The sequence below is a fragment of the Suncus etruscus genome, chromosome 3 (genome assembly GCF_024139225.1).
Source record: "Suncus etruscus isolate mSunEtr1 chromosome 3, mSunEtr1.pri.cur, whole genome shotgun sequence".
In the NCBI taxonomy this organism is placed as follows: domain Eukaryota; kingdom Metazoa; phylum Chordata; class Mammalia; order Eulipotyphla; family Soricidae; genus Suncus; species Suncus etruscus.
Window position 1 is genome coordinate 81,534,449 of NC_064850.1, and position 72,089 is coordinate 81,606,537.

At 32.9% G+C, this 72,089-nt stretch overlaps 1 protein-coding gene across 1 annotated transcript; it reads left to right on the plus strand.

The window, feature by feature from the left end:
• Positions 1 to 1,616: 1,616 nt before the first annotated feature.
• ALDH1A1 (aldehyde dehydrogenase 1 family member A1) lies at positions 1,617 to 55,447 on the plus strand. Its single transcript, XM_049770961.1, has 13 exons — positions 1,617 to 1,720; positions 18,044 to 18,148; positions 25,783 to 25,923; positions 28,522 to 28,651; positions 30,597 to 30,658; positions 32,508 to 32,636; positions 34,221 to 34,334; positions 36,902 to 37,004; positions 38,612 to 38,796; positions 43,890 to 44,054; positions 46,696 to 46,853; positions 50,853 to 50,927; positions 54,837 to 55,447. Exons 1-13 carry the CDS (start codon positions 1,655 to 1,657, stop codon positions 54,907 to 54,909), a joined length of 1,506 nt encoding a protein of 501 aa, XP_049626918.1. The 5' UTR covers positions 1,617 to 1,654; the 3' UTR covers positions 54,910 to 55,447.
• The last annotated feature ends 16,642 nt before the right edge of the window (positions 55,448 to 72,089 follow it).

Below are 72,089 nucleotides of genomic sequence, written 5' to 3' on the forward strand. Positions count from 1 at the left end.
AGGGAGGGAGGGAGAGAGGAGGAAATATAAAAAAGAAAAGAAAAGGAAAAAAGAACCTAAGAGAGTAGCTCATGAACCAGGTCTAATCTACACCACTATTCTTGTAAATAAAATTTCATTGCAAAAACCCACCCTTTATGTAACTATTGCCTATAGCTTTTTCACACCGATTCAGATAAATTATAGCAGAAATCACCTGATCCAAAGAGTGAAAATTTTCATTTCTTTCTTTACTAAAAGTCTTTTTTGTTTAACTTGTTTAAATGAATACATTATTCAGAGTAAGAGCTTAGAAGATGACCATTTACATTTAAAAAAAATCTGAATTCTTTTATGAGAATAATAAATAAATAATAGGAATCAAACTTGTTGGCCCAAAAAATGGCATTCTCAACTTCTACGTTAAAAATAAAATAAATAAAATAAAATTGGTTATCTAAACAAGCAACTTACTCTATATTTTTAAGATAAAGAATCAAATAAGAATAGAGGAAGAAAGTAATATTCCAGTACCTGATTTGGAGTAATTTTATGTGAACCTACATAAATTCTGTCTTTAGGGAAGCTGGTGCTTTTCGGCGTGACAATTAATTGTTGTTCTTAATTTTTAGTAAGAATCTAAGAACATCGGATACATATCTAGTTCCTTGCTATATATTGCCATCTTGTTCCTACTGCAATTTTTTTCCTACATAAAGTGAAGGAACAAAAGTCAATGCAATATTAAATTATCCTCACAATTTAAAAATGGTTCCAAATTGAAATGTTTGAATTAAATGAGCCTTAATTACTGTTTCAATTCACTTTTAGTATATTGCTTGAATCAACGTTTTGAAAAATATACTCAAGTTTCTAAGTCCAAATTTGCTTTCACTTAAAATGTGTTCTTTGACAGATGATATTGCAATATAGATTTTGTGGTGACTATGTGTCCCTGAAATCAGAGTTTCCTGAAAAGCCTGCTGACTTCTTTTCTCATATATAAAATACTTTAGAGCTTCAAAATCAGCAGGTTTACTTGCCCCAGACTAAAAAGCACTGGATATAAATGATTTTTTTTTAAAATGATTTAAATAAAAACAACAACAAACTAACTTGGAATGGGATATAAATAGAGAAACTTTATTCACCAAACAACACCCAGCTCTTCTGGCACATGAATTGTTTGATAGAATGGTCATGAAGACACCTGTCCAGAGTTCTGTCCTCCTCATTGTTTACTGAGAACAAATGCCTTTTTTGATTTTTTTTTTCAATTTTCAAATTTTCTGAATCCAAATCTTTCAGAGAGCAGAAAAGTCTCACAGTAGCATAAAAAGCCCCCAAATAATAACTGACTTTAGTGAACAGAGCAGCTGGGTTACATACTCTTATCACAGGTTTTTGGCTTTGTATATTAATTCATCTGCAAATAGCACCCTGAGTCCAAATGCAGCTTCATGCTGAAGCCCTAGTTTCTTAAGGATTTAAGTTTAAAGTCAAGGGCTTCCTGCCTTAGGTGTTACAAATAAGTAGTGTCGTGTTCATCCAATCATGTCCAAGTATGCAAATAAACCTTAGCCCGTGCAGATAAAAAGGAAGAAATAAAGCCAAGGGCTCTATCAGAACCAAATCGCTCAGCCTGTCACCTGTGTTCCAAGAGCCGAACCCAGAAATGACGTCCTCAGGCATGCCAGAATTACCTACCCCCCTCACCAATTTGAAGTTTCAATATACCAAGGTCAGTACAATTTATATACGTCGTTATTTTTCTTGAGCTTTAAAAAAAAGAAACTACATTTATTTAAAGCATAAGAGGTCAATTAAAGAGAACCAGAGTGAAGTGCTCTTTGAAAAAATATATATTCATATATATATAATATATAAATATATGTAATATAAATATATTGTTTATTTACAATATATTGCAATAAATTTTTATTTGCAATATATTGCAATATATTTGCATATAATATATTTGCAATATATTTATTTATATATAAAGGCTTGCAAAATGTAGGTCTGTCTTTAAAGTCTTGATAAAACAATGAATTCTAAACCATATTATGTAACTCCCCATGAACTTATTTCCTAAAATGTTTCTAAGGGAAAGGAATTCTTTACTGTGTAACTGGTTCTCATGTTAAAATACAGTGAACTTTTTCCTAAGCAGTTCGTTTAGCTTCAGCAGAGCTCAGCAGGTGTGATAAGAGAGGCAAGTCCTTTTGAGAAAAACTTACTGGGAGAGCCAAACAGGTGGTTAAAAAAATTTTTTTTTAAAGAGGAAAAACAATCAGCTGAAGTAAGTTTTTTTGTTTTTTTTTTCCCCTCAGTGTTCAGTGAGTGTCAAAATCCAGTCTCAACACAGGATGAAAGTAACTGTTTCCAAACTTTGAATAGACTTGTATTACTTAGCATATTTGGAGAAAGCAAGCATTTTTATTTTTATATTCAACCAGGTGTGTTGCTCTTAGAGACAAAATGTAATTGTTAACTGCTAAGTATTTCGAGAAATAGCAATCAGATCCAGAGTCAAAATCTACAACTATATAATAAGGCAATCTATCCTTTATGAGTTCTTTTTTTTTTTTTTTTTTTTTTGGTTTTTGGGCCACACCCTGTGACGCTCAGGGGTTACTCCTGGCTATGCGCTCAGAAGTTGCTCCTGGCTTCTTGGGGGACCATATGGGACGCCGGGGGATCGAACCGCGGTCCGTGCGCAGGCAAGGCAGGCACCTTAGCTCCAGCGCCACCACCCGGCCCCCCTTTATGAGTTCTTGAAGAGTATCTCTTAACTCTGCCTGTTTTTCACTGTTACATTTCCACTTTCCTGTCAGAGCTCTAACAGCCAAGTGAATGGATACAACAAAAGCAATCTGAAAAAAATCACTTAAATTAACTCCATAGATTACTGCAAAATAAGGTTAGAAAAGGTCATATATTGCAGGTCAGGTAAAGAAACATGTTGCCTTCTAATTTATCTAATAAAAAGCCAAAAGCACTTGTTCTTATTCTTTTTGATGATAAACACCTTAACCCTTTCAGTAACAGTATTGCAAACGATAGTGTCTAAAAGAAATAAAAAGAGGTTGGGGTGGGAGAGACAGTAAGAGTAAGAGAGGGAAGAATAAGAGAGAAAGAAAAAAGAGAGGGAGAGTGAAAGGAAGAAGGGAGGGAAGGAGAGAGAGAATGGTGTGCCACTGTGGTAGTCTGGGGTATGTACAGGAGGGAAACTGGGGGCATGAACATTGGTGAAGGAATGTGTGTTAGAACATTGTGTGACTGAAACTCAACCATTAACAACTATAATTGCTGTCTCTTGGTGTTTAGTTTAAAAAAGTATATTTAATACAAGAAGAAAGATCAAACACATTGATAAATTAAAAGTCCTGCTATTAATTGTTTTTCTCTTTACTTGTAACCATGTAGATTTTGAAATACCAAAATCTGTTATATTTTCATTTTCAGAAACAGATGAGGAAGTCATTCAGCTGACTCATTCTTTTCCCTTAGGAAAGTATTGCAGAGGTCAGACAGTGGTTTTCAAATGGTTAACTATCATACAGTTAAGACATTGAGGTGTTATTTTTGTAAGCCTTTACAAAAAAGGGGGGAGGATTCTTTATTTGATTTTGTTAAAAATTGGAATGAAAATATGTGTTGGGACCATCTACTCAAACATAGTAGTCCTAGCATAATACCCCAAAGATGACAAAACTTTAACTGCTTAACTTTTCTACTATAGGTCTGTCATTTATAGAAAATTTTAATACAATGTAGGTTTATCTAAAAATGCAATTCAAAAAGTACTGTTAACAAGTGAATGATTCCCTTATTTTTACTAGTCTTTTTTCTATGACATTTCACAATAAAATACTTTACTAGTCCAAAAGATAATTTTTTAATTCTGACTTTCAGTTAGACTAAAAAATACTAGACAAATAAGATGGCATTTACAAATCTAACTACAAACACAAAAATAGTATGCACAGGAAGGTATGTTTAAAGCTAAAATCCCCAGTTCATTTCAAAGTTTTTAAATAAGAAACACTATTAGAAATTGATTATGTGGGGCTGGAGAGATAGCATGGAGGTAAGGTGTTTGCCTCGCATGCAGAAGGATGGTGGTTCGAATCCAGGCATCCCATATGATCCCCTGAGCCTGCCAAGAGCGATTTCTGAGTGTATAGCCAGGAGGAACCCCTGAGCACTGCCGGGTGTGACCCAAAAAACAAAAAAAAAGAAAGAAAGAAAGAAAGAAAGAAAGAAAGAAAGAAAGAAAGAAAGAAAGAAAGAAAGAAAGAAAGAAAGAAAGAAGAAGAAAGAAAGAAAGAAGAAAGAGAGAGAGAGAGAGAGAGAGAGAGAGAGAAAGAAAGAAAGAAAGAAAGAAAGAAAGGAAAGAGAAAGAAAGAAAGAAAGAAAGAAAGAAAGAAAGAAAGAAAGAAAGAAAGAAAGAAAGAAAGAAAGAAAGAAAGAAAGAAAGAAAGAAAGAAAGAAAGAAAGAGAGAGAGAAAGAAAGAGAAAGAGAGAAAGACAGCAAGAAAGAAAAAGAAATTGAGTATGTTAAGTGTGCAAATAAGTAGATAAGATTCAAAGACTAAACTTCTGCTGTTACATTTAAGAGTTTCTCTGATGAAAAAAAATCTGTCGCAGGTCAGTGAATTTTGACTACTCAAAAATCTTTTCTAAAAATATCTGTTCTTTCCAGATAGCATTTTATTGTTTGATTTATTGGTAACAGCATTTTCACACTTGGGAGGACACCAGCTATGTATGTAATTAAATCTAAATGGATACGTTTTTTTCTGATGCCTTTGCATTCACTTTTAACTGTGTCCTACTGGAGAACTGTATTGGATTTGCACTTGTAAGAGGAGGTGTGAAATAGTGGTTATTAATTAAGTTTTCTATTTGCAAATCATGTGAGTATCAATTGTATAGTTTCTGAGAAATTACATTAGTTGAATTGCTTTCATAAGGCTGGTCCCTGAATCCCCAGATTTTTTTTTACTAGTTTATTGTTTTTCTTTGTAATCACTAGAAGTAGATTGTTCATTTAAGCAAAGTGAATTTAAGAGATAGATAAGGTTGATTAACAAAATAAATCATGACCACTATGACAGAAGTAAAAATATTACAAATATCATCAAAGAAAAAATCTATTATGATAATATCAAAGTTGAGACATTTTTCTCAGGCAAAAGAAGTTATGGGTGTGGATATTTTTATGGATTATTTTGTAGTAGTCTTTATTTTCATTAGTGGAATGGATAAAACAAAGATCAGAGTAAGAAATACCTTCTAAAATGATACAAATATTTTAGGATTTAGAACTCAAAACAAGACTATATATCTACATAATTTTATTCAAATTTTGTTATGTTCAATTTTTTCACTTTCTTTCTTTGTTGTTTTTTATTTTTTTTTTTTTGCTTGTTTGTTTTTTGGTTTTTGGTTTTTTGGGTCACACCCAACAGTGCTCAGGGGTTGCTCAGAAATCGCTCCTGGCAGGCTCAGGGGACCATATGGGATGCCAGGATTCGAACCACCATTCTTCTGCATGCAAGGCAAACGCCCTCTCTCCATGCTATCTCTCCAGCCTCAATTCCTTTCTAATTGAAATCCATGTCTTATCTAAATGAAATCTGACCTTCTATTCCTTTTATTGACTTTCTAGATATAAAGTGTCTTTGAAAGTTATGTGAATATCAAACCACTACCCCTCTTTGTCTTTGTTTCCTTATGTACAAAATGGGAATAAAAATGGCACTAACTTTCTATAACTTATAAAGCATTAAGAAGTAGAAAACAAATAATACACTTTCAGTTGTGTCTGGCACATGGTAAGTAATTGGTTGACATTAACTCTTAGTCCAATATATTTCTCTGGATTTTTCCCAATTTTCCAGAAACTTCTTTTGCTCTGTCATCTTTATCACTGTTTTTGTGCAATTGCTAGTCTTATCTGATTTTCCTAGATTTTCTGTCACTCTTGCACAGGTATGCCCCATCTGACAAAGATCTCATTGGAGCAAAGTTACAAACGTTTATCCATGATTTTAAGGATAAAGAATTTTCTCTTACAGGATTTGGTCATTTTGTTTTCAATTTTCTGTTCACATCATTTGCCATCAAATACACAATTAAGTTATAATTTAAGTTTACTCTGTACAATGTTAAAGTTCTTTACAATGTAAAAGCTCTTTATAGTTTATTTTTAACAATAATCTTGTGAGATGTTATATTCCTGTTTCACAGATCGGGCTACTCAGCAAGACATTTGCTAATTAACTTTTCTTAAATCACAGGGCTAATAATTGACACATTTTAAAACTTTAAATGCTGAAGGTCACACTAACTTGTGACTTATTTAAGATCAATGCCATTTACGGGAGACAGAGTTCCTGGTATCCTTCCTTTTTACTTTTACTTGTTCTTTGTTGATAACTAAACAATAAATGACCATGAACATTTTTAAGTACTGCTGCAATATTCCCAGAAAGAAAGAAGGTTCAGAAAGATTAACAGAACTTTCTCTGCTTGTGGCCTCCCAAGTTGAGTCCCTGCCCTCTACATATGGTCCCCTGAATCCTTCCAGGAGTGATCCCTGAACCCAGAACCAGGAGTAAGACCTGAGCACCACTGGTGTTACCACCATGCACACACCCCCAACACACCCAAAGAAGGAAGTTCACTGCCAGTTTAGAATAAAAGAAAACAATTAGTTGGGTTGGAAGCAAACATACTTTCTGCTTTGATTAAAAAGGAGGGGTTTAGCTGGCAGAGTCTCTGATGCAGAAAACTTGGAATAGGTATATAGTTTCTATGTGCATATTTATTCAACTTCAAATAAATGTTGGCTTGCATAGTTCACTTTTCTATATTTCTGGTAAAGAATTAAACATATCAGTTATGCAGTTGTAAATCACAAAATACCAGAATAAACATGACGTGTTATTCACTCCTAATTCCTTTTAGTTCTTTTAGCAAACAAAATAAGGCCACATCATTTTTAAATGTCCCATCTTCTTTACTAATTTTTCCTTTTTCCTTCCTTTATATATTTTCCATTTTTTTATTTGTTAAAAAGTCCTTGAGCAGTTGCTACTGGCTAGATTTTCTATGATACCTAACATGATCTTTGCTTTATAGAATTCAAATTCTTAGAGAGTGTTGGTGATACTATAAGGGAGAATAAACAAGGGGATATTTTAATCACAAACTATGAAAAACGTAATTCAAAAAGAACTGAGAGAGTGTATAAGGAAGGGATCACTTTAGGGGGCCAGAAGCTTAGCCAGTATAGCAGATAGGGAGATTGCCTTGCATGGAGCTGATCCAGGTTCGGAACCTAGAATCTCTTCTGACACATCAAAAACCACCAGGAGTATATCCAAAGTGTACATGCACGAATTATCCCTGAGCATCACTGAGTATGGCCACCCAAAAATAAAGAGAAAATAAAAACAAAAATATAAGGAATGCTATTTAAAGTGACCTTAAAGAAAATACAAAGCATAAAGTAACTGTGTGGGGGCTGGGGGGAAAGATAGTCAAAGGTTGATAATAGCACAGCACATAAAAAGTAACTGTGAACAAGAAAGAAGTTGATATGTTCAGAAACTATCAAACAGCTTTCCTCACTAAAGACAAAAAAGAGAGAAGGGAGAAAGGAGTGACTGAAGATAGAGATAGAGGCTGTAGGCAGACTTCCCATTGGACTTTAAGGAATAATTAAGGTTTTTTTTTTTTAAGGAGATAGTACTTATGTTCAACACAAAGCTAATGTTGTTGTGGCTCTACCTTCACTTAGTAATTTTCACAGCCTTCTAATGAAAGAAATATTTTATTTGCTTTTGGCTTGAAAGAGGTTGTGTAAATATCTGAATGGCTGCAAGGTGCCATGGCTTAACAAGATAAACCCTGCTTCAATTTCCAGCTCATTTACTCACTAATGATATGACCTTGGCCAAGCTTCTAATCTCTTTGCATTTCAGTTGCCCTGTCTATAAATTAGGAACACTAATGATTATCTTGAAAAGTGGCATGAGCTAGGAAAACCAGTCCATGGTACGAAGCTTGCCACAAAATACCAGAGGAGGTAGGTAGGGCAGTTAAGAGACCACTATGACAATATTTGGAAATCATCCCTCTGGACAAGAACTGGAAGCTTTAAAGAATATAATGTGATATGAATTACACCTCTTCAGTAACAATATTGAAAACCACAGTGTCTAAAGAGAAAGAAAGAGAGAGTGAGAGAGGGAGAAAGGAAAAGTATCTGCCACAGAGAGGCAGGCAGGAGATGTTAGGAGGGAAACTGGGAACATTGGTGGCAGTAAATGTTCACTGGTGAAGGGTATAATATGTAGTCTGACTGAAAATCAATCAGGAATATCTTTGTAATGGTATATCTCATGGTGATTTAATTAAATTTGTTCTTAAAAATAAATGAAAAATATATAATTCTATGAAAGAAAGGAGAAAAGGAAAATATAATGAAAGAAAGAGAAAAGAAAAAAAAAGAAAACAAAAAGGGCCAGAATGGTGGCGCAAGCAGTAAGGTGTTTGCCTTGCGTGCGCTAGCCTAGGATGGACCACGGTTCGATCCTCCAGTGTCCCATATGGTCCCCAAGCCAGGAGTGATTTCTGAGCATATAGCCAGGAGTAACCCTTGAGCATCACCAGGTGTGGTCGAAAACAAACAAACAGAAAAGAAAAGAAAAGAAAAGAAAAGAAAAGAGGCATAAGAATTAGTGAAGTTATTTGTAGAAAGACCCCACGCACTTTTAGCTATTTAGACCAGATTCTTTTTAACCCTCTTCATCCCAGGGTGAATTAGAATTCTACAACTATCCAATCGTTCGGTGTAAGTGATGCAGATCTTTCCATTGCTTGTCACAGTCCATGACAAACTACTCTTAATGCTTTAATTTGAGGGTCAGAATTAGCCACAAAGAAGGGGGAGAGAGATACTACACTATAGTGTACCCTTTATTTTAGTGGTATTTTTTTAGGCAACATCTGGCAATGCTCAGGGGTTATTCCTAGTACTACACTCAGGGCTCACTCCTGGCATTGCTCAGGGGACTACATGGGATGCTGAATTATTTCATTTCTCTTACCCTAGTTTCCCATTTTAAAACAAGGACCAGAAGCACAAAGAGCTTTAGTTACTAGCTCCAGGTCATACAGCTTTTAAAAGGTAGAATTTTCTTCTCAGATTTGATTTTTGTAAATGTTGTCTCCATGCTCTAAGTGTCTCCTTGCAACTTGTCTCCATGCTCTAAGTGTTTTAATTGAGCTCCACAAGAATGTCTAATAAAAACTTTCCCATTTCTTTATTTATATTAGTAATTCCTTACTCTATGAGGATAGGAAGTTGGAATATGAGAAAAAAAAGTTGTGGACTGCCAGAAAGAGGATTCTAAGAGCTGGAAAGATAGTACAGTGGGCAGGGCACTTGCCTTGCATACATGCTGTTCTATTCCTAGTATCCTATTTGGTCCTCAATTAGGACTTCATCTAAGAATCCAACTTTGATAGAATGAGTAGACTGGGTAAGAATTTTTTAAATGATTATAAGAAATAATTCATATTCAAACAGCAACCCAAAGTTAATGTCTCTGAAATGCCAAAGACAATAAATAAAGTAATATTGACCAAAATTTGGGAATTCGCAAGAGAACATAGGCAATGATGATATGGTATATATTTGTATGAAAGCTGCAACTACTGGCTTGAGGTGGTTCAGGTTTTTTCAATATTTAATAGTGACATAATTCAATATGATATCACTACTTATAAACTACACCATAAGCATAGCTTCATTCTGAATATCACAATTTCTTCATTAATAAATATTGAATTTAGTTATTAGTAGCAAATAAGAAAATATGTTGTTTTCAATTTATATGTTTTATAATAAATATATGGAGTATGTTTCTATGTGTATGTATCAATAATTCACATAAAGAAATTGTTTCAAGGTTTGTGAAAATGTTTCTAGTTCTTTTTGCTGAAATTTTATTATCTCCATATGATTTTTTTCTTATAATTGTGTTATTTATAAAAACAGTTTGTTGGAAGCCAGAGCAATGGCACAAGCAGTAAGGCGTCTGCCTTGTGTAGACTAGCCTAGGACTTACCGCGGTTCGATCCCCCGGCATCTCATATGATCCCCCAAGCCAGGGGCAATTTTTGAGTGCATAGCCAGGAGTAACCACTAATGCCATGGGGTATGGCAGAACCCACCCCACAAAAACCAACGCCCCCCAAATCAGTTTGTTGGGTACCTGCACAAATATCTAAAATTTGAAAATTTTTCTGAATAGATATTCCCTAACTTTAGATCCTACTTAACTAGTTATGCTACTTTTAAGTGCCTTTTAAAATATTTTTTTTATTTAAGCTCTGTGGTTATAGAAATGTTTTTAGTTGGGTTCAGTCATAAAATGTACACCACCCTTCACCAGTGCAGCTTTCCTGACATCAATGTCTCTCATTTCCGTTCCTCCATCCGTCCTGCTTGTTTTGAATAACGCTGTGATAATATAGGAGTGCAGAGGATTTGTATTAAGTTTTTGTTTTACCAGGGTATAGCCCCAGGAGTATTTTTTTCTCTTCTTTTTTTTTGGGGGGGGGGTTTCGGGCCACACCCATTTGATGCTTAGGGGTTACTCCTGGCTAAGCACTCAGAAATTGTCCCTGGCTTGAGGGGACCACATAGGAGGACGGGGGATTGAACCACGGTCCTTCCTTGGCTAGCGCTTGCAAGGTAGACACCTTACCTCTAGCGCCACTTCGCCGCCCCCCCCCAGGAGTTTTTTCAATGCTTATTTTTAGCAGTTGAAGCAACACAAATAAAAAAATATATGTTCTGTATCAAAACTTTATTTGCAAGGAAATCTTAATATTACAAAAATAGTATTTTATTAAAGGAAGCTACAAATTACTTTATGGTATCTTTTGTTAAATTTTAGATATAAAACTTCCCTCTGTTCTACATCTTCCACTTTTGATATATGCTGTGCAGAAATCTTTGAGTCATAGTGTAGCTGTGAATCAAAACTGAAATGCTGGGGCCAGGCGATAGTACAGTGGTAGGGCATTTGCCTTGCACATTGCTGATCCAGGATGGACCTCAGTTCAAGTCCTGGTATCCCATATGGTTTCCCAAGCCAGGAGCGATTTTTCAGTGCATAGCCAGGAGTAACACCTGCGGATCACTGGGTATGGCCCAAAAACCAAACTAAACCAAAACTAAACAAAACAAAAAACTTAAATGCTTAGTATCTTTTATATCTGATGAAATTGAAAAAACTAAATGGCTTTTCAAATAAGAAGATAAAAAGAACATCTTATTGGAGACAAACAGAAGTGAATATAAATTTTATTTATCCTGCTTTCATTTCTGTTTCCCAATTTATTTTATTTCTTTGAGTGCAGTGTTTTTCATCCTATTTGTTTTTCTCTTAATTTCTCCATATATTTTATATAACGTATATGTTTTCCTTTGAACACTCAACATTTTGCTTTGCTCTCTCAAGATTATGGCTTAACTTATTGCCATAGATCTATTTGAGATTTAACAACTCACCTGACTCTTAAAAAAGATTCATCTCCCATCAGTTTCTCCCTTACTCTATCCCTGAAGTCCCTGATAACTTTATTTTTTGTTTTAGTTTTTTCTTGATTTTCAGGTCATATATGTCAATGTTCCAGGCTCTGTGCTCAGGATTGGAGTGCTTGGAGAGCACAAATCTGCTGGGAATCTAAGGACAATATTATCTACTCTTACCTTCTTTTAGCCTCTTAGTGCTGCAAAAAAGTTCACATTCTCAATACTCATCACTTGATTTATACAATCCCATCATTTCTGATCTCAGGAACTCAAGTTTTGGGGTTTGGAAAACTTAGTGTCATAAATTAAGTTAATCATTTTTTAGTCTTAGTGTATCTTAAAAATGGGATCCATAGAAAATATGCATTCAAAATGTTCAATAATTTAAATATCTTCTGCTCCCAAGAAATATCTACCTTTGCTTTCAGGATCTAGAGCTTGAGTTTGTCTGCAGCAAATATATAAATTTAGTGCACCCCAAATATTGTAGTAGGCTATTAGAGTTTACACTTTAAGCCAAAAGTTTGCAAAATCTCATTATTAGTAGTAATATCAGTAGGTCTATTAGTCATATTAATCTTGATACAAATCAAGAATATTTTGAGGAAAGTATATACCTGTACTTTTATACCAAATATAACATTATAATAAGTAAGAAAATTTTTGGTATATTTTTTCTGTAAATTATTATTTGTTTTTAGGTACAAAAACTCATTCCGATTTTCTATTTTTTGTTTTGTTTTGAGGTCACACCCAGCAGTTTTTAGGCCTTTGCTCTTAGGGATCACTCCTAGTTGGTTTGGTTAATAGTTAGTAGTGATCGAACTGGAGTCGGTTGGAAGCAAGGCATATTCTCTACCCACTTTACTATCACTCCAGCCCCAGCATTTGCACTCCTTTATAAAAGCAAGTTCATATAATCCATAGCTTATGATTTGATTGTTATGGAATGTAAATAGTTGGGTTTTTTAAGGACTTTTGCTTCTAGGCCACATTCTATGGTGCTCAGAAAATTATTTTAATTCATTTGATGTATCCATTGATCCTTTCCTCATATAAAAGGCACATAAAATCCAAGAAATATTAAAAGATCTATAATTTTCAACCAAAATTGGAAACTTTAGCTTGAATTCTACTATGATTTACAAGCATTATTCACAAGCATAATACTATAAAATCTATAATAATATAGTTATTATAATGGCTCAATGGAGCTGGTGATTTTCTACCCTTTATATCAAGATCTTTTTTTACCCCGAATTTGGCAAAAGAAAACAACAATGAGAAATGAAGACATCATCATGATGGAGCATTGAAAATAAACTAAAAATAGATTTTATAATTATTATAGTAAACATTCATTATCCTACACTTCTTCATAAATCCATTTACAGTAATTACTGAAATGAGGGTTATCTCAAATATTTGGTTATACTGTTGTTTGAAGGCAAATATTAAATGCAAAGCGAATAATAAGAAAGGCAATTTTTTGCCAATAAATTTTTTGTAAAAAAGAAGAAAATTATGGTATTATCCCATTATCTATTCTGTTCGCTATATTTATGTTAAAAATGACTCTACTGGTGGGAAAGACTTATAATTTATAAATTCAGATGATACTGCTTTATATTAAAGCTTCCTGACCTGAGATATTAAACATGTCTCAAAGCTAATTCCCATTCCCTGGACTCTATGTTCTATTTCAAAACAATTTTCTTATAGTTAAAATCAATCATCAAGTTGATCCTATGGCTCCTTTATTGTAATTTGAATTGAGTAAAAATTTCTTACTCTTGGCAATTAGAGTTACTTTGTGTTGCTGTTGTAATTGGAACTTACCAATGATTTGTTTCCCCTAGAACTCTCTGTTCAAGTTTCTTCTCTTTGTTCATACAAATATATACTGTGTTCCTTCCCTCTGCTTGTTATTTTCTTTGTTCCCACTAGTTCAGTCTTATCATTCAGGTATATGTTCTTCTAAGCATATTTCTAGATGGGTAAAAATTCAGTGACATCTGCCATTTCATAATTTAGCACAGCTTTGTTTATTTTCCTCTATAATCTTTAACTCTTTCTGACTTATCTTGATATAATCATACTGTTCCATTAACAGTCCTTGAGAGCAGAGGTAAAATAGTTCACTCATATATTATTTTTCTATGGTACTATTTCATTACTTAGTAACAACTTTCTGATAAGACAAATCTGTTTTTGGATGATTGGAATGCTTGAAATTAAAGCAAAAGTGTGGCTTACATGGTCTTGTATATAAAAGGGTAAAACCAAATAATGCAGAATTATTCATAGTAATTTAGAATTACGTGTTCAGTTGGAAGACTGACAGAAAAACGTGTTATTTTTCAAGTTAATGCTTATTATAAAATAGTTACTAGTTTTAAGCTGGAGGGACAGATTTTGTACAGCTTAAATGTGCAAATCTACTAATGAGACTGGATGATATGTACATGTTTTAATAATATTTTCGTAGAAATAATTTATAAAAGTAATAAAATAAATCTTACATTGAGATCATATTACTGAGAATCCGTTACTACATTTAAATCTCAGAAAGTCACACAAAGTTAAAAGGATTCAGGAAAGAACTTGAAAGTTTAATAGAGACTTAATAAAATGCAATGCATCTCGATCTTGTTTTATTTTTCCTATTTTTGGTAAAGTATGCAGTGTGAGGGTGGATTTCTAGATCCATCTCAAACATGGTGAGACTTGTACTCTCTTAGTTTAGTGATATAAAGTATGGGTATATAATGTAATTAGGGTAAATAAAGGAAAGAATTAGATATTTATGATACAAGTGAAGACTGTGAAAACACTCTAGGGCAAATGTTTTGAGTATTGTTTAGGATCAGGTGAACTGATGTGTAGAATACTACACACATACTATATACATACTACAGGTGATACTGCTTTGTATCTTTAATTAAAAGTAGAACATAATAAGTAATTTAATAGCAAGTACTAAAACACTGTATTCAAAAAAATGTGACTCTTAATGGCTGGCTATTAAAATATTCACGATAAGATGACCAGTATCTGAGAGTGAAATTTGGGGAGAAGAAAAGATGGAAACTCCAGTCTGAAGAACATGAATAGAGATGAAAGAGGGAATAGTGTTTCATAAACACCTCAAAAATTAAAGTGAGGCTAAAACAAGGAGTAGACTGAGGAAATAAAAGACTATTAGAACATGTTAGAAACAGAGCATATTTGTGAAGCACTTATAAGTACTAAGTAAAGAGCAAAATCTTAATTGTGTTGCTTTATGAAGATTATGATATCCAAACAGTGAAAAACAAATTTCTATTAGGCACAAATGGGTGGTAGAGAGAACGGTGAGATGTTTCTTATGATAATGACATCAATAGAAGAGGAAAACTGTTCTTATGTGTTTGTGCTTTTGTAGGTGTGAGAGAGAGGGAGAGAAAGAGGGAAAGAGAAGGAGATTAGACAGACAGAATGAATGTGTGACAGATATATAAAGAGCTAGAGACAAAGAGATCCATTTTTGTGCATAATTTAAGAACTTTCATTTAAAAAAAAAAACTTTCATTTTAGGTAAAAGCCACATAAAGCCAGAGATAACAAGTTCAAAGTAAGCCCTGTTGATTAGATGTTTCCAAGATATCCCTTGGGAAGAAAATTACTAAGAAGCAATGGTTAAAAGCACATAAAAGAAAATATTCTTTAAGAGTAATTATAGGATTCTGTAAAACATGTTTCTGATAACTAGAATGCTGATTCATCCTAAAAGGCGTTGGACATGCCAGTATTTTGATCTGAATTTATCTTTCTTCAAGTTGAACTAAGTTGCCAAGTTTTCTTTTCTTGAAGAACAGGAATTTTCAATTGTTATCATCTGTATGTCTACTCTATCAGGGAACAAAAGGCTTTTTTATCTTTTATCTCTCTCATAGCTTTGTTAGTGCATTTTTGTAGATATAGTCTTAACTGAGGCTCCTTTTCACTCCTCATTATTTAGGATATTACTACAATTCTTTTTCAACTTCTCAAAATATATAAATGATGCTGTTCTTGGTGTAAGAATAGTTGCACTGATGTGAACTGGCAAATAGAGGCTCTGCCTTCCTGCAGTTTTAGAATATCACAAATATAATTTTTCTTTATGCTGACTATCATAAGCCTTTTCATGTATAGCCAGTAGATTGTTCATTTTTTTAATTTAGTTTGCATTATTTGTTCAACAAATTTTACCTGAGATTAAGATCCTTTAAAAGCTGAAATTGTGTTGGATATTTAGAATAAATCAGGAAACCAGAATTAATTTTATTTTATCATTATTTTTGGGGGGAGTCACACCCGGCAGCGCTCAGGGGCGACTCCTGGCTCTACCAGGGGTCTCAAACTCGCGGCCCGCGGGCGCCCTCCATACAACATTTTGTGGCCCTGCCCTAGAGGAATCTTTTTTTGTTTTGTTTTAGTTGTTTGGGTCACACCCCCCAATGTTCAAGGCTTACTACTGACTTTGCACTCAAGGATCACCCCGACTTTGCCTCCTGCGGCCCCCAGGTAAATTGAGTTTGAGACCCCTGCTAGAGTCTAAGCTCAGAAATAGCTCCTGGTAGGCTCAGGGGACCAAATGGGATGCCCGGATTTGAACCACCGTCCTTCTGCATGCAAGGCAAACACCTTACCTTCATGCTATCTCGCCGGTCCCCAGAATTCATTTTAAAGCTCACAACCCAAGAGGGTTTTGTTTAAACCTGATATTTTTTACAACTTTTTTAAAAGGTGACAAATTTATACTGGAAGTATAGAAAAGTAGAAAAAATACTTTTCAAAATAGGCTGTGGGTAAAATAATCTTGCAAATAATATAATTTAAAAATAATTACACATAAGCACCCTGGCTTACATGATAATACATTTTTCATTTTAAGCTCTGTATGGACATTGATCAATTACTTAGCACACATTCACAGGTTAATTTCAAAAACTAATTGCATTTCAAATAATATGTGATTTACTGACAATATATAAAATTGTTAGCTGTCATTGTGAATTCTTAATATAAGTGATTTGTGTTTAGTCTCCCTTGTTAGTTAAATCTGGTAATGCAATTTCAATGCATGTTTAATCAGGATTTCCCTATTAATAATTTATCTTCAAATATCAAGTAAGTTTGGATGTTACCATTTTATAACATACATAAGTATATGTACATCCTAAATTGAGTACACATGTAACACTTAAAGCTTTATATATGGATACTTCTGATTGATAACTAAATAAACTATTTTATTGTAATAAAATACTTATAGAAATTTATAAGAAATGCTACTCAATATTATATTTGAATAGCACATATAAATAAAAGGTATAGGTGGATAAAGAAAGAAAGGAAAATTTAGATTTTGTCAACATGAAGCTTAACTTTATTCATCCCAAAGGACAACTTAATTTGACATCCTCAAATATCCTCAAAAAAGTTTACATCAAAATTCTATTTATTTTCATTACTAAATACAAATTCAAGACAGTGGAAGTTGAAAGTCAGACCTTTACATTTTATACTAACTTTTTGACATTTCTGTGCTTGTATGTGTGGAACAAAATTTGTTTTGTTTCAACCATTTTTAGGGTAAAATACTAAAATTGACAATATAAAACTTTATTTGAGGACAAATAACTTATTTGATTATCTTTTTATGAGGAAGGTGGTATCATTGAAAAGTTAATACAATGTCATTTGTCATTTTTAAGCAAACCTCTTTTAAAAATTCTCCCTCTAACCATCTTTAGAACAGTAAAATAAAGGCTTAAATTAGTTGCTTACAATATCAAATTGCCACTAACCCAAAATATCACATACAGAAAATAAAGTTGAAAATGTCAGCAATGACTCATAAATATCAAGGCTTCTAAAACCTCCACTTTGCCTTCACACATAAGATTTTTTTCTAGAATATTTTCTTCAATATGTATTTTCTGTTTAAATGAACTCCTTCTTGGAAAGAATTCTCCAATATTACCTTTGTTCAATATTAACATATGAATAAAATACCTTATACAATCAAAATATATGGGGTTGAGTGGGGCCAGAGTGATAGTACAGTGAGTGAATAAGGCAATTGCCTTGCACGAGGCTTACTTAGGTTCCTTCTGCATTCCATATGGTTTCTTGAGCACCTCTAGGATTAATTCCTGGGTGTAGAGTCAGTAATAATCCCTGAGCATTGCCAAGTGTGGCCTCAAAAGAAAAAAAAGACAAGGAAAAAATCTTGAAGGGTGAGTTGGGTGGTATCATAGGTAGACCTAGTCCAATACTGTTTCTCTTAAGCATTGTGTTCTGTTTTAATTCAATTTATAGAAAAAATAGCCAACATTGGATGTGCATTTAAATACTTCTAAATTTGATGTGCATTTAAAAACTTCTAAATTTACTTTTTCTTCTTTAATGCAGATCTTCATAAACAATGAATGGCACAGTTCAGTGAGTGGCAAAAAATTCCCTGTTTTAAACCCTGCAACTGAAGAGAAACTCTGTGATGTCGAAGAAGGAGATAAGGTGGGTTTTATGCTCCCATTTCATTATGTGCTCCTTTCGCTCTTTCTTACTGTTTTGAGATCTCAGATTTTCAAGTCCAAGCATCTATGTCATGAACATAGAGTTCCTGATGCCATTTTGAGAAAATTTCTAAGTATTTAAAAAAAAGTTAGCAGACATTTAATGATTATAAGATTATAAGGCATGCTTCTCATTCTTTTGTGTTTATTTGGGTTTTTTTTGGGGGGGGACATACCCAGTGATGCTCAGGTTACTTGCGGTTGGTCCGAGGTCAGCTGTGTGCAAGGCAAACACACTTCCCACTGCACCTGAACCACTGCTCTGGCTCCCATGCTTCTCATTCTTATGACTTTTTGGTATATTACTAGATTAATTTTCATTTAAAATAATTCTTTTTAAACAAAATGAATATGATGTGGTTGTTTATATATTTAAAAACAGAAATATACTTTACTCAAATTACAAAATAAAACAAAACTTAACAGAGGAATTTTATATATATAACATATGTCTTATTATATATGTTGTATTACCATCTGCCAGTCTTCATTCTTTTGTTGTTTTCCCCTCAATCAGTCAAATCACTATCTCCAGATACTAAATATTCAGACTTATTTCAAAAAGTATTCTCTGGGCTTTTCAGAAAAATATCTAGATTTAGGCTGTGTTATCAGAAGAAGTAAAACCCATGTATCCAGAGGTAAGAAGAATTAATATAGATACAGAGGTTGACATCTTAAGGAACAGCAGAAAGGGACAATACAGATATTTATTACCTGTTTTTGTATAGGATTCTTTATAGAATCAGAGTTCACTTGTGCATAAATTTATCAAGGACTTCTTTTCTTAGGGAAAAACATCTTTCTCTTTTTTGTCTTTCTAACTCTTGTCAGATGTGGTTGAGCATGAATTTAAAAAACAGTAAGATATTTTACTCAAATAATTTTGAGTACCACCCATCAACTTGAATGCCAACTTCATTTTTGTTTTGGTGCCACAACCAGTAGTGCTCAAGGCTTACTCCTGGCTCTGCTATCAATGATCATACCAGGTGGCCTTAGAACACCTTATGAGATGCTGGGGATTAAACCAGTATTTGCCATTTGCAAGGCAAACTATCTCTCTGGCTCCAATAATTCCAAATTCTAAAGCAAATATTACCTTATGATCACTGCCCTGGTGCAATGACTATTCCACAGTTTCCAGATCCATGTTTGAATCACCATATGAGTAGTTCTACACATTGGTTCCCCTTTTTAAGCTATGTACCTTTTGACAAAAATGAGAGATAAAGTAGTTAAAGGGATCAGTTAAGAACAGTGCTTGAGCAGAGGTATGCACACAACAAAATCTTGGTCATGATAGCATGTGATGTTTCTATAAGACTTTCTAATTTCCCAGATAGCACTTCTCTTGTTTTGTGGCATAGAGCACTGTAACTGTCTATGTAATGATCCTTGTTTATAGAGCCAAAGAAAGTACTTGATGAGTTTTTGGATTGTTTTATTTTGGCTTCACACCTTTTGGTACTTGGGTCTTACTCCTTGGCTTTGGACTTAGGGATCATTCCTGGTAGGACTGAAAGACATTTGGTGTCCTGGGAATAGAATCTAAGTTGGCCACATGCAAGGCAATTTCCATACCCTCTATACCATTTCTCTAACTCCTAATGAATTTTACACATCAATATACTTCTTTGAAAAATAGACACTATTTTATGTTTATAGCCTCAGTAAAAATACATATACTATAGATAATGGATAAATAAAATATTTTTCTGGTAAAACTTCTACTTTCCATATACCATGAATCTCACCATAAGAATCTAGCACTGGGGCTAGAGGTAGCTCAGAAGGTAAGCTACATATCATGCATGCAATCTGCACATTAGGCCCTGACACTGCACATGGTCTTTCTAATATTGCTTAAAGTGATCCATGAACACGGAGGCAGTAAAATGCTCAAAGCACTTATGGATATGATCCCAAAACAAGAAAGGAAGGGAGGGAGGGGTGGAGGGAGGGAAGGAGGGATAGAAAAAATATTACTTACATAAAAATTGATTAGGCAGTAAATCTTGAAGTTTTGCATGCATCAGAACTTTGACAAGTTATTAGGATGTACATCAATGACATCACACCCTTAGAATTGATTTATTATTATAGTTTCATTTCTGAATATTTCTCAGAGACTGCTGATATTGCTGATTAGGGTAGTTTAGGGGAATCCGCTTGAAAGCCATAGAATTAAGCCTTCTGTTCTATCATTGCATATGTGGCAGTAATTAATAGAGGGTGACAGTTGAGAAAATCATTAAGACATTTTGCTGTGATACATTATTTTACATCCATGAAATAGTAAAAAAATAAATTTGGGCTGCTACATAATGATTCTTCCTGATTCCTTACTGCTAGAGTTTAGAAAGCCTGTGTCCTGTGAGATACTCTCATAAATAAGAAGGGTGGAGTGCTTTTCTTATCTATAACAAAGAGATCATAATGATCAGAAACTTTTAGCAATCAAACTAGCACTCCATTACCTCAAATATATTTATTATATAATAATAGCAATAAAGGGCAAGATTAGGACACAAAGGAGTTTCAGACAGCTGTCTACTACTCTGGAGATACAAATGTCACTCAGGAAAATTCCTAAATTTTAGACAGTTTTTATTATATAAAAGATAAAGGACTCTTCATACTTTAGTTTCAGGACTTTGGACATGTCACTTTGGTACTGAAATTGAGAAAGAACTATAACAAAACAAATGTGCCAGGGGTTCCAATTGAAATTTTGGCAGGCATTCCATGGACTTTGGGGTGGGGTATTTTTGGTTTGTGTTTATTGAAAATTGTTTCTGTTCATAAAGAAGTAAAATTATTTGCACAAATGTAATCAGCAAATTGATTATGTTTTTGGTCACTCAATTGAAATGATTTATAATTTAAGCTCTTCAACATAAACAATGTTTAACATCTATAATGCTTTGTAATCTTACATTTTTTTAGAATGATCCATGAACTAAATATTCCTGTTCTCACAATTTTACTGAATAAAATTATACATTTTAAATGTGTAGTAATTTATAACAGCATTGCTTAGTGAAAGGTACAAATCTACTAAATTACATAATCACCATAAACCTCATATTCTGGCATTGACTCTTTAGATAATGAGCCAAGATGTTTTAAGAATTTAATTGATGGGAAGAATGGTACTCACAATGAGCTGTCTACTGCCTTCAACTTGAAATAAAGAAAGCAGGAGGGGCAAGAACAAATGGAGGTTACAAAATAAAACACAGTTGTGGGTGGGAACTGTTTCCTTTTCACCTCACTGACTTTTTTTAGGCTATAGTCACTAAGCCTGGGAACTTATTTGAATACTAAAGCATGACCTAACAAATAATTGGTGGAGATGAAAGTATATATATATAAAGTATATATATATATATATATATGTATATAAAAGTAAGTGCTTATGACAGGTATAAAATTAAAACTATTCTATAACTGTTTTCTTCAAAATTGAATGAATTTAATATGGAAATACAACATAGTAGGAGCAATAGAAGAGTCCAGCCCTACCTTATTTATGCTTAAGAGAAATTTTCTATTACATTATTGTTCACATCATTTCATATTATCTGCTTGTCATTCCTTATGTCAGAAAAATAAAAGGAATGTATCAAGCACTGTAATGCAAAAATGTTATTTATGATAGCAAATTTAAGTAAATGTTCTAAATTTTCTCTGGTTTATTAAAAGTATTTCCCTTGAAACATTAGTCATGAAGAAAAAAATAGTAGTGGAGAAAAATAAATAATATAATAGTTCTAGGAGCTTCAAATAAAGAGATTGCAGTGCACATCTTGTACAGAGCTGACCCCAGGTAATCCCAATTACTACAAATGCTCCCCACTAGAATAGATCCCTGAGCACAGAGCTTAGAGTAAGTATTGAACACAATCAGGCATCCTCCCCCCCCCAAAAGAATAAATATAGTCTTGGAAAAGGAAAAAAGTCTTACCATATTTGCCGGTGTATAAGACGACCCTTCAACCCATGAAAAACTTCCTAAAAGTCAGGAGTCATATTATATGCTGGTATATGGCATGCTGAAACTTGTTCCAGCTTTAGGGACGAGTGATCCGCACCCCTCTTACTTTTAAGAAGTAACTTACTTTTAAGACTTTTAGGAAGTTTTTCATGGGTTGAAGTGTCATCTTATACTCTGGCAAATACAGTATATAACTAATAATTTTTAATTAGTGTAAAAATTTGTCATAACAAAATAAATTAAAATATGATTTGCCTTGGGGCCAAAGAGATAGCACAGTGGTAGGGTGTTTGCCTTACACATAGCCAACCCAGGAAGGACAGTAGTTAGAATCCCGGCACCCCATATGTTGCCCCTAATCTGTCAGGAACTATTTCTGAGCATAGAACCAGGAGTAACCCCTAAGTGCCATGTGCGACTCCCCCCAAAATGATTTGCTACATAAATGTCAATAAAATTAAACCATTTATGGAATAGTTTTGTATAAATCAATAAACAAGAGTTTATAAAAGGTAATAAAATTATTACACATAGGGACCAGAGAGAGCATGGAGGTAAGGCGTTTGCCTTGCATGCAGAAGGACAGTGGTTCGAATCCCAGCATCCCATATGGTCCCCCGAGCCTGCCAGGAGTAATCCCTGAGAGCTGCCGGGTGTGACCCAAACAATCTCTCCCCAAATTATTACACATATATTCATTAATATAGGCCCTTAATTATAAATACATGGCTTATACTATAGTGTTTAATAAATATTCATTGTAAAGGAGATAATTATCAGGATAATTTTGGTGAGCTATAAAACTGAAATTTGGAATCAAATGTCGGTTCTAGTATTAGCTAGATCACAAGTCCTATAAAGTGAGATATGTACTTCAGTAAGTGAAAGAAGACATTCCTTGAATATGGAGACCGGGTTTGATCCTTGTTAACACACACATGCACACACACACCAGAGTTTGTGCTCTAATTTTAACTGAGAATAACTCTTATCTCAGTGCCTAGTATTTAGTAGGACCTTAGTATGTGGCAATATAGTTATTATTTGGATTTCTTTTAGGAAGAACTGAAATATATTGTGATGCTGAGCTGGATAGGCATTTGGAAGAAAAGTGCTTTATTTGTAGACCTTTAGGGGGGCAAGAAGCGTGATAAGAGAGAAGGTGAGCAAGAGCTGGGCCCCAGAGTAGTAAAACTATGAACACAAGTTTGAGTAGGTGAATTGAGGCTCCCAAATTCTCTACCTTATACAACTAAAGAGAACTTTTACTATAATATTAAGATAAAGGAATAGATGCAAATATTAGAAAAGAAAAAATGATATAATCAAGCTTAGGGATATCAACATTGTAGCAATAGATACACAAGATCATTTTCCTTTATATAGCAGCAAAAAAATTAGTTATTTAAATAATGCAAGATTAGTAAAAAAATGAAGAAATTAAATTGCCTTAGAACTATTGTAATTTATTATAAAGTTGTTTTGACTGTTTCAAACACAATAACAATTGCTGTCATTTTCATGTTTATTTACCATAACTTCTGTCACAAAAATATCTCAAGTGCATTGAGTCTTCAACACAGATTTGTGACGTAACTAAACTCTTAGCCATATTTCCTATTAAAGATAAGGAAACTTAGATGTAAAGAAGTCATATCAGAACATTTTATTTTGAAGTTTCCTCAGTTTATAGTAATTTTTAGTATGATTACTTGGTTATATATTTCTCCCTCTCAGCTAGAACTTTAAAAACTTCCTTCATTTTGTTGTTGTTTGCAACTTAATGACGTGAATGCTACAGAGCAGTATTTGGCAAATCTTCAGGTGGGTGGATGGCTACCAGATGGGGAACCAGAATTCAAATCTGGCTTGTTTGTTTCAAAGCTATATATTAACTACAGGTGCTCTATATCTCAGCAGAAAGGTAAAATATTAGATGTGAGAAAATTGGAGCATAATTCTAAGGACATAACTATGAGAAACACTCTATTTGTAATAGCATTCTGCAGGAACAGTTTCCATATAACAGAATGAAGTCAGTTTCTCCATATTTCTTTTTGAGCTGCAATGCCTCCCCATAAACCATATTTGGTTAAGATTTGGAAGATCAGACACTGAGCAGAAGAATCCCAATGAAGGCTAGGTCAGACAGATCTGTTTAAACACAGAACTGCATATATTTTATAAGCTATGGTATTCACAGATCAAATTCTTTTAGTTTGCTATATTTTTAAAATAGCATCTGTAAATTTAACTTTGAAGAGGTTAGAAACTATGACATAAAACAATGTCAAATGTAAGCAAACGATGTGTCCAAAGTAATACTATATACATGTTTCTCAAGAAAGACAAGTAATATTGTTTACATTTTATTCATCTCTCAAAAGCTAAACACTAATATGTACATGAGTATAATATATTGTTGTGGAATTTTGCTTATATATTAATTATTTTCACATAATCAAATTAATTTACACTTCTTTTGAAATATAATTTTAATATATATATAAATTATATTATATAAATTTTAAAATATAACTTACTTTTTTTAAAGACCATGTATCACATAATTGACACAATTTATCATAATATATTTGATTCCAGGTCAGTGGGAATAAAATTACCTTAAAATAAAGAAAAGTAAATGAGGAAAAAAATAAAGAAATCGTATAGTTAAATAAATTTGTAAAATGTATCTTACAATGAGGTCATTAAGTCATTGCTAGAAGGTTTAGTATCTCTTGTTAGTTGATCATCTGTTATTGTGAACTGTTATCCTGAACATTAGAAGACTTCAGATACACTTTGGAGTCTAAATTGGTGTGCTTCTATAAGGATGAAAGTATTAAACAAAAATGGACTATGGCGCAGCTGCAAATATGTAGTTTAGGAATTCCAAGCACTATTGCTGTTACTGGGACTTTTGTGGCAAGGGTTTTTCAGCTGCTACGGAGCTTCTGGAAGTACAAGTAGGCAGGAAAAATTACCAGTACTCATTCCAAAATATATCTGGTAATGTCAGCCTAAATACCAGCATTCCTAGAATTTTTATTAGAATTGGTGTCTCTGCAGAAAGCTTTAAATGAGTGATAAAGCAGGACCATTGGTGAAGTGGTGAATGTGAGTGATGGGTACAGTAGGAGTTGCATCTGTGGGGTGCAACTTAATCCCCATCTTCTTTGCCTGCTTTTATCTGATTGGGTGAAGTATCTATGATTTTTCATAGCTTGGTTTACATCTCTGAGAACAAAGTGAATCTTTGTAGCTAGCTTAATGGTGACTGTGTTTGAGGGTTTGGTTTTGGCTCCAAATTATATTTCTAAAACATCATTTTTTTCTAATCATCTTATTGTGATGATAAATACTTTAAAAATAGTTTTTGTTTCCATTTTAAATAGTAGGTTTATAATTCAGGGCCTCCTTATTGTACACAGTCAAAATTGGTAAAATGTGCAAGATTCATGACTTATAAAAGCACTATCCCTGATTTAAGAAGCTTTAGCCTATTTCATAGTTATTTCCATAGATGTGAAAATATGTTCTTTATATTGAGTTGAATTTCATTTAATTTTCAGGAAGATGTTGAGAAGGCAGTGAAGGCTGCAAGGCAGGCTTTTCAGATTGGCTCTCCATGGCGCACTATGGATGCTTCGGAAAGAGGACGGCTGCTGTACAAATTGGCTGATCTGATTGAAAGAGATCGTCTGTTGCTGGCAGTGAGTACTTAGGAATCTGGTTAGGTAGCAAACTTTCAAGAAAGCATTCATTGTTTCTAGCTGTGAGATCCTTTGATTTTAGTGATCACTACATATCTTTACAGAGTGGGAGGACTTGACCTACCAGTTTTAGTATAGGAGCCTAATCTTCACTTAGCAATGACTGAAGTTAATTTTCACTCTCAGCATATATCATGTAACTTAAACATTTGGAAACCCTGGATTATATAAAATAAAATATTCTTAAAATTCTATAATTTTTCTGAGTCTTTAACAAAGTCCCATACAGTATAAATAAACTAGATTATTATAATTGACTTCTTAAATGTATTTGACCTTTAAACATTTAGTGAAAAATTTTATAAGATTAGTTAAAAAGGTCCAACATTTTTCTCTAAAATGAATCTTATTTATCCTTAATTTAACCTATTAAAAAGACAATAGGTTGTTTTATCTTCCTTTGATGTATATGTTCACAAATTCTTGATTAATTTGTTTTCCTTTTACAAGTTGTAAGGCAAACTAATAAATACATTTCTATATAAAACACTTGTGCTTATAAAAATATTGTAAAAATAATGATTTAAAACATTTTAAAATTAGAAGAGCCAGCACATAAAATGGGTAATTTTTATACCCATAAAAATATATAATTTTATTATTTTTTATTTTATTATTATTTTTTGTTTGATTTTGGGTCATACCTGGCAGCGCTCAAGGTGTTACTTCTGGCTCTATACTCAGAAATCGCTCCTGGCAGGCTCAGGGGACCATATGGGACGCTGGGATTCAAACTACTGACCTTCTGCATGAAAGGCAAACGCCTTACTTCCATGCTATCTCTCCAACCCCAATTTTTTTTATAATTTTTATAAAATAGGTAATAGAGGTAATTTCTTATTTCTGAATTGAGCATTATAAAAGTTCAATTTAACATAAACTTATACTAAGATCAGATTTTAGACTGAAGTTGTTAGTATTTTTGAACATTAAAATGACAGTAAAAAGTAGACCTATATATATTTTGAAGAATAGACATTAGAAATTAGAGTTGAAGGACAAAGACCATTTCTTAATGTGCCATTCAACTGGCCTTTCCTTTTTTTATTGGAAAGAAAAATTTACTAAATATTAATTTTTCTTGTCTTATTTTATTTGTCTGGTCTATGGATTATAAAGTATTGATGGTCCTCATAAGCATACCCTAGGCAGTAAAAAGTTTGGCTATATTAAAATCTCATTTGATTGCATTTCGAGATGGCATACGTATAATGGAGAAATACTGCATAACAGATGAAAAAAATTTTTTAGTTTATTGCCTGTACATTTCTGCTAGGTTATCAATCCAGCAAAACATTAGGTCTCAAAGAGTTCGTTGAAAATCTGCATGATAAAAGAATAATGAGGTATTTTATTCTATAATAGTTAGAGTACTCAACTAAAAAATGGTAAGTCATAGCTTCTACATTCAAATAATAAAGTGTAATGATGGTACATATACACAATGGAATATCATGCAGCTGTCAGGATAGATGAAGTCGTGAAACTTTCCTATACATGGATGTACATGGAATCTATTATGTTGAGTGAAATAAGTCAGAGAGAGAGAGAGAGAGAGAGAGAGAGAGAGAGAGAAACGCAGAATGGTCTCACTCATCGAAGGGTTTTAAGAAAAATGAAAGACATTATTGCAATAATAATTTTCAGACACAAAAGAAAAAACAGCTGAAAGTTCCAGCTCACCTCATGAAGCTCACCACAAAGAGTGATGAGTTTAGTTAGAGAAATAAGTACATTCTGAACTGTCCTAATAATGAGAACGTATGAGGGAAATGAAAAGCCTGTCTAGAGTACAGGTGGGGGTTGGGTGGGGAGGAGGGAGACTTGGGACATTGGTGATGGGAATGTTGCACTGGTGATGGGTGGTGTTCTTTACATGACTAAAACCCAAACACAATCAGGTATGTAATCAAGGTGTTTAAATAAAATAAAATATATTAAAAATTTATAAAATAAATAAAAATAAAGTGTGATGATACTGAGAGTTTCACAATTAAAAACTCTGTTGAAGAAAATAATGACTGAAAGATCCATGTGTCACTTAAATTTGTTGAATTGATTGGTTCTAGCCAGATGGAATGCAAAAATTCAAAATGTTTATTGAGACCCAGTTTTTGAGGCCCAGTCAGTATTACTGACATTGAATTGTCATTTATGATTATATTATGTAATAAGTTAAGTCTTGTTGGCAAGACTAGTTCCCACTCAACAGCTATATGCCTATCCAATTCTGAACAGTTCTAAGAAACTGTTAACTGGAAGGTTTGGTTAACTGGAAGGTATTCAGAATGAGAAAAGAAGGGGCTCAGGGTTTAGACACTAGAACTTCGCTACCTTTTCTATCTTTACCTTACAATTTGACATTAAGAAAGCCACATTAACATTTATTTTAGTCTCCTGTTTACAATTAAAAGGTTAGGGAAGATTATCTAGAGAATTTCTTATATTTCCAAAGTCTCTGATTATAAACTGTTAGCTACATATTTTTAATCTAATATTTTAGAAGGTTTGATTTGTTTTTTATCTTTTCTTATTCAGACAATGGAGTCAATGAATGGTGGAAAACTATTTGCTAATGCATATTTGATGGATTTAGGAGGTTGCATAAAAACACTTCGTTATTGTGCAGGATGGGCTGACAAGATTCAAGGCCGCACAATACCTATTGGTAAGGAGCTTTGGGAAACCAAAAGAATGGGGTAAGGTTGAATGGTTTTACTAAAGAGTTGTTAAGGATGTCAAACAAATAAGGCAAATTTATTTTCTCCTTTACTTTGAGATGAGATCATGCAGTGTTAAACATTCCTTCAACTACGCTAAGATTTTTCCCAGTGCTTTTAAAAATAATTTAAGCATTCTGGGATCTGGTGAGATAGTACAGCAGGTAAGGTGCTTTTTTTTTAATATGAAATTTGGGTTTGATCCCTGGCAGGATATATAGTTCCTAGAGCACCAAAAAAGAATGATCCTTAATGATCTCCTGAAATAAACCCTGACTATCACTGGGTATGACCCAGTATTACCTGCGCAAATTATTTCAACATCATCATGTATAACATTATAGGTATTTTAGAACTATTAATGTAAGAACATTACTATGCTCCCAAATTACTGATTTAAGGGCATTGCATTTCCAAATATTCAAACATTGTCTGAAATAATTTATGTGAATTTTATTTCACTAGTAACATTTTTACTCTTTCTATAACATAATTATTTAACTTGCCTTACATGTTCCAGTAACTGTCACCTTTAATGGTCATTTTTGCCTTGTCTAACTCAATATAGTTAAAATAGATAAGTTAAAGAATCCAATTTGCATTGATTAGCTTTATTTAACTTCAGCACAAAACCAGACTATATATAAGTCCAATTTAAGAATTCATGTAAATAAATAAATGCATTAGTAAAGTCTGACCATAATGAGATAAGGACATGAAATGGTAGCACCATAGAAAACATGATGTGTACTATTCACTTTTATTTTTATTTTAGCAGTGGTGGCCGGGGAAGATTACACTCTGCAGTGTTCAGAGCTTATTTCTGATTACGTACTCAGGAATCTCATTTTTGAAGTTAAATTCTTAAAATATACTGACTGTGGAAATGTAACGTCTCCAAGTTTGGCCCTCGTGTGGCTTTCTTAGTCTAATTGGTGCATTAAATAAACAGGTTAGAAGTGACAGCCAAAAAGTTATGAAAGGGAAAGTGAGACAAATTGCCTAAGATGTTGCTAATATTTAAAAAAAAACTATCTTAGGGAAAAATTAGATAAGCTATTACATGTAGAAACAGATATAGATAAGGAACGTTCAAGCTAAAATGATCTTGAGTCTTTCACAGAGATTAGAACAGAACACTAAATGCTTCAGAATGACCATACCAATGAGGCATATGAGTCAGTCAAATCCAGATTATTAAAATGTTTTCTGTTTTTCATTTATCAAGTTTTTTGTTAGTAAAACATAAAATAAAATAGGGCATTTTAGAACCAGTTTTATTGAATTTATAAGAAAAAGGCTTATAGAAAACTGTTTAAAAGCTTATTCTGAAGAAATTAATGTTTAATTAAGTGGTTTATTAATTTGTTGTATTGAAAATGATACCCTTTTTAGAAAGTATACTATTACTGGTAGATCTTGGAGCTACCAGAAACATATATTGGAATAGTTCTTCACTTAGCCACACATTTCCTACTTCCCTTCTCATTTCTTTTCCATTAAACTATAGAATAAGAATTATTTAGAAAATTCATCTTTCTTATAGAATTAGACTTATAATTAAATACCAGTTATTTCTCAGTTATACATGTTTTCTTCAATTCTGAGCTTTCAGTTGATAATTTGAGTGGTTAACATTAGATCTCTTGCTTTGTATATGTGAAACCCTACATTTAATCCCTCAAATTTAAATAATAATAAAATAAGAATAAATCAAATGGCAATGTTAGGTCTTAGTTTTTATTTTGTAATAGCTGGACAGATGTTTATTTTATAATATTTCCACATCTTCAAGATGTTTTTTTATTATTTTCACACCTTCAAGTACACCTATTTGTGAATGTCAAGTGCTTTTGTCTATAAATTATTGTGGTTTTCCTTTTTTTTTCCTAGATGGAGATTTTTTCACTTACACAAGACATGAGCCTATTGGTGTGTGTGGTCAGATCATTCCTGTAAGTTGGTTTTCTACATATTTTTTCAGTCTCTTAAAAAATAAACTTCAATTTACCTCCTATAAATTAATAATAAACTAATAATGCTTTACCTAAAAAAGGAGATGCTTAAGTATTTTTTCTAAATATTGAACCAATTTAGAAACTGTTATACTTATTTATCCCTGTGACCACTTATTGAATATGTTTTAGACAGCACAGAGAATATTCTTTCTCCTGATATATCTCATCACTGTTTTAATTTTACAAAAATCAACCAATTTTAATCCTTAGTTTTAAAAAATTTATATATATATGTTTCCTCTAAAACTCATGCTGTACAAGCATGAGTCATCAATGCATTATCTGATGCAAAAAACATTTTTTTGAGAAATGTAATGTAGATATCTATTTCTATATTTTATCAGTTATTTAACATCTCATTGTAGAAGATAGAATTGGAATATATAAATACTAAAGGAAAATTGATTAAAATGAATAAAACTATGCCAGAGCCAACTAAACATTAATATGGAATAAACCCTACTTTAAATAAGAGAATTTAATGCTTCATTTTTTTTAGAGACTATGATATTTTTAAGCAGAATCATAATGATTTCCTTTTAAAACCTGATGAAAGAAAACTATCAAAATGATTTCACTTTTCCTGATATTTTAATAAGCTAAATAGAAAGGTGGTGAGGTGGGGCCAGAGAGATACATGGAGGTAAGGCATTTGCCTTGTGTGCAGAAAGACAGTAGTTTGAATCCCTCCATCCCATATGGTCCCCTGAGCCTGCTGGGGGTGATTTCTGAGTGTAGAATCAGGAGTAGCCTCTGAGCACTACCAGGTATGACCCAAAAATAAATAAATAAATAAATAAATAAATAAATAAATAAATAAATAAATAAATAAATAAAGGCGGTGAGGTGTCATATATTTTCTAATAGAAAGTGGCACTGATTTATTTTTGGTTTCAAAGAGATGGAAATACACATACTTAGCAGCCTATTAAATGAAACTTTAATATTTAAAAATTCCAATTAAATTCACAAAACCTCTAATTACATGTGTTATTAGCAGCTTGTATTTGTTGTGCATTATGATAAATTATCAATAATCTATAGGCAGAAAGAAATGATTATTTTAATTATGCATGTACCTTGCAATACACTTAGTAAAATCTGATTTCTAACTCAACAGTGATTTTTTTTTCCTGGTAGAAAAGTAAGAGAACCTTGTTAAATGAAGTAAACCAGAGGGTCAAGGACAAATACTGGATTAGAGAAAAAATGGAAAATATATAGTATTGGACTGTAACAAAGCCTTGGATTTGGATTATAAATGTATACTGAGATTATGAAGCAGTGAGGATTGGGAGAAAAATTGAAGAAGTAGACTAACAGTGCTATAGGGACAATGGTGGGAGTTTTAGGCACTTAGGTGTGGGTGGAATGCAGTAACTTGAATACCTCAATACCATAAACACTAACACCATTGTATCCATATTACCTACACTATAATGCATTTTAATTTAAAAAAGAAAAAATTTTAAATGTGATATAGAATATTTTGTAAATAAGTAAATTTTGTACAAAAAATTTTAAAGTTTTTTTCACTAAAACGATTGTCCTGATAAAATACAATAACAATCTTTTGCTTCCTTTATTATGTCTAGTTTATTTGGAACATCTTAACATTTATGAGTTACTTTTAGCAATTAATTTAATTAGGACACACCAGATGATTAAACAGAGCTAACACAATTATTACTAAATATCTAAGAGGAATACATAATGTAGAAGTTATATTAGCAAATGTGGTTTTCAGTAATACAAAGACTCTATTGTCATTTGTTTTTTTTTCTAGTGGAATTTCCCATTGGTTATGCTCATTTGGAAGTTAGGGCCTGCCCTTAGCTGTGGGAACACAGTAGTTGTAAAACCAGCAGAGCAAACTCCTCTCACAGCTCTTCATGTGGCTGCTCTTATAAAAGAGGTAAGTTTCTTCAGTCAAATAGTTACAAAGACTTGGAATTCCTATTAGGAGGCAAGAAGATCCTAGTAAGTTTAATAATATCTCACATTATTTGCCAATGACTCTCCTGTCCTGCAATAAGGACTCATTTTGTACTACATCCAGTTGAGTCAGAACAGATGGACTACTGCTCATAAGGAAATCAGACTCACTAAAACATTCCTCCCACACACACGAAAAAAAAAAAAAAGGAGAAAAAGTAGGAATAAAGAGAGGAAGAAAGAAAAAAATCATGTTAAAATCAATACAACTTTCTTTCCCATTTTAAAATGTCATTTGATTTATAATTGCTGTGAATTTATAACCACATTTGTATATTTGTTCAAACTCGTTCAACTAAAGATTAGAGTTATCTACAAAATTGTTTTTGTTTTTGTTTTTGGATCACACCCGGCAGCACTCAGGAGTTACTCCTGGCTCTATGCTCAGAAATCGCTTCTGGCAGGTTTGGGTGCCCATATGGAATGCTGGGATTCGAACAAATGTCGGTCCTGGGTGGGCCACTTGCAAGGCAAACACCCTACCATTGTGCTATTGATTTATTGTTTTTATTGGAATAAATAAATCTAATCTGTAAAGCTTAATCATAAGGTTAATCATACTTTTTTTAAACTAGCATTTTACTGATTAGATAAAAAAACCAGTGGACATTTGAAACCATCTTAGCATGACTTGGGCAATCAATAGCTAGAATTTGAAAATTCTCTTATTAATTTTTAAATTTTGCTGATAATAGGGTAATAGATCACTTTTAAATTTTTCATCAGTATAACTGACTCACTACATTTTTCTTTAATATATTATCTTTTGAAGTCATGTAACAAAACCTGGGATAGTCATCATTGGATTAATGATAAATTAAAGTCAAACATATATTTACCCTGTAAAGACGTAATCCTATAACAACACAACTTTTTAGGTTATATTAAGAAGTAAAATTGTGGGGCTGAAGAGGTAGCAATGCTGCAAGGCATTTGTCTAGCAAGCAGCTGACCCAGGATGGACCTGGTTTGATTCCCAGCATCCCATATGGTCCATTGAGCCTGCCAGGAGCAATTTCTGACCACAGAACCAAAAGTAACCGTTGAGTGTCCCTCTGTGTGGCCCCAAAACCAAAAAAAAAAATAAATAAAAAAGTTAAATTGTGAGATCAATGATAATGAAGATGACAATAACAAAGTCATTAAAGTGGTTCTTCCCAGGGGCCTGAGTGATAGCAAAGTGGTAGGGTGTTTGCCTTGCACACAGCCAATTCAGGATGGACCTGAGTTCGATCCCAGGCATTCCATTTGGTCTCCCAAGCCAGGAACAATTTCTGAGCACATAGCCAGGAGTAACCCCTGAATATCACCGGGTGTGGCCCCAAATCAAAACAAAACAAAACAAAAAACCAAAAACTTGCTGGATTGAGAAACAAAATGTTAAAAAAAAGAAGAATCTTTGATTCTATTCATCTGCTTGTCTTTGTTATTGCATGAAGAAAAAGAATCTCAATTTCTTTTATATTATATATATTCTTTTATATCTCTACTTTTTATATAATAGGCAGGATTTCCTCCTGGAGTTGTGAATATTGTGCCTGGTTATGGGCCGACAGCAGGAGCAGCTATTTCTTCTCACATGGATGTTGACAAAGTGGCCTTCACAGGTTCCACAGAGGTAACATAATTCATGTAGGCCATTGTTAATGTCTTAATCTCCACCTTCAGGGAGATGTTTTATGTAACTGTTCTGAATTTGACGTTTCCCTCAAACAAAAGTGCTATTTAATGAGTTGTTCCTTATTCTAGCCTTCAAATATTTATGGAACATAAGCATATGCATTTGAGATAAAACACAATACCTTTTCCAAACAGAAAGACTGGAATAAACTGGTTTCAGTGTATTTATTAATTTTCCTGATGAAAAAAATATGGTTGATTAGACCTTATTCTATGACTAGTAGACTTAATACTAGTAGTAGTAGGCTATAGAAATATGTATGAATCAACATTATTTTATCCTATAGATGATGAAAATTAAATAGCAGTGCCTCACCCAGAGCTTCTTATTTGAGGCTATCTTCCCCACACAATCATAAAGAAAGCCAGAAGCTCAGGGTTTTTTAGATGCTACCACTGACCCAACTTGAGTTTTCTGCTTCTCTAGTTCTAGTTTAGCTGGGAGAAAACAGTGTAAGAGGAAAATATTTTGTTTCAGACTCTGACTTACTTTTCTTAGTCTCCAGTTAAGTGTGCTTGTTAAATTTGAGTATGTTGTATACTTAGTACAGTATCTACTGACATATAGAGAGAAAGTGTTTGAGTAGTAATATAATCATGTTATGGTAATACAGTATTATATATTGCATATTCACTTTCTTTTTTTATTTTTGCATTCTCTTCTAATTTCTAACCTGCATGGAATGTGAAAGGTCTTAAATAACATATTCATTTATGTATCTGATCAATACTCTACTCAAGTAGAAATTGGGAATTAAATGGTGACAAGTAAATATTGGCCCAAATAAGACTTTATTGTTCATGCTGAACATAAAAGAAAAAGTCAGCATCTACCTATACTTTCTTCAGTGGAACTAGATATTTTCATTAAAGTATGATATGTGAAGAAAAGAAATCCAATTAATACTAGGTAAATTAAAATGAACCATCTATTTTAAAAAAGCAAAAATTTTATTACATTAAAACCTCCAAAACTAATGAAGAGAAAGCTAAAGAAGAGTTTAATGTTTAAATATGGAAATATAAAAACAGTTACAGAAATTATTTTGCTTAGATGTGATCTACAATGAAAAAAAATGTTTTCTGAAAAGATGCAGTTAGAATAAAAGAAAAGACAAAATCAGTAGCATTTTAGGTAACCTAAATGGCAGCCTAAATCACATATCCAATATTTCTTCTATATCTCTGATCCAAAGGTTCAGGAAAAGACAGAGAAAGGAAGACACATCAGAGAGAGGTAGAAATGTCTGTCAGTCAACACTTAATGTTGCACAGTACTGTGATTGATACTCAGAACTCAGTTGATTTGGGACAGAATATTGTCACTGCTTTGAGAAAGGTGCCATTTCTTTGGGAAATTGATTTGTATTCAAATAATACAATATTAGGTAGACTGGAAGAGTTCTCCTGAAGGTTCTGGGGAGACCAGGAGAAAGGAACATTTTTGCCTAATGTCCTCAGAGATGTCTTTACAAAGTAGTGAAAATAACAGCTGATGTGGAACAAAGAGGAAGTCTTCCATCTGCAACAATTTGGACCTAGAGAAGTAGTTATACATAGTGAAATAAAACAGAAAATTTTAATATAGAGTGTAGGATATCAGTCAAGCAATCTATATAAAGAAACAAAACAGCTAAAATGAGCAGAGCAAGTAAGATGCTTGTTTTGCACATAGTTGATCAAAGTTTGATTATGGGTACTAACGTCCAGCACTTCATTTATTGACCACATAGCCAGGAGTAATCCCTGAACACCACTGGCTATGATCCACACATTTCTCCTGCCAAAATTAGAAATAAAAAAGAAAAAAATGAAGGAAAACAAAAGCAAACTATAGATTGTAGTGATTAACAATAGCAGTAGATTAGTGATTAACAATAGCAATGTAGAATAAAATATATGTCATGTAAAAAGTGTTACCTATATGGGTGAAAATTATCTTCTGATGACAATCATAGAAATTATGTACAGATAATTACTTAAAATGCCATAGAACTGAAACTTATGTAATATCATAGAACTAATTTCTATAAAAATTGTACAAACTGAACACAATGGCAGGAAAGAGTTGGAACCAACCAGATCAGAAAAGATTATAGTAAAGAGCACAGATAAGTTTTAGGGAATTCTCAATTTACCAATTAGTCAAATAGAGTTTTCTGTATTCCAGTAAAGGATAAAAATTTTATTAGATACATTTTAGTGTGTTGTATGTAAAGTTAAATTTATGATTCAAATGAATAATGACCTTACTTCAAATATATGTATCGAAATTAACTTATCAAGTTTTATATTTCTGTTCTCATGAATATTCCTTTATTTCACTGTGTATTTGTGCTAGAATGAAGTAGGTTACAGTAGCTAAAAGTGCCAGATCTTGAAAAATGCCACTTAATGTTCCTCCCAAGTTAAACTTAACTATGGCCCAAACATGTAAGTTTAAAATTGTAAATAAACCTGATTCAGAAGAATGAATTATGCCTGCTTTTCAATGCTTCATTTCAGGTTGGCAAAATGATCAAAGAAGCTGCTGGGAAAAGCAATCTGAAAAGGGTGACCCTGGAGCTGGGAGGGAAAAGCCCTTGCATTGTGTTTGCTGATGCTGACTGTGAGTCTGAACCTCGTTGTTAATTTTTTTTTAAGTAAATTTTATTGTGACCCAAGTGAATTACAAATCTTTCACAGTAATATTTATGATACATAATGACAATGAATCAGGGGCATTCCCTCCACCAGTGCTGTCTTCTCTCTACCATTGTTCTCAGCATGCATCCGATATCCCCTTCTTTTGCTCCCCAGACTGCTAGTGTAACTGCTCCCCTCTGTGCATATCTTGTAGATTGGGTATCGATTCTGTTGTTGTTGAATTTGGATTTGGTGTTTAAGTCTGATCTTTTTTTTTGTTTCTTCTCAATATCCCTGTTAATTTTTTATGATTACCCTTTTCCTGTATGGTATCGCCATCCAATATACTTTGTTTACAAAGGATTTGTTTCTAGTGTCAAAGTGTAAGACATTAATCAAAGTCAAAATTACTCTCAATTTATTTTAGAGTATTAATTTTTATTTCTTGATCTATTTTAAAAATATTTTAAAATTTTATTTTAGTCATCATGATTTACAACACCTTCAGTAAGAATTTCATGCATGAAGTATTTCAGCATCACTCTTTCCACCAGTGTCCTTCTCAATGTAACTTCCCTTATACCCCACCATGTTAAGCCTAAACCCAGTTTTATAGACCAGTTTTCAGGCTCTTTTGCCTTTGACCATTGATTATTTCTTTATGATGTTTATCCTTAAATATTTAACACCTCAATAAGGTTAACATAGATAATGTTTTTCTTCCTGTTTTGAAGTTTATATATACTATATTCTTAGCTGAGCTTGAGAAAATATCCATTATACACTTAATGGTTCTTATAGTTACACAATACTATAGATAAGATTATATAGTGTATGTATCCATGAAATTATATGTAATGTATATAATATATAAAATGCCATAGCTTTATTATAATCATGCTTAGTATGGAGAAATAACCACATACAGATTAAGAGCAGATGAAAAGATTCCATTTACACATTTCTAGTCTCTTTCTACTCTAAGTCAAATACTCATTAAATAAATGATAAGAAGAAAATGAAATAATTACTTAAGTCATTTCCCATTTTCCTTTTATTATTGATTACATAAATTGAGATATTTGTAAAACATTTGTTATGAAATTTCGTTTGCTCTTGGACTACAACTAGCATAGCAGTACTCAGGAATTACTCCTGACTCTACACAAAGAAATTACTCCTGCTGGTATTGGAACACCAAATGGGGTGCGAGGAATCTAAACTGGGTTGGCTACATGCAAAACAAGCACCTATCTGCTATGTTATATCTCTAACGACTATTGTAAGATTTGATCTACAACAATTTCTTGGCCCTCTCCATATTAATCTTTTATATCATATGTAATTACTACTTTTTCAGAAGTATCATTTTTGCTTTCACTTTATAGTAATAAAATTCCAGAAAAATAACATATTATCTGACTGATCAAAATTAGTATCTTAAATGGCTCCTAAGAAAATTAGAAAAGTACATATTACAAACTATAAATATTTTGTCAACTTCAATCTAAAAGTTTATTCTTTTACATTCTTGTATAAAATAAATAATTTTTCAGTGTATCTGCTTTAATATAAATATTTTTTTTGCAGTGGACAATGCCGTTGAATTTGCACACCTTGGGTTATTCTATCACCAGGGTCAATGTTGCATAGCTGCATCACGACTTTTCGTGGAGGAGTCAATTTATGATGAGTTTGTTCGAAGGAGTGTTGAGCGTGCGAAAAAGTATGTTCTTGGAAATCCTCTGGCTCCTGGAATCAGTCAAGGACCTCAGGTATCATAGAAAGAATAGCATTCACAGAGGAAGCAAGAATAAAAGATATTCTTGTTCATTTGTTCAAAGATATCTTTGTTCATTTTAATTAAGATTATTTCTTATGCATGTGTTTTTCTACATGCCAATAACTATATCAGCTCAGTGATTAAAACTCATACATGTTAATGAAGCTAACTTTCAATGGTAAATGAATAATTCTGTTTGGGGAATGACCAGTTTTTTTGTTTGTTTGTTTTTTTTTGGGGGCTACACTTGGTGATGCTCAAGGGTTACTCCTGGCTATGTGTTCAGGATAGATATCAGACTGCCTGGGAAACCATATGGGATGCCAGGGGGCTAACCGCGGTCCTGGGTCAGCCACGTGCAAGGCAAATGCCCTACCACTACTCCATTGCTCTGGCCCCTGACCAGTTTTTATATCTGAAAAACAAACTGCTTTCTTTTGGGAAAATTAGAAAAGTGCATATTACAAGCTATAAATATTTTGTCAACTTCAATTTAAAAGTTTATTCTTTTACATTCTTGTCATTTATTTCCTCCTTGTAGTCATTCCTTTTTCTCGGCTTTATACACAGTAACATATCTAAATTATCTTTAAAGTCCTTAGTTATTCAGTTCTATAATGGTAGCATAAAATTTAAAATGTTTTGAGTGCCTGGTTGTATGGTACACTACATTTTTTAGTTGTTGAAACTCAATGGTCATCCTAGTATTCTATTTACTTTTATTTAAAAACATTATAAATTAAAGTCTTTTTCTTTTTTCCCCCTTTTTTCCTTTTCTTTCTTTTTTTTGTTTGTTTGTCTTTGGGCCACACCTGAAGATTCTCAGGGGTTACTCCTGGCTCTGTATTCAGAAACTGCTTTTGGCAGGCTTGGGGTACCATATGGGATGCTGGGGATTGAACCCACCCCACCCTCACCTGTACTCTAGACAATCTAGATAAGTTAGAAATCTATCTTGGATTTTTTCTCATCTTAAACATAGGAAAGTTTGTGATTTATCCAATGAAAAACATTAAGATATGGAAATCCTTTTACAATTTGCAAGTAACAAGCTATTGTTTTATCTTATTGCCAATATATTCCTATTTATTTGGATTTAGTAAGCATACAAAATAGGTTCTAATATTTGGAAACCTCAAATGGTCTTCAAGATATATATATATATGTATATATAAAGCAAATACATATAATAAATGCAATCTGACATCTAAAATTGATTGAATTTATAAGATTTTCAATTGTTATTTTTTCTAATATCACTAACCTACAAATACATCATTGTAGATATAGGCGTTTTCTCATTTGACATATGTAAATTAAATGTTTTATTACTGACAAAGCAAATTTTAGTTTTATTTCAGAAAAAAATAATTTTCAGAACAAAATTTAAAACTTGTCAAGTCAAAATTTTTATTTGGAAAGAAGCGATAATGTCCTCATCAAATACATTAGCATTGTCAATAGTGTCACATTTTTTCTTATAGCATGTTTCTTAAAGCATAAGGCTTTTGACTTAGAGCTAAATCTAAAGTCTAATCTCTTTAAGATTCAATATTTCAATCTCTACAATGATAGTAATAATATAAATTTGAGGAATAATAAATTATGCAAGTAAATGAAATACTCTATATAATGAAATTCTATATAATGAAGTACTCTATATAAAGCTTCTATCTGAATGCTTAGTTCAATGTATCTGTTTTAGTGTCTACCTACAGTGACAGTAATCACAGATTCATAGCTTTTGTAACTATTTTCTTTATTTTTACAAATCTACAGTTTTCCAATAATTTAAAAGATTATCATTGTTTCTCAGTGTTTTTCTTCAACTTATCTTCTTTATCAACCCATTCACCATAATGCATCTACTTCATGCATTAAAACATATAAAATACTTTGAGACTGCTAAAAGAATAATATGCCCTACTACATTTCATAAAATAGAACAGGTGTCAACGGCAGTAAAGGGGCCTTGCCACATCCCAGCAGAATTGAGAAGTTTCTAAGGTCTGAAAGGAAGGCGAGGTTTAAAACCTGAAAATACCTGTTTATTGAAAATGAAAATAACCAGACTCAAATGGCAAATACTTCAGTGCAAGGGAAATTTTTTGTCATTCAGTTTACCCTAATGTAGAAATTCCCAAGCATATTTGACTGGCCATCTCTTTTTTTTTTTTTTTTTTTTTGGTTTTGGTTTTTGGGTCACACCCACCCAGCAGTGCTCAGGGTTGACTCCTGGCTCTATGCTCAGAATTCGTTCCTGGCAGGATCAGGGGACCATATGGGATCCCAGGATTTGAACCACCATCCGTCTGCATGCAAAGCAAATGACCTACCTCCATGCTATCTCTTCGGGCCCCCTGCCATCTCTTTTTTAAGAAAAGATATGTATTTAGTGTCCCACTTTATGTTTTCTTATAACAAACATACAGAAAGCATCCCTAGTTGTGTGTGTGTATGTGTGTGTGTGTGTATTTTTTTCTTTCTTGGGGGGGGGCACACCCTATGATGCTCAGGGGTTATTCCTGGCTGTGTACTCAGATATCACTCCTGGCTTAGGGAACCATATGGGATGCTGGAGGATCGAACTGCGGTCTGTCCTACGCTTGCACTGGCAAGGCATCCTTACTGCTTTGCACCACCTCTCCAGTCCCAGTCCTCCAGTTGTATATTTTTAGTGATACCCTTGTTCCACATACCCTGCAATAAGGTTCAGTCTTGCCCACTTTGGGAAAGCATTCTCTAGTACAATGTTTTCAATCTTTCCAGTGCATTTGAATCACCCGATCTTGTTAAACATTAAGATGAAAGATAGTACACAGAGAGATTAATGTGCTGCCCAACATGATTTATTGTAGTTCATTTCTTGGTACCACATATTGCCTTGAGCACCACCAAGTGAATCTCTGAGTCCTATAGTAGTGTCAAGATAGCCTGAGTACTCTGGCACCATAGGGCCTGATTAGTAGCATGTCCTCAATCCTAACAGTTAACTTCTGGCAGGATGGCCAAGATATGTGATGGTGCCCCCATACCTGTTGAGCACTGCTTGGGAACCTTCCCCAAATGAAAATTAAAATAAAATATGTCTAGTATAGAGTCTTTGGGAGCACGTTTTGCTACCAAGTAATGCAGAGTTGTTGATTTTTGAATTACTGTGATAAGTGTCATTGGTTACACACACATATATATTTATATATGTATATATATAATATTACCATATTGTTTAAAAATTAGAGCCTAGGGGCCAGAGAGATAGCATGGAGAGAGGGTGTTTGCCTTGCATCCAGAAAGATGGTGGTTCGAATCCTGGCATCCCATATGGTCCCCCGAGCCTGCCAGGAGCGATTTCTGAGCATAGAGCCAAGAGTAAACATTGAGCACTGCCAGGTGTGACCCAAAAACAAAACAAAACAAAATGAAAACAAACAAACAAAAATTAGAGCCTATCCAAATTTTTCAGCAAACAGATCCTTTTAGTGTAAGCAGGATTTGCATTTTCATCTAGCATTTATTATTCTTTTTTACAGACAGAAACTATTTTGACTTAAGAATATTTTGAGATAGAAACCTGAAAAAAAATCATGATTTATAGGTACTACCAAATTAATTCCTTAAAAAAGGCTAAAAATGTTTTGTGTAGAAATACAGGAATCCTTGATAATTTAACTGGCATACAGTTAAATTAGTGCTTTTACCTTACAGATCTGTGTAACACTACAGCTTAGAATAACCATGTTAATTAATAAGCAGTAATTTAAATGTTTCTTATTGTGCCAATATAATATTACTTAATATGCTGAAAACAAAAGAATGCTTTCTTTTTGTAATTGTCAATTAGTATTAGAGAGAGGAGTACCTTTGTGCCAACTAGTTTTTATACATTTTTTTAAAAATTGGTTTTTTTGTTTCAAATAATGAAAATTTTTTTGTTTCAAAGAATGCTTAAACTAATTAGGTATAAAACCAGGTTGTGAGCATTTAGAATGTTATGAAACACTCGGGGTCTAGGAACATTTGGGGATTAAATAGTCAAAGAAGATTAAGTAAAACATGTTTAAATAAGTGAGAGCACATTCTACTGACAAGGGGAGAATCCCACTTTTATTTCTGCATCTTTGATGTATTTATATGTTTGTGAAAAGGAAGCTTTAACAAACAATTTAGTGTCTAAAGGTCACTTAGTCTTCCAACTCTCAGTGTATGAAATGAGGAAAAATTTAGTGCAAATTTCAGAATGGGATAAAGAAGACCGTGTTTCTCCCTGGATGCTAGTTTTATTTTGTCCTTATAAAATATTGTTTCATGACAATTTAAGTTCTATAATTCTATATATATATATGTATATTGGTTTTTGAGCAACATATGGCAATGGTCAAAGGTTACTCAAGCCTTTGAACTCAGGAATTACTATCAAACCAAGGCAAGGCAATAATGCCCTACTCACTGTACTATTGCTTTAACATTCCCTTGTTATATATTTCTAGATGATCTACTTAAGCAAGTAGGATGGCAATAATTGGGACAGATTGGAAATTAAAAAATACTGACTGGCACACAGGAACCATTTTTAGAAGAATGTCAAGATTAGATCCGTTCAGACTGAGACAATCAGAAATGTGATGAACCAAGTAGAGTTCTACAGGTCTTCTAAAAGCCCCAAGTCATATATTTTTCCATTTTTATAACTAACTAAACCCTGTATAAATTATAAACTCTATATGTAATTTCCCCTTTTATATTTTTTAATTTTAGTTATGATCTATAGTTTGTACAGTGTTTGGTAATGATTGTTATGTTTTTTTGTGCAAGAGTTTACCTGTGCTTGCACTGTTGGCCTCATTTTTCATATACTTTATAAAAATTAAGTATAAACATGTATCACCTAAATTCCTTTCCAGAAAAATCATGAGAACAAAATATATGGGAATAGGTATCTGTGCCTTTGTCGGCTTTTTTGATGGAATCTTGATGTAAAGCCAATGTCCTAGCATTTGCAAGCTCTCTTTTTTAGTATGAGAAGCAATGTTTAATGTTTATAGGTTGCTAACTATTTTTTCCTCCTTGTATGGTATTTTAAAATAGATTGATAAGGAACAATATGAAAAAATACTTTCCCTCATTGAGAGTGGGAAAAAAGAAGGAGCAAAGCTGGAATGTGGAGGAGGTCCATGGGGAAATAAAGGCTACTTTATTCAGCCCACAGTTTTCTCCAATGTTTCAGATGAGATGCGCATTGCCAAAGAGGAGGTAAATGGTCTCTTTCTATTCTCTTCATTTGTTGACATATTTTGTCTTCATCTGTGTATACAAAGGTCCTCTCAAAATGAGGAGGTTCCTTATATTTCTCAGTAAATGTTTCTCTTTATCTCTGTAAATGATAAAAGTTTCAGTTATTTATGATAAAGTTTGAAAATAGTAAGGAATTCATTAGTTCAGCCAAGAATTTCAAAGCAAACACAATTTAGCATACTTAGTAATTTCTAGGTACTTCCTCCTTAAATTAATGGAAGAAAAGAGATTCATTTTCTTTATTGTGTTTTCTTTTGAAAAGAAGTATTTCCTCTGAAGTGAAAAATTAAGTAATGCAGTCTTTGAAATTAAATTTATTTTGAGATAAGTTTGCATTTATTTGCTGTTCTGAGATATTTCACTGACAGATTTCATGTACTCTTTATCCACTTTCTTTCAATGTTCAACCTTGCTAAATTATATCACATTATCTTTATAATAACACAGTCAAGATACATATAAAGTGAACAAAATATTGATTCAGCAAAAGTCAAGATTCAAGTACTAGATAGTTTAGTATAAATTTTATTATAAAAGGAAACTTGAGGGGTTTGCATGGGCAATGGAATTATGTTGTCTTTTCCTCTCCATATAATTTTTAATTTACTTTTTTGAGCATTTTCAATTGCTTGAATTCCAGATGTACTTTGAATAAATAACAAGTCTTGATTTTTTCTTTTGATTTCAGTATTAATAGTGAGATAGACATTGTTTTTTAGTATGGTGCCAACTGTTAGTTTTAGAAACTGCGCTTACCCTGGTTTAGGAAATACTCCTCAGTGCTAGTGTTATGATTATTTTTAATCAGGAAAGATAGTTGAATTTATTTATTTGTGGTTTTTATCTGGATTTTCTGAGATAAACTGTTGATTTTATATTTTCTTTATTTTATTAATATTATTTATTTGAAATATGATTCTTTCTAAACATACAACTTGGTAAACCTCACTTGGCAGTTGTGTACAGTAATTTCTAAGTATTAACTTCCACATATAGCATAATTAGTATTGGTTTGTGTTTTGAGAAATATTGGTATTTTGTGTAATCAACAGACAATATAAAGCATTGTTATATTTTATGGCACTAAATTTTTTGTATCTTGAATTCTCCTTAAATACATAGTCAACTCATATTTATAAATTCTCGCACTAGTTGTTAGTTGAAAGAGCTAAGACCTAAAGAAGTAAAGTGATTAAGTTATATAGCTATTTGAAGGTATCTTGAGAGCATAGCTTATCATTTTACTTGATTAATTGTTATTTATATTAATTCTATTTTCTATCAACACCACTAAAACATGACACTGAAAAATGTAAAAAACACTGTTTTATAAATTTCTTGGTGTTAGTTCTGGAAGATTATTCATAATCTTATGAATAATTCAGAGGAGTAAAATTTATAGATGAGAAACAGTTCTATTTTGTTTTGAAAAATACAAAACATATATGTTTGGTGACTGACACTGTCTTCATTAATATTCTACTTAGCATATGATCTCTATTATAAATGACAATAATAGAGCAAGCCAATGGTGATAGGATAATGTTCCTTAGCAAGTCAACAAAGAAATGATACATTCTAGATAAATGACAAGTCAAACACACACTTGTTACAGGTGGAGCAAAATCAGAAATACTTTGGATGATGATGATGATGATGATGATGATGATGATGTTGATGATGATGATGATGAACAAGATAATGATTATAATGATCATGAGGCCAAATTTAGTTGAAGTTTACCACTTGTAAGATTTGATGTTCAGGAAAGTCAATTTAATCATTCAGGAGCTGAGTTGATTCTAACTCATGAATCATAGTCAAAGTTCCTTGTTGATACATTTCAGTGTTACCAGTCTGGACCTTGGTGCCAAAAAAGTTAAAATAAGCTCCTCCAGGAGTGACAGAATGCTTCTTGTCATTATCTTCCAGCAAAAATGAGCTTTTGCTCAGAACTTACTGTCCCAAGATATTCAGCATAATATATCTGTAGAGTTACCTTGAGCAGAGCAAATACCCTCAATAAGTTACCCAAAACTAGTGTTTGAAGTTTAGATATTCATTTTACCAGACACCATTATTATCATAGTACCCATGATGTTAACATTGATAAGCAAAACAATGTGGTATTCACCATGTGTTTTTATTTGTAAGTCCTCAATGGCATTATAAAATTTTATTCCTGAATATATTGCTATCAATAAGGACTCAGTAATCTACCATGTAGTCTCTGTTCAGTTTATGATGTTTATGCTTTTTGTTTGTTTTTGTTTTTGCTTTTGTTTTTACCGTATTAGGTGTCAATCTCAGAGCTTCTCACATGCAAGGCAAAAGAGCTCTGCTGCTGAGCCACAATATTGGTATAATACAGTAGCTAGAAAGTTAAAACTGTAATATTAACTTATAATTTTATAACTTATAATAGTAACTTATAATTTTTTGATTCTATTATACAGATTTCAGGTAAGAAGTAAAATTTTAATTTCAGATGGATTGTAGAGCCAAAGAAGTTTTTAATATAGTTTAAATATTTTGATCACTTAGCCAATAAAATATTTACCAATTATTTTAATGTATTTTACTCATTTCTATCTTATAGATATTTGGACCAGTGCAGCAAATCATGAAGTTTAAATCTTTAGATGATGTGATCAAGAGAGCAAACAATACTCTATATGGATTATCGGCAGGCATCTTTACCAAAGATCTTAATAAAGCCATAACAGTGTCATCTGCTCTGCAGTCTGGGACAGTATGGTAAGTCAAACCTATGCAATACTATTCAATATTAAGTATATTAAAATATAACTTGGGTCTTTTTTCAGATTGTGTTTTTTTCTGGAGTTACATGGTTTGCTAAGAAGAAGTTACTGCCACCAAAATAATAAATAAAAATTAATAAATAAATGAGCTATATAGTACAGTACACATGGCCAATCTGGATCTGATTTCCTGGCACTTTATATGGTCTCCAGAGCCTCCAGGAGTGATCCCTAAGTACAGAGTCAGGAGTATAGTGTGATCTAAAACAGTGTGATCTAAAAACTGATAATGATTCATAAATACAAACCACAATACCATACTATATTACAAGAACTTTAGAGGAATTTTGTTTGTTTTTCTAACTCTATGCAGCCTCTTGATACCCATCAGATAAGGGGCTAATCTCCAAAATATACAAGGCACTGACAGAACTTTACAAGAAAAAAACATCTAATCCCATCAAAAAATGGGGAGAAGAAATGAACAGACACTTTGACAAAGAAGAAATACAAATGGCCAAAAGACACATGAAAAAGTGCTCCACATCACTAATCATCAGGGAGATGCAAATCAAAACAACGATGAGATACCACCTCACACCACAGAGAATGGCACACATCACAAAGAATGAGAACAAACAGTGTTGGCGGGGATGTGGAGAGAAAGGAACTCTTATCCACTGCTGGTGGGAATGCCGTCTAGTTCAACCTTTATTGAAAGCGATATGGAGATTCCTTCAAAAACTGGAAATCGAGCTCCCATATGATCCAGCTATACCACTCCTAGGAATATACCCTAGGAACACAAAAATACAGTACAAAAACCCCTTCCTTATACCTATATTCATTGCAGCACTATTTACCATAGCAAGACTCTGGAAACAACCAAGATGCCCTTCAACAGATGAATGGCTAAAGAAACTGTGGTACATATACACAATGGAATATTATGCAGCTGTCAGGAGGGATGAAGTCATGAAATTTTCCTATACATGGATGTATACGGAATCTATTATGCTGAGTGAAATAAGTCAGAGAGAGAGAGAAAAACGCAGAATGGTCTCACTCATCTATGGGTTCTAAGAGAAATGAAAGACATTCTTGCAATAATAATTTCCAGACACAAAAGTGAAAAGAGCTGGATGTTCCAGCTCACCATAGGAAGCTCACCACAAAGAGTGATGAGTTTAGTTAGAGAAATAACTACATTTTGAATTTTTCTTATAATGAGAATGTATGAGGGAAATGGAGAGCCTGTTTAGAGTACAGGCGGGGGTTGGGTGGGTAGGAGGGAGACTTGGACATTGATGATGGGAATGTTGCACTGGTGATGGGTGGTGTTCTTTACATGACTGAAACCCAAAAACAATCATGTATGTAATCAAGGTGTTTAAATAAAAAAATAAAAATAAAAAAAAATAAAAAAAAAGAAAGAGGTGATAAAAAAAAAAAGAAATTATTTACTTAACCTGATATTTGGCTCAAACAGTACAATATACTGAGTAATTTCTAGATAATTGACACTAAGACTAATCATCAAAAGATCAAATTCTCTTTTAAGAAAGCGAAAAGATAGTAAAATGATATTTATCTAATATTTTTAAATCAAACATTCAATTTTTATGCCAGTTACTTATTACTTACTAAATTTTAATAGCACCTCCTATTCATTGTTCACCTGTTATATATATTTGATTTCTGTATTTTAATTCAATTTTAATTATTTTATTGAATTTTATTTATTTTATTGAAATTTATTTAAATTACATAAAATAATCATTCAATTGTTTCGTTATTAATCAAAGTTTAATTATTTTGATTAATATTTTTGTATTTTAATTTAAATAAATTATTTAATTAAATTTAATAGTAAGGCAATGCACCTGAGACTGTTGTATAACTCTGTTTAGCCCCAACTTCAGATTACTTTGTTGGCAGTTTTCTTAATCACCAGACATCACTTTGTCCCTTATGTACTTGCAAGATTATATTATTATAATGTGATTATAGAATTCTTTTGGTTGCTTTCGTAGAGATCATTTCTAGCTGAGCTTGGGAATCATATATGGTGCATTGATTGGACCCAGATCAACCACATGCCAGACCAGTGCCCTTCCTGCTTAATATATTTCCAGTCCCAATAGTTTCTTTCTTTTTTTAATGAGTGAACAAATTTTACTTTTATAATGGTTTTAGGTTTAAAAAAGAAATGAGCATGTATAGTAAGTGGTTAGTAAGTACCTCAAGTACTGTCAGGGGTGATCCCTGAGTGCAGATCCCAAAGTAACCTGAGCACTATTGGAAGTAGCCTAAAAGCAAAAACAAAACCACAAACACTAAGGTTCTTTTATTTTTACTTTGGAGTAACAAAGTAGTACATGCTTTCTTAATAAAAATATTTATTATGAAATTATTTCACCCTATGGTATGGAACTGACCAGTAAGAAATTTCTATTTAATTAAAACAAAAGTGGTCATATTTTTATTGCTACATACCCTCAAACATATCAGTGTCTGACATTGTCAAAAATATAGTCATTTCAGTATATTTTCAGTATATATATTTTCAGTATATTTCAGTCATTTCAGTATATTCAATATAATTTCAGAATAATTTGGATATTACCTATAATTTCATATTAGATACGTAGCTTTGCAATTTAAGAATAAATTAACAAGTCTAAAGCATAGGTTTTCTTTTCTTTTTTTTCTTTTTTAGGAAACAGGGAAATATGTGCTCCAGAAAAATACTCTCCTTGCTTTACTAGTGATCCATTCCCAAGGCATGTTTTTGAAAATACAAATATTTTAAAGGACCTATCCTTATCCAACAAAACAGGATTGGATGAAAACTTTTTAGCTCATTAAGAATACAGAGCCCTGGGCATAGGATAATCAATGCTTTCTCTGAGCTATCACTAAATATTACCTAAAAATAAAACCAATAAGCAAACTAAGCATGAAATAGTTTTTCTGTCAGTTGCTTCATTGTTCAGAAATTATAATGTATGAAGGAAAGATGAAATATCTGCTTAAAACCACATTGTTGGGCCGGGCGGTGGCGCTAGAGGTAAGGTGTCTGTCTTGCCTGAGCTAGCCTAGGACGGACCCGGCGTTCCATATGGTCCCCCAAGCCAGGAGCGACTTCTGAGCGCATAGCCAGGAGTAACTCCTGAGCGTCACTGGGTGTGGCCCAAAAAGCAAAAAAACAAAACAAAACAAAAAAACCACATTGTTACTTCCTATATAACACTTTAACTTTACCCTTTTTTTGCAATTTAATTTTTAATTTTTTAATTTATAATTTTTTTAATTTTTGAAAGCTAAGTTTTGCATTAGATCTCCTTATTTAGCACTCTATGAAACATCACAAAGAGTAAACAAGTTAGTAATGAAACCCAATTTTTATGAAACCAATTTTTGAAAAGAAGGTTGTTTATTTATTATATTATATTTATTACATTTATAATTTATATGTATACATAATACGTTATTATATGATATATAACTTACATAATATATTTATATTTATATAATGAATGGTATTAATTCTCTAAGTAAACAAACCTATATATCATTATAAAGAATATATGTTCAACAAAATATAGCTTCTTGTAGATCATATCTTTTCTTCAAGAGCACAGAAGTTATTTTCTTATAACATTCAATTTACAATTTTTCAATATAAAATATACTACCAAAATGGTTTAAGCCCTTTCACACACATATTATATGGCATTCTATTTATTTATAGAAAATACATTGCAAACATTTTTTATTTGCATTTTCAGTAAAACTTTCTTTTTATTAAGCATCACACTATTACTAGTAAGAGGTCATGTGTCAGTTGAGCTATTTCTCTTGTCTACGTGTTGCTTTATTACTGCAATAAGTATGTTATATTGAAATGATAGAGTTGCAAAGAAAATGTCAAAATTTCTAAACTGGAGAGTTACCTCATAAGTATAATCTATAATATACTTTCTTTTTTTAGGGTGAATTGCTATAGTGTCATATCTGCCCAGTGCCCCTTCGGTGGATTCAAGATGTCTGGAAATGGGCGAGAACTGTAAGAATAGCTTTTTATGAGATTATTATTTGACAGAAATGATTGCCATTCCAAGGGAAAGAATTTGTATTTAAGTTAGAACTTGCCTGTGATTTTATTTTTCTGGAGCACAGTACTGATAGTACCTGAGTATTACCAGAATCCAGCATTTATAATATCTTTCTATTAGTCAGCATGTTATTTTTAGGAATATCAGCAACTATGAATAAAGTAAAAATAAACAAAAAGACTGAAAGGTCTTTGAGTGCATTTACATGCTTAAGACTTTATGACTTCAACTCCAAAGAAAATTTAGTATGCAAAAACATAATGACTGGGGTCAGATATATAGTATAGCAAGTAAGATGCTTTCCTTGCAAATAGTTTACCTCTGTTTTATCTCCATCAACCCATATGGTTCCATAAGCACCATCAGGAGTGATTTCTGAGTACAAAGACAGGAATAAACCCTGAACATAGCCAAGTGTGGTCCATAAACAAACAAACAAAAAAAAACTTAAAACAATAGACTAATAAGAGAAGACCTAAGAACAGATAGAAATTTGCTCCAAAGTGTGAAAGTAGCACAGGATGTTAGAATATATAAATAAGGTTATTTGCATAGAAGATTATATAAAGGGCTTGTGTAAATGACTAGCTGGGGAATTTATGGGAGTTGAAATATAATTTCAGATCTAAATAAGACAAAGATTAGAAAGTCATACATTTGAGAAATATTGTTCATATTTTCTTATAGAAGCAGTGAAAAGCCATAGATATCTTTAGAATATTGTTAGTGAGCTAGGAAGGGGCAAACAATTCAAACAATAAAAATCATATGCATAATGGAGAAAATGCAGCTGGAGACCATTTAAATTGTATTAATCCTGATTCCACTATTTACTACTAGCCTTGACACTCAAGTCAAATTGTATGCAACTTTAAGTCTATTTTTTTTTTCCTATTTAAAATGAAGATTCTAGGGCTGGAGTCATACATAGTACAGCAGTTTGGAAGCTTGTTTTGCATGTGCTTAACCCAGGTTAAATCTATACCCCATATGATGCCTTGAGTACATCAGGAGTCATTCCTGAACAGAAAGCCAGGAATATGCTTTGAGTACTCCTGGGTCTGACCCAAAAAAAAAAAAAAATAATAATAATAATAATATTCTAACAATTTCTATAGATCATTATGAGAGTTAAATGGCATTATACATGCTCATTTCCTAGATTTATGCTGACACAACAAAGTGTGAATTTAAAACTTTATTTCTTTCCTTTCTAATTTCTTTCCTCTATAATATCTATTATTAGAGAGTTCTTTGCCAAAACTTTCTAGAAATAATGAGAAGAAATGTTAGATTATTCTGAATAATGAATGAGAAGAAATGTTAGATTACTCATTGCCAAGTCAGTTATCTAACATATTTCTTTATGAATAGTAAATGTCAAAAAATCAAAAGATATGAATTAACTAGTGTAAATCAAGTATTAATTTATTCAATATAATTTTCAAACTGTAAGGTATAAAATAAGTAGATAGTGATGGACAACAATAATCAACACATAGTAATTAGAAGTAACTAAAATTCTGAATGTGGCTATACTTTTTTCTTAGTAAGAAAAGAAAAATTCTATTGCAGGCTTTTACTTCAAAATGTACACTGTACAAAATGTTACCTTCTTTGATGAACTTAATATACAAGTCATACCCTTCAATATGTTTAAAGAAAATTATTAAAGTGTAAACTCAATACTCAATGTTTCAATTACAATTTACCTTCAAAGATAGAAAGGCAGATTTTACTGGAAACAACGTTCTTCAAAAAGGAAAAGGAAAAATATAGTCTACACACTCTGTGGTAGTGATGCCCAAGGCTGAATTTACTGCAGATTTTGGTACCAGAATAAGTCAGATAGTAGAAGTGTAATCATGCTAATGTTTACTTAGATTACCAGAAGAAGTCACTTGAAACTTTTAAATTTGTGCTCAGCATTGTAGATGAGATTCCTTTAAGCCTTGTTTCTTTTGAAAAGGAGAAAATTAAAGTGGAATAAACTATTGGGCTTAGAGAGAGAGCTCACCTGATGTTTTTTGCTTGATTAAATGTGTCCTGTCGACTCAGCAAACATTTTCTTTGAGTTTACTTAATCAGTGCCAAGTTTAGTTCTGGGTGCAAGTATAATTAAAATAGCTATAACTTTGGGGGTGGAGGTTAGGCCACACCCGGTGATGCTCAAGAACTACTCCTGGCTATGCACTCAGAAATTGTTCCTGGCTTGGGGGACCATATGGGATGCCAGGGATTGAACCCAGGTCCATCTGGGGTCAGCTGCTTGCCAGGCAAACTCCCTATCACTGTGCTATATTACAGCTCCAACTATAACTTTTCAATTGCACATACGACTCTGAGTGAGAAGCACTGATATGACCTAGAAGTTTGTTAAAAATGCTAGTTTTGGACTTGTCCTTAGATCTATTAGATAAGATTAAATTAAATCTTAAATTAAGATTGTAGTTTATTGGTATATTGAATAATTTAAAAGCACAGAGTATATATATATACCAGAGAGATAAATAGAAATGCTAATTGACACTTTTGTCTTATATCATAAATACTATATATATATATGCATAGGAAAAACAAGGAGTAAAAGTTTATTTCAGCCAGAGACAACAATAATCGCACTTAGTACTCTCCTGAGGGTTTCAAGTGTCTATGAAACCCCAAATACAATGGAAAACTATTGACAAAAATCATGGGTTAATTTATCTGACTTTGTGAGATAAAGTACTTATTATACTATTATCCTTTAATGGGTTTCAGACAACTGAGGCTAAACCCTTTAATTACTTTGAAGAACATGTTCATTGAAGCTTTTAGAAGGTATTTTCAGAAGCTTAATGGCCCAAGAAAATAATCAGTGTAAGAGGATTAGGTTACTCTGGAGAAAAAGATGTCTTCTACATACCTGTCTACATCACCAGAAGAAAGGGGTAGAAAAGGATCAAGATCTTTTTACTTTGTAAGCTTACATGTGCATGAGTGTTATGATTTTCAGAATATTCTTATGTTATGTAATTTAATCCTGTCATTAAATAATGTAGAAAATAGTTTACCGGGGCCCTTTTAGTTATCTCAAAGGGTAAATCATATGAGTTCTAAAGCTGCTAGGAGGTCTAGAAAAGGTAAATTAATAACAAAATACCAAGGGCCTAATGGGTTGACTTGTATTAGCTCCATAGAAAGCCCAAAAGCTACTGAACTCTCTCCCTCTTTTTAAAATAAATAAAAATTTAGCAATACAGATCAGGTTGTTTAGTTTCCTCTGGTATTCAAAAGATGGTATTAAAATTACAGCTTAAAAGTGTTTTGTTTCAAAACTTATTAGCATGCCTTAGAATAAACATGGCAACATGATCTTTTTTAGGCTCCTCACTTCCAGGACAATTACACACAATCGGTAGTTACCCTAGGCCAAACTATGCTAAAGTTTACAATTTTAGCACTGTAGTAAAATACTCTTATTTATTTATATGGTATCAACTCTGCCTTATTTTTTTGAACCTAAATTCTTGTCCAGCTAAATTGTCTTTTCTCAGTAGTTTTTTAAAATTAAAAGTAGGACAATAAAAAGAAGGAAAAAAAAAAAAACCTAGCCAGTTTGTGCTGAGTCAAATGGGTGTGTGTGAACACTTAAAATGTAAAAATATGTTAATATGTTTTATATGTTTTTCTCACACAAGTATTTATGTAACAGCAGATCTCTTATGGTTGTCTATCAGTAGATATTTAAAATGTACACAGGAAATATTTTCCATAGTCCCTAGCCAAATAAGCAAGAACAGACTTGCCCCAAAGCATGTTATATAGTGCATTTGTATTGTTGGACTGAATTATACGAAGTTTTGTTCTCTTTTCTCTAGGGGAGAATATGGTTTCCATGAATACACAGAGGTCAAGACTGTCACAATGAAAATTTCTCAAAAGAATTCATAAAGAAACTACAGGAGTGGAATAAAGATCAATAGTGACTAAACAACTCCTACTGTTGCTAATACAGTCAATTTTAAAAATACAGTTGTTCTTGATTTCATAGAAGATAAATAAATCATATAAGAATTACTTCTATACCTAGAAAAAGTTGTATGTGGCTTATTCTTAAAGAATAATTTTTCTTCTGATATGTGAACCAAAGTCATATCTGTAATAAAAAGAATTAGATTTCAAAGCAAGATATTTCTAGATCTGTAATAATTTAGGGTTGTTTTTTCTTCTTTTTTTGTAGCTACTTGTCTAAGATAATCACTTTATAGAAGGGGACCAAATTTTTTTGCTTGTTTCCTTTTATGATACCTTGAAGTATTTAACATACATGTTAATTGCATGACATATGTGCTGTATTCCTGATAGTTGTGAAGTCATCGGAGTCTATTGAGAACTTGTCTAGAATGTCTGTCTGCTTGTCAAATGAAACAATGCCTGAAATACTTTGCTGTCATCTAAACATAATGCTAATAAAATCAATTTTGCATGATTCATGTGAGAATATTTATTTTTTAACATTTTTGTTATAACAACTTTCCCTGTCATTCAAAAACAAAGTTAAATTTAGTTCTTTAGCAAATATTTTGTGAGTTCCAACATATAAGGAAATATTGGGAATATATTAGACATTGTAGAAAACTGGTAAATAAAATCAAGGAGATTTACTGTTTTGTTCAAGTTTTATAATATCATTTTATGATGGTTTATTGTTTACTTAACAATAGAACCAATATTATTGTTATTTGTTCCTGGGCCCCTTTGGGTTAATCAAAGATTTTCTCTCCCCCTTGAGTCCTTTAATTAAAATTTTACTTTGTTTGAAAACGTTTCCATTGCAAAGTATCTAATTGTACATCATGGAGCTTTAATTTAATTTTGAACAAAGATACCTTCTAAAGAAAAGGGATGAGAAATATATAAAAATGATAATTTTATTTTGGTTTTTGGGTCACACATGGAAACACTTAGGGGTTACATCTGGCTCTACACTCATAAATCGCTCCTGGTAGGCTCAGGGGACCATATGGGATGCTGGGATTCAAAACACTGTCCTTCTGCATGCAAGGCAAACGCCTTACCTCCATGCTATCTCTCCAGTCCCCTAAAAATGATAATTTTAAAAACAAAAATAGTACAGTGATAAATTCTCAGGGATTTTGAAATGGTTATCCAGGAAAATTATTTGGTTATGAATCTGAATTATAAGCATGCTTTTAGCAAATAAAGATAAAAGAGGTTCTACAAAATTTACAGCATAGCCTTAGCTTATTTTTGTATTTTATTTTGGGGCCACACCTGGTAGCACTTATTCCTGGTTCTTGTTCAGAGATCATTCCTAGTGATCTTCAAGAGACCACATTTGGTGCCAAGGAACTGAATTCATTAGTCCTGAACCCAGTAAACCCTTAGTCTCTGTACTATTTTCAGCCCATCCACAGCATCATCTTACAACAAACTTTCTATTGGTGAAAATGGTAATTTTTTTCTATATATTTTTCTCTCAGAATTTTACATTGCACATTGACATAATTTCTGAAAAATTTCCAATCTATTTATTTCTGACTAATGTATATAGTTACATTTGAAGGGGGTTTTACCTGGAGGTGTCATATCTGAGTACTCAGGGATCACTCTTGGAGGTACACAGGGGATCATATGTGGCACCAAGGCTCAAACTTCATGTAGAACACTTTACATCCTTCCCTATCACTTTGGTCCAGATTAATGTGTATTTAACCAGAAAACATATTCTCTATCCTATTTGATGTTATTTACACTAAGAAACAGATAGAAAGATGTAACCCTATCTAATGAAATAGCACTGAGCAGTCTGAAGGAAAAATTTTAGAGATGATTGGTGGCCAGTGCAATAAAATAGTATAATAGGTAAGGCATTTACCTTGCACATAGCAAACCTACTTAAAATTCCTGGTACCGGGCCCGGAGAGATAGCACAGCGCCGTTTGCCTTGCAAGCAGCCGATCCAGGACCAAAGGTGGTTGGTTCGAATCCCGGTGTCCCATATGGCCCCCCATGCCTGCCAGAAGCTATTTCTGAGCAGACAGCCAGGAGTAACCCCTGAGCACTGCCGGGTGTGGCCCAAAACCCCCCCCCCCAAAAAAAAGTCACTCTCTTGGGGCCGGGCGGTGGTGCTAGAGGTAAGGTGCCTGCCTTGCCTGCGCTAGCCTTGGACGGACTGCGGTTCGATCCCCCGGCGTCCCATATGGTCCCCCAAGCCAGGAGCAACTTCTGAGTGCATAGCCAGGAGTAACCCCTGAGCGTTACCGGGTGTGGCCCAAAAACCAAAAAAAAAAAAATTTCCTGGTACCCTACATGATCCTTTGAGTGCTCCCTGAGTGCATAGTTTGGAATAAGTCCATAACACAGCTGAATTTACTCCCAAACCAAAACAACATGAAGGAAAAGGTGAAGATGCTGAGACCAGGCCTCTCTGTAAACATAGTAACTAAATCCTCATGGAAGGAACTTTGTTAATATTTCCATTTTCTACTTTTCTACCAAATGGGACATAACAAGTCCTAATCGGAGAATTGAATTTTTGCATTTTACTGTTTATATTCTAAAATGTTCTTGTTTTCCAATTGGAAATTTAGGGTTATTATTATTATTTTTGTTTGTTTTTGAGCCTCACTTATTGGTGCTCAGGGGCTCATTCCTATCTCTGTGCTCAGGATATCACTCCTGGAACTGCTCAGGGAGACATATAAGGTGTGGCGGGTGGAAACAAGATTAGACTCAATCAAGGCAAATGCACTATCTGCTGTACAATCCCTCTGGCCATTATTTTCAAAAGTTCAGTAGAAACAATAGGATGCTATTAAGAAATAACTTGATGGTAGCTGCTGCCATCAAGTGCAATGAAGTATAACAAAAAATGTTTAACCTCTTGAATTTTAAATAAACTTAATTTCAATTGCAAGAGTATTTCAAAATTCTGTAATTTTAAGTGATTTTCAATCTGGATTATTTTGAATCTGATACATAGTTACTTCTTTGGAAATTAGAGAAACCAAAACCTCAGTGAGTACTGAATGGCTTTTAGACAGCAAGAAGGGAAAATTCCCAAATATAAATGAGTGTTATATTTTTCAAAAACTATACAGTTCCTACATTTTAAGATATGACTTTAAAGATACACATAAATAAATTAATAGGTAGACAAGTTACTATATAATGGCATTCTACCAGAACTATATTAAATGTATAACACAGAACAAGACAAAAGTCAGAGTAAGTTTAAATATTTGAAAATAAAATCTTTGTAATATAAGATATTACAGGATTAAACAGAAATATATGATTTATATTGGTTCATCATGAGTTTGTATTCCTTTTCCTCCACTTATAAAGTCTTTATGGCAGTAAATTTTAAAACCATGAATGTTAAATGGTGTCTACTAGTTTTGGGGTAATAGCAGAAACAACAAAAGAAAAATTTTCTACACTTATTCTACAGTCCTAAACACAATTCCATCACCCTTAGAAACAATATGGTCAAGAGGGAGAGAAGCTTGTTCTTCAAGACTGTGTTCTCCCTTAAACATGCATCTCGCTTCCTTGTCTCTTTATTTTATTGCCTATCTCCACCCTGGAGAAGCTGTGTTCTTGCTTGAATGTGCAATTCTACCTTTTTCTCCCCTCTTTTTGTCTAAATAGATTTCAGTAAAACACTTGAAGGTTTTATTGAGATACGTGGGAATGTATCTAGTGTTGGAATAACATCCTTGCAAAATCATTATTAAAAGTACTGTAAACCAAAATGTAAAATATATACATACATCTTAAAGCATTATTATGTTCAGAAATGCCAAACAAAGTTAAATAACTTTTGGTGTGTTTGAACCACACGCAGTGATGATCATTGTTGTTCTGGCTCTGCACTCAGGATTCATTCCCGGCAGTGATCATATGGGATGTCAGAGATTGAACCCAAGTCAACTGTGGGCAAGACAAGAACACTACCAACTCTATATCTCTCTCTGTCCCCTACTTCAAAGAATTTGATTATAGTGGCTGGAGAGATAGCACAGCAGTAGCGTGCTTTCCATACAGGCAGCGACTCAGGATGAACAGTGGTTCAAATCCTGGCATCCCATATGGTCCCCTGAACCTTCTGGGAGTAATCTCTAAGCGGAGCCAAAAAACAACAAAATAAAACAAACTCAAAAATACCCAAACAATTTGATGATAACTGTTTGGGAAAACGCAATGCCATGGCTTAGGCTAAAATTTTTCAGCAATCTAGTTCCTTCTTCCTTATATATGTATTTTTTCAAAATGTAAACTTCTGGATATATTTTGAAATAAGTGAAGAAGTATAAAATCTTTTCTTACATTATTGTAGCCAACTGAATAAAGAAGTAAACGTAAGTTATTTCTTTATGTAATTTGAGAATTTATTTATATAATTTGAGAATAAGCCTTAAAGGACAATTTTCCTAAACAATGCATGTAACATTTTAACCATCTAATTTCATTAGAATTTTTAAAATTACATATATTATCAAGTTTTTAATATAGAAAATGTAGAAATTTTCAATTAGAATTTTATTTGATGATTGATCTTAGGAATTCTTAATGCTTTATGAAGTAAGTTGAATATTCTAAATTTTTTATTTTGTATTTTTATATAGTGATCATCTAATAAAAACAAGAAATCATGTAAAAAGGGGAGCTGAGATTAGATACTTTAGGAAGAAAAAAAATCCTTAATAACCAGTTTGAATGTTTATGGAGCGATAATATTGGTTAGTGAATTTAGAGCCAAAGAGAATGAGGAGCAGTGTGATTTTGGAGATTAATCAAAGTCACATACTTATAGCGCATATTCATTATTTTAAGGAATTTATATTTTGACTGAAATTGCCACTTTCATGTGGCTTTCATTTTGACTAAAAGTGCCACTTTCACTTTTTATATGCATTAGCAGCCTTGTAGAACCATAACTTTTACCAATATAAGCAAGCTATAAATACGTGAAGTCATCTGAAGATACAGAAATTTAGGCAGATTTTGGAAGTATATCAAGACCTTAACATGGCACAGAATGTTTTTTTCCACTTTAGTCTCTAGCCTGAGGGCAGGACACATGGAATGCACAGGTGGTTAAAAGTCCATTTTAAATGCTGATCAGCATGACTTTTTAACATTTAAGGTAGTACTTTAAATTAGAAAATCAAGAAGCAAATGTCATAGAAATATTGTAACAAATTTTTCGTGCAAATTATGCTTAAATATATTTTTGATCTGCACATTAAATGTGCAGAGGTCAGATAGAGCATCTTGTTGAGGGAAAGAGGAACTGAACAGAGGAACTAAAAGATAGCATAGCAGTTAATGGTCAGGCCTACCATGCAAGCTATCCAGTTTAGTTTGAATCTTAGCCCACATGATCTCCCTGTCATCCCTGCATTGTTGGATCCAGTCTCAAGGCACCCTCCATCACTGGAGGTATTTCTAGAACCACAAGGACTGAACAGCTTCTCGTTTTGGTCTTTTGATTGAACCCAGGTTCAGATAGTGGAGAAACACAGGTTAGCAGTGGCAGTATGTCCCTGAACACTTTGAGCACTACTTGGGAGGTAAAAATTAATGAGAAAGAATTTGAGTTCTACACAAAAGACTGAATTTGCAATGTAAAAGCAAAGAAACAAAAAGCATTATATTTTAAAGAAGTAAAATAGATTCAAGGAACTCAATATATGCAAAATATCTAGGATACACTCCAAAATTACTCAACAGATGATTAGGACAAGATATAGCACTTTAAAAATACCAAAATTAATTTAATTTTGACACAGTTTGAGCAAGATGTTAAGCAAAATAATAGAAAACATTTATTATAACTATATTAAATTATGGAATAGAAAATACAGTAAGTTAAACATATGAAATCCACACTAATAAAATATATTTTGAAATAATTATGTGTATTTTTTAATCAGAATTTTATTTTGCTTTTTTTTTTGAGGGAGGCCATATCTGATGCTACTCAGTTCTTACTCCTGGTCTTGTGCTCAAGGAACTTTCCTGTTGGGGCCCAAAGGACCATATGTAATGCTGAAGAGCTCCGGAGACCATATGGTGTGCCTCAGATCAAACCAGGTCAGCCTTGTGCAAGGCAAGCTCCATACCTGTTATACTACTACTTTAGTTCCAAATATCTAAATTTTAAAGTTCTCTAAACTTAATAGAAGGTAGACAACAAGGAATAAACTGAAGCTTTCATCATAAATAAATTTCATTTATGTTTAATTATTATTCTACTATTCTTTACATTTGTAAGTCTTATTATTACTCTTCTCTAACTTCTGCTATTTTAGATTTTTCTTTAATTTATAAATTCTTCATTGATTATCATGAGATACACTTTTATAAAATTTTTCATGATAGAGTTTCAGTCATATAATATACAAACATTCTTCAGCAGTGCATATTTCCCACCATCAATGTTCCCAGTTTCTCTTTTAACCTTTCTCTTGCCCTCTCATCTCTCTCTCTCTTTCTTTCTCTCTCACTCTCTCTTTTCTTTCAGACAGGATGGTTTGCAATATTGTTCCTAAAGGGGTAGTTAGCTTGCTGCATCATAGTGGATTTATTTTCCTTTGAGAGATGTCTTTTACTTATTGCTTAGAGACTAAATAGTAAATAATTCCTTTATACATATTTGTCAGGAAAAAAAAGATTTCCTTTTTTTCAAATCTAAGTAATATTTCTGGGAAGACTTCTCTTCCACAGAGAATCTTCTATTTGGCATTTTAAATAGATCTTGGTCCTCTTCTGTTCCACTGGTATTGTTATGAAGAAATCTGGTACACTTATTTATTAGTATTTTTATGGAGAAATCTGGAAATCTGGTATACTTATAAGAGTTCATTAATGTGAGTCCTTGATTTTTGTTTTCTGCCTATATGATTCATCATTATATTCTTATTATTATTATTATTTTGGTAGTTGAGTCATACTTGGTGGAATCAGGGCTTATTTTTGTCTCTGCATGCTGAGATCACTCCTGGTGGGTTTGAAGGACCATAAGTATTACTGGGGATTAAAATCCAGGTCCTTCTAGTGCTAGACAAGTACCATACCCTTTGTACTGTTTTTTTGGGACCACATCTGATTGGTTACATGGCTTAATCTTGGTTTCTGTGCTTTGAAATCCCCTCTGGTTTTAAAGCAGGGAATACAAGACAAGGGCTTTAGCCTTTGTAGTAACTCTCTGATGCCTCTTCTTAAGCTTCTTTACCTTTTACTTTCTCCATTTTAATCATAAATTGTTGTGGGAAACATAAGTTTTGGTTTATTTTGTTAGTAAATATTTCAGCTTCTTGGATTTATATGTCTAATGACTTTTTCAATTGAAAGATTTTCAGCTATTGTTTTTTAAAAATTCTTCCTCTTTTTCTTCTTTCGTAACCCCATTATGCAAATATTATTTCTTTTTATGCATAAACAGCATAAGTAACATGCATAAACAGCTTAAGTAAACATTATTTCCTATTTTATCTCATATTTTTAAATCTTCATTTTTCTTTTTAAAATTTTATTGCTGTGATAATTTTTACTATTTAATTTCTGGGTTATTGAATCCACTTTCACTTTCCCCCATTCATTAATTGAGGTTTTATTTCACTTTTTGGGTCATGCCTGGCCGAGTTTAGTGCTAACTCCTGGCTTTGTACTGAGGGATCATAAGTCTGCAGGTGCTCAAGGGACTATATATATAGTCCAAGGGATTGAACTGAATGAAGTAAGCTCATACAAGGAAGTGCTTTATCACCCGTAATATCTTCCTGCATTCTCTATTGTATTTTTTACATCAACTGCTAAATACCTTTTTGTTTGCTTAGTTTGCTTTATTTGGTTTATGCTTGATTTTTATTTTTAGGTGACACCAGAAATGTTATTTATGGCTCTGTACTCAGTAATTACTCCTAATGATGCTGGAGGGACCATATGTGATGAGAGGGATCAAACCCATATCTGCCCATTGCATGACAAGTGTCCTGTATTCGTACTATTTCTCCAGTTCTTTTAGACTTTGTTAAAGTTCTTATCTGTTGATCTCATACATAGAATATCAGTAAGACATTTTTTGAAGTCTTCTTCAGGTAGCATTTATAGCATTATCATATTAGAAGTATGTAGGCTGTTGTCTTTATGCCCCAGTGTGAATATCTTACCTTATTGCAAAAATACTGTCCCACAGGCTTTACACATGAGTCCATGTTTGAATTAACCTCTGTTTCTATGATCAGAAGTAAAAGATATCGAGTCAACAAGAATAACTGAACCCAAGTAAAGAATAACCCTGACTGTGACTGGAGTTCAAGGTCACAGACACTCAGTTACTACTATACATCTGTGGCCAGTAACAGAGGAGCCCTGTCAGGATTTCTAGCCCTTTCTAGTGCTAAAACAGCAAGTAGAGTTTTGTGGACTCTGGTTCATACAGCTATGTTTGCTCTAGAAATTTCAAAAGGTTCTTTTACCCCCCAAAAGATGTGTTCTCCTTGCTTGGAATCATATTTGGACTTCGTGTATCAGTATGTATACAAGGAGAAAGCTCCTTTACAATGCTCACTAGGTTCTTGGCTAGGTTCTATCATTTTCTCAGGGGAGGGAAGGGAATGGAGAGCAGAACTCTATTCAGTGATTCACTACAGGGGCTGTTTAGATAACACCTACCTTTAAAAAAAACTTTATTTAAACACCGTGATTACAAACTGGACTGTAGTTAGGCTTCAGTCACTAAAAGAACAACTCCCTTTACCAGTGCAACATTCCCACTACCAATGCCCCATCTCCCTCCTCCCACATCCCCTGCCTGTATTTGAAAGAGGCATCCTATTTCCCTCATTTATTATTATTTTCATGGTGGTTGTTAATGTATTACTTTTCTAACTACACTCACCCTTTTTGAGGTGAGTTTTATAATATGAGCCAGTCCTTCCAGCCCTCATCTCTGGGCAATATTACAATAATTTCTTTTATTTTTCTTAACACCTATAGCTAAGTGAGACTATTCTGTATATCTCTCCCTCTCTCTTACTTATTTCTCTCAGCATAACAGTTTCCATGTCCAGTTATAAGAAAATTTCATGACTTCATCTCTCCTGACGGCTGCATAATATTTCATTGTGTATATGTAGCACAGTTTCTTTAGCCATTCATCTATTGAAGGACATTTTGGTTGTTTTCAGAGTTTGGCTATTGCAAATAGTGCAGCAATAAATATAGGTGTGAAAAGGTATTTTTGTATTGAATTTTTATGTTCCTAGGGTATATCCCTAAAAGTGGTATAGCAGGATCATAGCTCAATTTCCTTTTTTTTTTTTTTTTGAGAAATTTTCATTTTCTTTTCCATAAGGGCTGGACTAGATGGCATTCCCACCAACAGTGAATGAAAATTTCTTTCTCCCCACATCCTTAACTGCACTGATTGTTTTTGTTCTTTATGATGTGTACCAGTCTCTGTGGTATGAGATGGTAGCTCATTGTTGTTTTGATTTGCACCTTTCTAATAATTTGTGATGTGAACATTTTTTCTTTTGACTATTTATATTTCTTCTTTGAGAAATTGTCTGCTCATTTCTTCTCCCCATTTTTTGGTGGGGTTGGATTATTTTTCGTGTTAAATTCTGTCAGTAACTTGTATATCTTACCCATTGTCTGATGGGTATTGGGTGAATAGTTTTTCCCATTTTGTATCCTAAACCCTATTTCCTTTGAGGGGCAGGAGCTTCACAGCTTAATAGATAACATCCACCAGCATTGCTATTCTAAGGTTGATAGAGGCTACCACAGTGGCACCTAATAATGACTCCAAACTTGATTTGAACCCTATATTTGTCTCCTGTGCTTTAAGCATAGAATCTTAGGACAGAGGTGACAAGTTGCTTGATACAACAACACTCAGTTCACTATAATAAATTACATTTTATGAATATCTTTTCATTGCGATTTGACTCTCAACAATGGGATGTTTGTTTCTAAAAAATTTGTCTACCTATCAACAATTCCTCTGAATGCTGTATTTTTGTGCCTTCCTATCGAAGCTTTGTCAGTTTTAGGTATTTGTTTACATAAATCAATTGAAGTGTTGGTATACATTTGCTTTGGTTGGTAGAAGGGAATTTACAAAGGTTCTTTGTTCATCCTGCTCATACATATTGAGTTTGCTACTTTGAATCTTCATATTTTGATCATAAAATCAATATAGAAATGAGATTGGAAGTGATGATTAAATTATCAGGACACCTGAATTCCGTACCCACACAAAGTCAAGAAATATTACTTTGTACAAGCTGGTACTATAGTATTCTGGAAGATAATCTTCCTAAGTCAAGAGGGAAATAAGAAAGAAATACTCCAGTTATCACTCTTATATTCTGTGGAAGAGTAGAATTATAATACTTTCTCTGAAGTGTATAAAAAATAAAGAATACAAAACTTTCAGTGTTGCCTTGGATCTTCTCTAATCACATCTCCAATTATGGTTTTTAGTTTTTTGAAAGTCATACCCATAAATATCCACAAACATTTAGGATAACTCTAAAATTATCCTATCTAATTTTATTAATATTATTTATTTAATATTGTCTAAGAAATCAACCTGACTGTGGCTTTTTATATAATATATAAAATTAAGCTTATTATTTGATTTTTTAAATAGTATCTAAAGTCAATCTTATTTTTTAATAAAATACTTATGCCAAAGGTAAGGAAATGATTTATGTACATTTATTTGTTTATTTGTTTATGAAGTTTAAGGTCAAACCCAGTGATGCTCAAGGTTTACTCCTGGCTCTGTACTCAGGCAGTGATAAAGGGTCATACAGGATGCAGGATCAAACTTATATAGGCTGCATTTAAGGTAAGTGACCAATCCATTATATTATTGGTCTGGCCTTGTTTTTGCATATTGTTTTTACCACAATTGCAAACTGCTTTCATAGCTTTTAATGAATTTTTAGTGGACATCTTTGAGCTCTAGAGAAATAATCATAAGGGGCTAACAATGTATTAGCCACTGACATTTTTAGAATTTCATAAGTTCGTTTTTTTGTCAAGTAACTTATTTGAGAATTCATCAGGGCTACACAACAATGCTAAATATGCACATATTACTGATTTAGGCTGGCCTCTCATTATTTTAAAATGAAACTTTTTTTTAGCGAAATATCACCATTAGAGGGAAAGCTCAATGGCTTGCGATCACGCTTTCTATTTAGAAGACCAGGGTTTGAGCTCTAGCACCACATGATCCCCCAAAGAAAACAAGGTATGATTCCCAAACCAAATTTTAAAAACAGAGCTAAACAAAGCAAAACTCAAGAATTATGTGCATATGGGGCCGGAGAGATAGCATAGTGGTAGGGTGTTTGCCCTGCATACAGTTGACCCAGGACGGACCTGGGTTCAATTAGCGGCATCCCATATATATGGATGCCTGCCAGGAGCGATTTCTGAGCGCAGAGCCAGGAGAAACCCCTGAGCACTGCCGGGTTTGCCCCCACCCCAAATATGTGCTTATATTCAAACATTTGGAAAAACTGCTACAATAACACAGAGTTTTGTCACATATATTTTATTCCCAAATTTTTAATATTTTTACAATATCATAAAATTTCCATTCTTTATATAATCATATTTCCCTCAAGACAAATTTTTTAACTTTTTCTTTTTTAATTAATATTTTTATTTAAACACTTTGATTACAAACATGAATGTGGTTGGGATTCAGTCATAGAAAATACCCCCTTCACCAGTGCAACATTCCCATCACCAATGTCCCAAATGTCCCTCCTCCCCACCCCATCCCGCCTGTACTCTAGACAGACTTTCTACTTCCCTCATTCATTCACATTGTTATGATATTCTTAATGTTGCTATTTCTCTAACTGCACTCATTACTCTTTGTGGTGAGCTTCATGTAGTGAGCTGGAACTTCCAGCCCTCCTCTCTTTTGTCTCTGAAAATTATTGAATGTCTTTTATTTTTCTTAAAACCCATAGATGAGTAAGACTATTCTGCATCTATCTCTCTCCCTCTGACTTATATCACTCAGCATAATAGATTCCATGTACATGTATATATAAGAAAATTTCAAGACATATTTTGATAAACATTCCTGATCATTGTTTTCCTTTGTCCCAAAATAGCTCAGTATCTTTTTTTTTCTAGAAAAAGATTAATTACTTTATAAAATCCAATATTGGACATTTAATTTTAGAAAAATGTTTACATATAAAAACACAACACAGAAATAATTTACTCTGCCACACCAGTCTTTTTAAAGCATCATCTAACTTCACCATCCATAATCCAAGTGTTAATTTAGGATATTAAATTTTATTTACTTATTATGGCTTTCTATAATTTTACTATAGCTAATATATTTTGCAAGCACCTAATATGCACACTGGAGGGCTGGAGAATTAGCAACTTTTCTTTTGGCTTGGAGATTAATTTAAGTAATCCACAAAATTTAGAGTCACTGAACTAACAAGAATCAGTAAAAAATTGACTTGAGTGTTGTTAAGTTTATTCATCATAAAATTACATTATTTATGATCAGGTTTCAGTTACACTATGTTTCAGCACCACTAGACACAAATTGTTTAAAAGATGAAAAAGTTTATTTTAATATTTTTATTATTTACTACAATATATAATAAACTAGGAATAATGTTGATTTAGTTACAAAATATACCTTCTCTCTAGTACAATTTTGAGCAAAACACAATATCAGAAGTATGCAATACATTTTACTGATTTACTGAAGAACATAGAGGCATGAATAATGAAAGTATTAACAATAGTTTTTTAATTATTAGATCCTCACTCTTCAAAAAGTGGTCTAGTCTCAAAACACTGTAATTGCAATTTTCCTCTCCTTTCCCTCGTTAAAAAATTGTTTCATTAAAATAAAGGTTAAAATGTACCATCAAAGAAAAAGCTGGGTGGAGAAGAATGTGAACAAAAAATGTGGCTTAGAGTTGAGGTTAGAAATTTAAATACATTTAATAACAAAGTGGGGTTAGATCTAATCAAATGAACTCAACTGCCTTTCACTCTTGAGTTGCCAGTCACCATTATTAATCTTTAAGCTAATAGACAGAGACAGTGGGTTCAAGGGAACAACAAACAGAAAAGATTGCCTTTAAAGGCAGCACAGGATCCTACAGTGACATTGGTCACTGTGATTGATTCAGCATCTCAGCCCACATGTATTCAAAGGGAAGGATTAGTAAACTTAAAAGCACATGACTTAGCATTTGTGGTCAATGTTCAGTCATCCCATTTCAGGCAACCACAAAATGTCAGAGACAGAAAAGAACCTATTGTTCTCCAGAACAAAAATTTTATATCACAGAAAGGAAAAGACACTTGAAAGGTCACTAAATTATCAATGACAAAATTTCACTAATCCTTTTTGGATTAGTTCTAGTACTAATCCTAGTTCTTTGCCACTGCCTTAAGGTTGTTTACTTGATATTTTATTAAATATTAAGTATAGAACAACTATTGTTGATCTTATTCATTTTTGTATTTATTAATAATTGTATTCAAATACTTTTGTTTAAAATAAGCTATGTAGTAGCACCGTTATGGTCATATTTTGTTCTTATTTTATTTTTTGATTGTATTCTTTTATCTGATAAAAAAAAAATATAAGTGAGTGTTTTGTAAGCTGTAAAGTAACACAAATGTGTTTCCACCACTGGTAGCACACCTTGGTTTAGGAACAAAAATTAAAATGTACTATAATTATTATTAAAAAGTCCAATTAAAACTCTACAGTATTATAAATAAATACTATTTTAATTACCAAAAAATAAACTGTGTACTAAATACATAATATTTATGTGGAGATAGTATGAAGTTTAAGAACTTATTTTGCATGAGCATAACCAGGTGACATTAGGCCCTAAATAGAGTCCTCAAGTATTACTAAGAGAGGCCCCTAAATGCATAACTAGGAGCAAACTCTGAGCACCTTTTCCAGGTGTGAACCAAAAATTACAACCCCCAAAAATACCTGGACTGCAAAAGATATAATCACTCTAAAAAGTCCTTTATATATACAAATGCAATAGCTGTTTGACAAAGGTTGTTTTTTATTCATAAAAATTGAAAGATCTTGATCTTGCAATGCTTAAATTAGATTTTAATAAAAGAGATGAGAAATATATACAAAACATAAGAATAGCAACTAACATTCGCAATATCATAACACTGATAGAAAATTTGCAATTGTTTTCATGGAGGAAAATGATTTTTCCCTGTAAGTGACTCCCATTGCCATGGCAGTTTTTAGCTGTGTCAGACATAGAATATGATCTGAACATGTACATATGAAGCAACGAAAATGTTTTCATCTGAAAACGAGGCACAGAAGTGGGAAAGCCCCAAACATATAATGTGAACAGATGGGCAAACAGTGAAGCTCCTGCTTAGTGAGGAAGTAGAGAGGCATAAGTAGTTTGTCCAAGTTTATCAAAGCTTTAAATTCCAAATAGGTTATAAACACTTAAACACTAATACAGAGAAAATTTTTATTTTTTATGGGCCACATTCAGAGATTCTGTGTATGAATACAAAAACAAAACTGTCTCTGTACTCAGAAATTACTCCTTGTTCAATATGGGACTGAACCAAGAGAGTTGTGTTCAAGGCAAAAGTCTTTTCAATTGTTCATTTGCTCTGGCCACAATACAGAGAAGTTTTTAATAAATGGTAAATTGAATTATATTGAAAGGTATATGTTTTGACCATCTTCTTTAGTTTCAACTATATGTATTTTTATTTTCATGTAGGTATGACTTCTTATGGAGTTGTAAGAAGTAATAAAATGACAATGTATGGCAAAATTACACAACTCCTCTAAAGACAACTTTTTCTTTTCAAAATAGCTACATATTTTAAAATTCTAGTGTAAATTTATAATCAGATGGTTAATGTTGTTCAACTAGAACATAGAACTTACACACCATCACAGGAAACCTTTATATTTTTCTTTTGATTTTAACTGCCATTCCCTTATACTTTCATATCTTCCTCAAAACCTGACATTACACACTCCATTTATATAATTTTGTGATTTATAGAATTGTACAATATGCGATCATGTTATGTAATTTTATGTAAAATTATCTATAGTTTTATTTAAGTTGTTGTGTATACTTAATTATAATAGATGTAAAAATACATTATTTGAAATCACTTATGTGAATAAAATTGAGAGCTCTCAAAAAATGTCTTTAAAGATATCTTTTTCATTTAAAAAAAAATCTGAAGAGAGTTGAAAAGTTTCATTGTGTCCCAGCCAATGTGAGTGTAGAATGACAATGAAAAAATGGATAAGCAGAATGGGACTCTGTTGGCAGAAACATAAAATATCCTATGAAACTGAATCCCTCTGATGTTTTGAGTTAGATTTGAGGAAGCAGAAAGGAAAACTATACCTTTATTCCTGTTAGGAATACAACAAAACTTTAAGGGAACAGTTCATAGATAGCCTCATTGTGAGAAAGCATGCCACATATTCTTAGAAAAGTGCAAGCAGGATACTTTTCTTCCCTGGTATCTTCATTCCATCTCTATTTATGAGTGCTTTTTAAAAAGAGAGAGGTAGAAATCATGTAGGTTTTCCCTTTGGACATTTTGACATACTAGTCCTCATTCTGTTCTTCCACTGCAGCTTTTCACTTATCCAGTAGAAGGTTTGCTGTTTCTACAGACATCTGGATTATTCCTGACCTTTCTCCATTTCTGAATCAAACAAAAATAACCCATATTAACACTCAGCAGTACGACCTATCCTGAAAGTGGTAAGTCACAGGTGTTACAGAACACCAGACAATATCATGGAACATCAAGGGACTTGAATATTGCTCAAGGACTCATAGTGAACACTTAACTGCTCTCCAGATAGTATGATATATGTACTTAGTAATTACCTCATTCTCTCTTCTCAACAGCTATATAGGAGCCATGCTACTTCCTCATTTTCTGTGTGAGGAAACTGCAGCTCTAAAAATTTATCTAGTGACAAATTTCCATAATTACTAAATAGCAGCATGAAGATTTAATGGCAGGAAGTCTGATTACACAATCCCTCTTATTTTAATCCAGTAAACCATAATAACTAGGCAAACGGGTTCAGTCATGCAATCACAAACCACCAAATATTATTAGCAATTTATATATTTTTAAATATTAAGTCATTAAGATTTTTGAAATTTCACATCTATTTACATGTCTCTTTTTTTAATATTTAAACTCAGGCCTTTCAGACATGTTCATTAATTTGGTACTGAGAGTTTTGAGTCACACCTGGTTTTGCTCAATGTTTTTCCTGACTTTCTGCTCAGGGATCATTCATGGTGTTGGTCAGGAGATCATATGTTATACCTGAAACTGAATCCCTGTACTATATACCTAACTTCAAATCTACCATATTTTTTTTTTTTTTTTTGGTTTTTGGGTCACACCCGGCAGTGCTCAAGGGTTATTCCTGGCTCCAGGCTCAGAAATTGCTCCTGGCAGGCACGGGGGACCATATGGGATGCCAGGATTCGAACCGATGACCTCCTGCATGAAAGGTAAACGCCTTACCTCCATGCTATCTCTCCGGCCCCAAATCTACCATATTTTATTGAATTCTGCTGACTAAATGATTCACAATTGAGCAACCTTAGGATAGGTCTAAAAGTGTAACTGCTAAAAGAACATGTTCAAATCTCTTCAGCACTTATATTAAACAAAGGGTCACAGAAAGAAGAGGTTATCCTCTCATTCTTTGGCCATACCTGTCAAAAAATTATGCAAACATTTTCCTGCTCAGTGATGAGCTCTGGTATGGAAGAAAGAAGCTCGTTTTCTGCTGTATTAAGGCTGGTGCTGCTTCTTTGAGATTTAATTTAGTGATTATCTCAACTCAAAGGTTTCCTACGACTTTCTTCTCTCTACTACTCTTTCAGGAGTCTCAATAGACTTACCTATTTGTAAGTGTTCAAGTTATATATTTATTTTTGCTATATTCCTATAGCACATGTAGTTGTTATTTAACTAGAATTAATTTTATTTGCTGTAAATATCTCTTC

Excerpts from the sequence above, each read along its gene's own strand:
- ALDH1A1 (XM_049770961.1), top strand. The coding sequence starts at position 1,655 with ATGACGTCCTCAGGCATGCCAGAATTACCTACCCCCCTCACCAATTTG. Across the intron at positions 1,721-18,043 it reads TGAAGTTTCAATATACCAAG|ATCTTCATAAACAATGAATG; the intron begins GTCAGTACAATT and ends TCTTTAATGCAG. Across the intron at positions 34,335-36,901 it reads CCTTCACAGGTTCCACAGAG|GTTGGCAAAATGATCAAAGA; the intron begins GTAACATAATTC and ends GCTTCATTTCAG.